General features: G+C 37.0%; 1 protein-coding gene across 3 annotated transcripts; it reads left to right on the top strand.

Annotated features, from left to right (window-relative positions):
- The first annotated feature begins 39029 nt into the window (after positions 1-39029).
- On the top strand, positions 39030-69609 carry Rlim (ring finger protein, LIM domain interacting). Of its 3 annotated transcripts, XM_047535998.1 has the most exons (5): positions 39030-39202; positions 41002-41065; positions 59788-59980; positions 61362-61445; positions 62720-69609. In XM_047535998.1, exons 3-5 carry the CDS (start codon positions 59812-59814, stop codon positions 64315-64317), a joined length of 1851 nt encoding a protein of 616 aa, XP_047391954.1. In that variant the 5' UTR covers positions 39030-39202; positions 41002-41065; positions 59788-59811; the 3' UTR covers positions 64318-69609. The 3 variants fall into 3 exon arrangements, with proteins under 3 accessions (XP_047391954.1, XP_047391953.1, XP_047391955.1); XM_047535997.1 differs by lacking the exon at positions 41002-41065; XM_047535999.1 differs by lacking the exons at positions 39030-39202; positions 41002-41065 and adding an exon at positions 41154-41238.
- Positions 69610-72089: the final 2480 nt, after the last annotated feature.

The following is a 72089-nucleotide window of genomic DNA, read 5'->3' as shown; positions in this document are numbered from 1 at the left end:
TGTTATGATTTATATGTATAAATGTTTCTGTGAGGTGTATTGATAAGTATAGGACTAATGTAGAAAAATAGGGTTTGTTTAGGGTTTGAACATTTTTATCCATATATAGGAATACAAATATGAATATATATGTAAAAATTTACATGAAAATATTTAAATGGTTATGAATTTGTCTATAGTTATTTTTCTTCTGAGATGGATGTTTACAATTTGTTTAAGTTATAGTTTATAATTATGTAACTGAATATATATGAAAATGTATGAGTAGGAATTTAGTTGCTGTTTAGGGTATATTCGTATGTATATGAATGTATATAAACATGTAGGAATATATGTGTGAAAATATATATGGATATTCAAACTAAACATGTTTCAAAAAATAAAGCATTGGAACTAAAAAATATAAGAGAAATTTATAGGTATGGAAATATTTTAGTATGGAAAATTAGATGGTAAAAGAAATGTTTCTTGATGAGAAAGTATTTTGTCTGGTAAAGTAATATTCTTGGGCTAACATCAAAGATGAAAGAGAACAAAACTAAGGATGTAAATTTGTGAATGTATAAGTAAATTGCAGAGTTTGTGGAGGATAAATCTCAAAAACTTTGCGTTTGTGATTAAATTGGCTATAATTAGCACAGTCAGTTATATTTATTTGAGCTTTAATGTACTGATATGAAGCAAAGACTGAAACATTGATCTGGTCTTATCTACCAATAATTTTCTTGTATTTGTCAGGTTTTATTACTTGGGGAAACTAAGGCTAAAAGAAATTAGGGTTTGTACCTATTTTAAAATCTTAAATGATTACTTTGTAACTGGTTAAACAAACAACTATTATTGAGGTTATAACAATATTGCTGACACTCAAAATATATGTTACTTAAGTATATGTATATGTATATGTATGCATCAGAACTGTCTAAGCCTTGTCTGTCATATAAAAGTTTATAAAATGAAAGAAATAAAAATAAAATTTAAAAATGAATTTAAAAAAGAGTTACACTAAATCTTGTCTGCCTGCACACTATAAATTCATCAACAAAGCAAGGATGACAGTACATTTATTTATAACATGGTTTACTGAATATTTTAAGCCCAACGTTGGCAACTACTACTCAGAAAAAAAAGATTCTGTTCAAAATATTACTGTTCACTGACACCCAAGAGTTCTGATGAAGATGTACAATGAGATGAATATTGTTTTCTGTAGCCCATGGATCAAGGAGTTATTTCAACTTTCAGGTCTTACTATTTGAGAAAGACATTTTGTAAGGCTGTAGCTGCCGTGGATGGTCATTCCTTTGATGGATCTAGGCAATGTAAATTGAAAGTCTTCTGTAAAAGATTCACGTTATTCAAGATGCCACGTTATTCACATTTGTGAATAATCATGCTATATGTGCATATATAAAAATAACACAGGACCAGGCATGGTGGCACATGCCTGTAATCTCAGAGGCTCAGGAGGCTGAGGCAGGAGGATTTCGAGTTCAAAGCCAGCCTCAGCAACTTAGCAAGGCCCTAATCTACTTAGCAAGACCCTGTCTCTAAATCAAATATAAAAAAGGGCTGGGGATGTGGCTAAGTGGTTAAGTACCCCTGGGTTCAATCCCTGATACCCGCCCCCCCCAAAAAAAAATACCACAGGGAATTTCACCTTTACTATTATAAGTACAAAGAACCAATTAAAAATAAATAAATAGATGAATGAAAGAAGGTCAGTGGAGTAGAGGAAGGAGGATATGGGAGGGAGGATGAAGGGGAAAGGAGAGATGTGAACAGAAATTGAATTTCATGCATATATGATTGTGATGGAAGGAATTCAACTACTGCATATAACTATAATGCTCTGATTTTAAAAAATAACATTTGTGAATCATGGGAGAAAGTCAAAAGTCAACTCTCATGGATGACTTTGACAGGTTCAGGACTTCAGTGAAGCAAGTAACTGAAGATGTGGTGGAAATAGCAAGAGAACTAGAATTAGAAAAGCAACCTGAAAATATGGTTGCAATCTCATCACAAAACTTTAACAGATGCAGAGTTGCTTCTTATGAATGAGCAAATAAAGTGATTTCTTGAAATGGACTCTACTTGTGGTAAAGATGTTGTGAACATTGTTGAAATAACAATGAAAGAAATAGTGCATGAATTTAGTTGATAAAGCAGTGACTATTTGAGAGCATTGACCTTAATTTTGAAATAAGTTATATTGTGGGTGAAATGCTATCAAACAACATTTCATGCTACAGAGAAATTTTTCATGAAAGGAGAGTCAATAGAAGCAGCAAATTTCATTGTTGTCTTATTTATTTTTTGTCCATTCAAAAAGGTCTATGCACATCTTTCCCCAGACCTCCTTGTCACCAATTTTGCAATCATGTTCCTTTCCAGTCCCTTACCATCCATCTAAACTATTGACCAGCCTGGTGTGATGATGCACACCTGTAATCCCAGCAACTCAAGAGGCTGAGGCAGGAGGATTGCAAGTTCCAGGCCAGGCTCAGCAAATAGTAAGATCCTGCTTCAAAATAAAAATAAAAAATGGCTGGGGATATAGTTCAGTGATTAAGTGCCTCTGGGTTCAATTCCCAGTACCACAAAATAAAATAAAATGATAAAATTAAGTAAACCATTGGCCAAACTCCGTGAACAAATATGCGCTCAAACTTCTTGCCATTTCTCCTTTCAAGTAAAAGTGAGCAACAAGATACAATGTCCAGCATTCTACCCACTAGGAAGATTTCTCTTTACACTGCATTTCAGGGAAGGATCTACAGTGTTACAGCTGTCCACTTTCAAGTAGTGCCTGCATATCTTGCAGAACCATCATGGAGCCCCAAATCTTCCTTTCCTCTGATCAGTTGGATCAGAGAAAACTCCTTTGAGGTGGGAAAGAGGAGACAATAGGCACTTACGCCACTTATTCACCTAACTTATGCCTCCAGGGCCTGCTCAAGCACAACCTTACATACCACTTTCATTTTATAATTGAGTGCTGGTGTGCATGCCCAACTTTGTAGTTTGGTGGGTCAGGCAATACCTAGTTCATGATGAGTAACTCAGATCACATGGTAACTTGGAGACCAAGGGTAGGTATTCAGTCTTTACTAAAGTCCAGTAGCAAGCCAAAAGCTGTTTCTCAAAAGGAAAATAGTTATCGTCAGAGAATGGCAGGGCTGTGGTCCAAATTCTTAATGGTGTGTGCTGTGCTTCACCTATAGGGACCTACCAAATACTTCTAATAGCATTCCTATAGGCCATTAACATTTCAAGCACTGTTGGATCTTCTGGAGCATGGCTCAAGTGACAGAGTAACTTACATGGCAGCCTGAACCAGTTACAGAACCTTACCTTGTTCTAAGCCCCACTTAAAATTAGAAGCTTTTAAGCTGAGCATGGTGGCACATTACTGTAGCCCCAGTACCCAGGAGATAGAGGATACCCTGAGTACAGGGGTTTGAGACCAGCCTGGGAATATGGGCAAACCCCATCTCAAATAATTCTTTTTAAATACTAAGAGCTTTTTAGGTCACTTGGTAAAGGGGTCAGAGTAGCACACCTAAACTGGGAATATATTGTCTTACAAGTCCAAAGAGGCCCACAAGATATCGTACATCTTTTTTGGTCAGGTGCAATAACTTAACCTTCTTTAGAAAGTTATCTCAGTATTCCCCACACCACTGGATCCATAGAAAATGCACTGAGATGGAGGACCTTAAATTTTTGTTAGATTTATTTCTCAACCTCTGACACACAAATGTCTTTCCAGCAAGTCTACTGTAGTTGGTACTGCTTTCTCATTAAGTCTAAACATCATAATGTCCAAATAGAAATTACCAAAAATTACTCAGGACTAAGAAATGTGAAATATACAAGATATTAATGAAGAAGTCTTTATACAATTCTGAGGGATACAAAGTCTTGGGAAAATGTCCTATTGTTGAATGGGATGACTCATAGTACACAGGTGTCCATTCTTATCTTTGTAGTAATCTATAAGTTTAACTTGATAATGATTAAAACACCCACAGGAGTTTTTTAAAATATTTTTTAGTTGTTGATGGTCCTTTATTTTATTATTTATGTGCAGTGCTGAGGATCAAACCCAGTGCCTCACACATGCTAGGTGAGTGCTCTACCACTGAGCCACAACCCCAGTCCACCAACAGGGGTTTTTGAAACTAGGCAAACTGATTCTAAAGTCCATATAAAAAAGAGGTAATTATGAAATGTCAGAAAAAAATCTATGAAAAAAGAGTAGTGAGGAGGTATTGGCCTTATTAAATATTAAAATATATTATAAAGACACAGAGATTAAAAGTGTTGAATAGTACTAACACATGAATTAAATACCCAAAATATAACTCAGATCTGACCACTTGGGTCTATCCTACTGTACCTCCCTAACCAAATTCATTATTGTCTCTCAAATTACTACACTATTCCTGTAAAATTGTCTCCATACTCATACTCTGCCCATTCCTCCATTACATAGTCCATTCTCCATGCACAGCTGGAGCTATTAGTGTGCGTGTGTGTGTGTGTGTCCGAGAGAGAGAGAGAGACAGAGAGAGAGAGAGAGAGAGAGAGAGAGGAGAGAGAAAGAGAGAGAGAGAGAGAGAGAGGAGAGAGAGCGGAGAGAGAGAAAGAGAGAGAGAGAGAGAGAGAGAGAGAGAGAGAGAGAGACTGAGGATTGAACACAGGGCACTTTTTCCACTGAGCTACATCCCCAGCCCTTTCGATATCTTATTTTGAGAAAGGGTCTCACTAAGTTGCTGAGGCTGGGCTTGAACTTTCAATTCTGCTGCCTCAGCCTTCCAAGTAACTGGGATTACAGGCATGTACCACCAGGCCCAACTCAGAGTGATCTTCTGAAAACTTAGATCATGTCACTCCCCTCCTTAAAACCACAAACAGAGGCACATCAATAAAACAAAACAGTTCAGAAATAGGTCCAAATATCTAAAAGAAACTGTTATATGATCAAGGTCAAATGTCATGTCGGTAGACAAAAGATGGATTATTCAATAAATGGTGTTGGGACAGCAAGATGGTAATTTGAAAAAAATAAAATTGAATCCTAGAGTCACTCCCTATCCTTCAAAAACTTTTAATGATACATTTTATTTTAATTTATTGGTTCTGGAGATTGAACTCAGGGGTGCTCTACCACTAAGTTACGTCTCCAGACCTTTTTATTAATTTTTTTTATATTTTGAGACAGGGTCTTGCTAAACTGCTGAGGCTCAAACTTGCAATTATCCTGCTTCATCCCTAGACACTGGAATTACAGGCATGTGCACCTGGCTAAAAATGATATATTTAAAAAATGAAGCCATAGAAAGCTAACTGCATCCTTTGTGTGGGAAGAAGCAATCGGTGACTCAAGGGAAGCTGGGGTTGTGGCTCAGTGGCAGAACACTTGCTTAGCATGTGTGAGGCATTGAGTTTGAATCTCAGCACCACATATAAATAAATAAATAAATGTCTATGGACAACTAAAATAATATTTTTTAAAAAAGATTATCCGTGGTGCACACCTGTAATCCCAGTTACTCTGGAAACTAAGGCGGGAGAATGGCAAGTTTGAGGCCAGGCGAGACTCTGTCTCAAACTAAAAACAGCATAACTCAATGCTAGAGTGCCCCTGGGTTCTATCCAGTACCACCAGAGAGAGAGAGAAAAGATTGGTCAATTTAAGTATATAAAAAAACATATTTTTTAGATTATACATACAAATGAGATCATGGGGTACTTGTCTTTTTGTGTATTCCTTGTTTTATTTAACATAATGATCTCCAGTTCCATGCATGTTATCACAAGTGACAGAATTTCATTCTTTTTAAGGTCAAATAGTATTCCATTGTGTGTGTGTACCAATTATGTTTCCATATCTTGGTTATTATGACTAGTGCAGCAATAAATATGGGAGGACAGGTGTCTCTTCAAAATATCGATATTAATTCCTTTGGATAATCATATAAAGGGTACAAAGTTTCAGTTAGGCAAGAGGAATAGGTCAGTTGGAGTAGCACATGCCTGTAATCCCAACAACTCGGAAAGCTGAGGCAGGAGGATCACAAGTTCAAGATCAGCCTCAGCAACTTAGCAAAACCATGTCTCAAAATAAAAAATAAGGACTTGGGATGTAGTTCAGTGGTAAAGCACCCCTGAGCTCAGTTCTCAGTACCACAAAAGAGAGAAAGAGAGAGAGAGGAAAGTTTATGGTGCTTATTTAATTTTTATTGTTTATTTAATTGATTTTTTTTTTTTGGCAGCACTGGGGATTGAACCCAGGGCTTTGCACAGCCTAGGCAAGCACTCTACAACTGAGTTACATTTCCAGCCCTTAAATTTATTTTTTTTTAATTTTTTTTGATACTGGGTTGAACCTAGGAGTGCTTAATCACTGAGCCACATCCCCAGCCCTTTCTATTTTTTTTATTTTGAGGCTAGGTCTCATTAAGTTACTTAGGGCCTCACTAAATTGCTGAGGCTGGCCTTTAACTTGCGATTCTCCTGCCTCAGTTTCCTGAGTTGCTGGGATTACAGGCGCATGCCACCTCACCCATCCCTTAAATCTATTTTTATCTGATACATAAAAATTTTAAAATTGTGCATGTATGCACATGTTTACATACATATTCAAATCAGGGTAAACATTAATCTCTTCAAACATTTATCATTTCTTTATAGTGAAAACATTCAAAATTTTTTCTTCTAGCTTTTTGAAATACATAGTACATTATCATTATGCATAGTCACAAACTGCAAGAGGACACCAAAATTCCCTACTCCTATCCAACTACAACCTAGTACCCATTGATAACCATTTCCCATTCCTCCGCCCCAACCTCCACTCTCCCCAGCCTCTGGCAATCACCATTGTACTCTCAACCTCTATATCAACCCTTTTTTAGATTCCACATGTGAGCCAAATAATGGAGCATTTGTCCTTCTGTGCCTGGCTTATTTCAGATAACAATGATCCAGGATCTCTTTTTTTTTTTTTTTTTTTTCAGGATCTCTTTTTTGAGACCTATTGCACAGCAGGGTGATTTTACTTAAAAATAATGATGTATAGTTTTAAATAGCTAAGAAAGTAAATGTTTTACTACAAAAAAAGTGTAAGATAGCAGATGGCAATTAGCTTGATTTAATTAATCCGTGTTGTATGAATATATCAAAACATCATATTATACCTCATAAATGTATACATTTATGATTTGTTAATTAAAATAATATAAATAAGAGCTGGGTGCACATATAGTCCCAGCTTCTCAGGAGGCTGAAGCAGAAGGATTGCTTGAGCCCAGGAGTTCAAGACCAGCCTGGGAAATATAGTGAGACTCCATTTTTCAAAAAAAAAAAGGAAAAAATATATATTTTCTCTATGGGAAAATACCATCAACTCCATATCATGTACAACCACAAGAATGGGATTGTAAATAGAATAAGTTATACTCCATGTATGTATAATATGTCAAAATTCACTCTACTGTCATGTATATCTAAAAAGAACAAATTTTAAAAACAAGTGAGAAGGTAGTAAAAGTTTTGTAAGACATATGACAAAGAAATAATTTCCTTTATATAGAGCTAGTAAGGGAAATTATCAAATTAACAATCACAAAATGGGCAATACAGATGAATTAATGTTCAAAGTACATAAAAATTGTTTTCATAAAGATGAAAAGGTACACAATCTCACAATATAATAAATGCAATTACAAACTACCAAAGGATAAACTTTTTGTCTTTCAGATATGCAAAGATTGTTAAACATAACGGCAAACTGTATTTTAAGAGCAAGACACTGCTGGGTGTGGTGGCACACACCTGTGATCCCAGCAGCTCGGGAGTCTGAGGCAGGAGGATTGCGAGTTTGAGGTCAACCTCAGCAACTTACTGAGGTCTTAAGAAACTTAGTGAGACCCTGTCTCTAAATAAAATATAAAAACAGGCTAGGATGTGGCTCAGTGTTTAAGTGCTTCTGGGTTCAATCCCCAGTACAAAAAAAAAAAGTGGAAAGAAACTGTCACTTTATGCATTGCTGCTGCTTAGAGTATAAACCTTGTGGTGATCAGTTTAGTAATATCTTTAAAAAATGAAATGACATATCTTAGGACCTGGAAATACCTAAAGATAAATTCCAATGTGGTCACAAGGATAAGAATATTTGTAGTATCATTGTTAACCATGGCAAAAGATTGGAAATAATCTACATGCCCATTCCTAAGAACCCAGTTAAATAAATTTTTAAATTTTATTTGTTCTTTTTAGATATACATGACAGTAGAGTGTATTTTGGCATATTATACATACATGGAGCATAACTTATTCTAATTAGGATCCCATTCTTGTGGTTGTACATGATGCAGTTACCTGGTTATGTATTCAAATACAAGGATAGGAAAGTTATGTCCGATTCATTGTACTGTCCTACCTATTCTCCTCCCTCGTCCCTTACTATTCCCCTTTGTCTAATCCAGTGAACTTCTTGTATTCCCCTCTCCACCCTCCCTTGTTATGGTTTAGCATCCACATATCAGAGAGAATATTCAGTCTTTGGTTTTTGGGGACTGGCTTACAGCTAAATAAATGATATATGCTTATCTATAGAATACAACATAGCCATTAAAAATAACCAGACAGTACTACATGTACTTATACTTATGTAAACGTTTATTTTATTTTTTCCTTTTTTAATTTAATTTTACAACTTTAATGAGATATAATTGACAAAATAAAGTTGCATATATCCAAAGTATATAGCATGATGATTTGATATATGTGTACATTGTAAAGTGATTACCATAGTCAAATTACTAAGCATATCTATCATCAGTTACCTTAGTCTGTGTTTGGGGTGAGGACACTTATGATCTAATTTTTTAGCAAATTTCAAGTAAACAATGAAGTATTATTAATTATAGTCACTGTGCTACATGTTAGATTCCCAGAACTTATTATTAGAATTGAAACCAGGGGTGCTTTACCACTGAGTTACATCCCCAGCCCTTTCTCTCTTTTTAAAAAAATTATTTATTTATTTTGTGCCAGGGGCGCATATCCAGCCCTTTTTATTTTTTAAGACAAGATTTCACTTTGAACTTGCAATCTTTCTGCTTCAGCCTCCTCAGTGTTGGGATGATAGGCATGCACCACTGTGCCTGGCTGATTCCCAGGACTTATTTTAAAAGGGTGTAAAAGAGTCCAAATGGTATGCTGATATTTGTACATTGCTAAGTCCCTAAGAATGATACCATTTAAATGCTCCAACCAGAAAAAAATTCCTTTACAGAAGAATGGTAGCCAAGAAATGCAGAAGGATAGATTTTGAAAATTATTTTGCAATTTCAGTGTAGTGAATTTAGATAAGGATCATTAACAGATGCTAAAATTATTGAATGAAAAACTGTTAGAGAAAAAGCAAATGTATAAATTCTCAACCCACTAATAATTTACTGATTATACAAGAAAAAAATTTTTTCAAGGAAGAAATCTTAACCAAATTACCAAAGTTAGCACCATAATTATTAGGACAACCCAACATTATATGCCTCTTGATGTCATGCAACATGAAGTATACAACAGTATCTATAAAATATTCTTTCCAAAAAATGTTTTAAACTAAATCTTTGGTTTTCTCAGTAGTATTCCATTTAACAAAATATGGCAATTTGTTTATTCATTCATCCGTTAATGGGCATTTTGGGCTGCTAGTATTTGACTTCTGTGAGCAAAGACTATTATTTTTTTTTACCACATCCTTACTCTTTAATACAATGGCATGATTTCAGATACTATAACGTATTTTAACAATCCTACTCCTCTGTTATGACTGCAAATTGAACTTTGGTTGGTGACTATCAACCAAAAGTGTTAGCAGTTGGTACTAGCTCCCCATGTTGTTCTTTACCTTATTCTAAACTACATTCATTGTCAAAGAGGGTACTGTAGTGTGACTCACCTAGAGATGTGACTGGCTTGTTTGCCGTGCTTCTAAAGTCCTCTTTCCCCTACCACAAGCTCTTGAATTGGCTCTGATTGTTCCTTTGGTAAACCTTGATCTTGTTTGTGGATTTTGAAGACCCAAAAGATGATGGCCTTTATTGGAAACAACATCAAGAAGTGTGAGAGCCCTTAATACAAGGGTAATATGGTGGCTTCTAGGATTGAGGTGGCAGGAAAAAAGCCCCAATGAAATAAATTACAACAAATCCAAAGGAAAATATCTGAGCAAAAAAAGGCACTAAAAAAAGACTGTGGCAGTAATGCCTTGGCCTTGAGAATCTGGTTGGCACAGCAACAGCTTAAGGACCTTGGCAGCAGGCAGAGCAACTACAGTGTGTTTTTAATGAACAGAGAACCACAGCTTAGGAGACTGATTTAGCTTTAGAAATGTCAGAAGGCAAACCAAAAGATTATCAGGAAATGAAGGTAGAAAAGGCTTAAGATCTTAGAGGTCAAACTTGGCCTACATGAAAGGGAAAAGAAAGATGTACCCCAAAAGATATCTCTAGGACTAAAAGCAGTGTGTGTGTGGGTGTGGGGAGGGGTTGTGTATGTGTGTGTGTATTTAAACATGAATTATTATATTCATTATATTTTATTAGATATTTTCTTAAATATATTTATTATATGTATATAAATATTTAAGGTATAAAATGATGTTTTGATATGAGACAAAGAAAAAGGAGGTTATATTTTCTGTTGTTAGGTACAGGAAGGTAACTCAGACTCAGATTTAATGGAAAAGTATGAGAGTAAACTGTAATGACTTTCCATTATCTCACCTTTCCCACAAGGGAACCCAGATTCATAAAACTATTGAGTCGCCCTGTGAAAACTAAAGACAAAGTGTCAATAAGAAGAACAGATTATAAGCCTTCTTTCGATGACTGATTACAAAACATTCAGAAAGAATTAAGAGAGACTAAGACCATGATGAGAAGCATAGGGTACATCAGGCATTATTTAATGAGTTTCAGTGACACAGTGATTGCCATTTGTAAAGCAGGATGACCTGGGCCAGGAGTTTGGGAGATATGCATGGCACAAAATTCGTGCTCTAAGGGAAGGGGAGAGGAAAATATCACTAAAATGGGATTTTAATATATGCGGGTCTTGTCTGTGTTAAATAATGGAATGACGCAGGTATCTCTCAGAAGAAATTACCCAGTTTAAGTGGGTGAAGCAGTTTTATTAGAATAGTGGATGCTTTCTGCAGTCCGCAAACTTCTTTTGTTTTTAGCTTTCACTATGGGAAGGATCCCATAAGGCAAAACCTGAAGGACTGTTAGGAAAACAAATGTACCACAAAAGACACTATGATTCAGCAAATAGTGTTAGCCATGAGCAGGTAGAAAAGACAGTAACTTAAGAAATAAATAGGGGCCGGGCGTGGTGCTGCACGCCTGTAGTCCCAGCGGCTCAGGAGCCTGAGGCAAGAGGTTTGAGAGTTCAAAGGCGGCCTCAGCAAAGGCAAGGCACTAAGCAACTCAGTGAGACCCTGTTTCTAAATAAAATACAAAATAGGGCTGGGGATGTGGCTCAGTAGTTGAGTGCCCCTGAGTTCAATCCCTGGTATCCCCCCAAAATAAATAAATAAATTAATTAATTAATTAATCAAATTTTTTAAAAGAAAGAAAGAAATAGAGGAATCAGAAGGAAATGGAACATCTAAAAGCATATGCCACTGTTGCTGGGTGGGTGGGTGCAGCCCAAAGAATGTTGTAGCACAGGTTACACAAGACCTAGAGAGTCTGAAACCCAAGAGAAGGCAAGTTGGGGAAAGAGGATATGCATGGGGACCTACTGGTGCTCAGGGATCACATAGATTTTGGAAACATTAACAACAGCTTTAGTTCACGAATGCGTTAAGGATAATTTATTTACTGGGTCATTTGTGTGGGGACAATGGATGAATGGCAGGCAGGTTTGGGATACCTAAGGAATCTAAAGCAGACAGCAACAACAGCATGAATGCTGTGGCACAAAACAAATCCCCTGGTATCTGGGGACACAGATGTACAGAGATGAGCAGGAGATTTAGACTGTGAGTGTTGCTAGAGTATGAGTTTCACATGGAGAGCTGCAAGTTACAAATGTGGGGTGCCTTCTCACAAGAAGGAGAAGATTTGTTAGGAATGCAAGAGTTGGAGGGAAAGGAAAATGAAGATTTTTTAAAATATATGGGATGGATAATGAAGGGAAACAGAAGGTCTTTAGGAAGGACTAAGGGACTGGAGAGGCCCCACAACAAATGTACAAATTCTACAAGACAGAATGCTAGCTCATCCGCCCCAGTTCCATACATCGCTGTCAGGGAATGCTTGCAAGAACTCTGACCCTGCAATGCACTGCCTGACTTGCCAGACTTTCCTTTGAAATCTGAGTGGAAGCCTCCATGACCTCATAAGTCTTGAATTCTGCATGCCTTCAAGACAAACATCGCATGGACACTGCCAAAGTCTGCCGCCAGCATGAGCTGTAACTGGGCCTGCTTGAACCAATGGCCTCTGAGGGCCTTGATGGCTGAACATGAGGAAATTATTCTGTAGGTAGTCTTGGGCACCAAGGTCACTCTGTGGTTATAATATAATATGTTCAACGATTCTTCCCTGGAATATGTTTAGTACAAATTTATTTTCCTACATTTCTGAACCTGTGATGGCTGCTGCAGCCTTGCCACTTCCTTTCTTCCTTTTTTTTTTTTTTTTGATACTGGAAGTTGAATATGGGTGCCCGCTACCACTGAGATACATTCCAAGCTCTTTTTTATTTTTTATTCTGAGCAGGGTCTTGTTAAGTTGCTGAGGTTGACCGCAAATTTGTAATCCTCCTGCCCCAGCCTCCCAAGTCACTGGGATTATAGGTATGGACTAGGGTACCTGGCATTGGCTTCTTTTTATCAGTACTAACAACCACACCCTCCTTAATTGCACCTTTACACATGCTCCTTTTCCAGTTAAGCTACAAATTTTCCAAATCTGCTCTGTTTTGCTACCAACTTTCACTGTGAATTTGGCTAAAAGTAGCTGGTAATGCTCATTCTGCAGCCTGAGTGTTTTGCTGCCTGGAAATCCCCTCTACCATATAAACTAGTCTATCACCCTAAAGCTTGGCCTCACACAAAGTATCAAGGCACGGACAAAGTGCAGGCAAATTCTTTGTCATGGTGTAACAAGGATGGCCTCTAAACTAATTCCCAATAGAGCCCTCATTTCCATCTGATATCTCATTGGCCTGGCCTTTACTGTCCACATTTCTATCAGCATTCTGGTCTTCTGAGTCTCCAGAAGAATCACCTGTTAAGTTTTGCTTGTAGAATTATTTGCCTTTTTCTAACTTGCTTCTCCAAACTCCTCCTTCAAATCAATTTCAAAGGTTCATTTACATCATCAAGTATGTAGTTATAGCAATGACCCCACTTATTGGTATGAATTTTCTGTTAGTTTTGCCTAACCAGAACAAAATTCTTGAGATCATTTACTTATAAAGGAAAAAGGTTTATTTTGGCTCACAGTTTTGGAAATTTCGGTTAATGATCAAGCAGCCCCCTTTGCTTTGGGTGTATGGCAAGATAGCACATTATGACAGGAGCACATGGTGAAGCAAGACTGCTCCACCCTTGGTCAGACAAAGAAAAAGAGGAAGGGTTCAGTGTACCACAATCCCTTTCAAGGGCATTCTTCCAATGACCCAAGAACCTCTCAGAAGGCCCCACCATCTTGAGTCTCTACTATGTCCCAATAATGCCACCCTGGTGACCAAGTCTTTAACACATGGAACTTTGGGGGACATTCAAGATCAAACTATAGCAGGGGTCACTATTGGTTGAAAGGTCACATACTCTAAATGGCTTTTTCTTTAGTGCTTTCCTGCCTTTCAGAGAGATTGAAATAGAGCGTCTTAGGTACCCAGTTATCTTGCTTTCTTGACTCTTTCACTTAATTGTTTGGGTACTTAGTAGTTTTTACCAATTAAGTAATCAGCTACTGAAAAGAATGGAATTGGCTAGAAAAGATGAAGCCCTTTTTGGACCTTGAGCTTAAGTTGTACACTGATACCTAGCTTTACCAGAAAACTCTATACTACAGTACTAAACACTAATTCCACTGACCACAAAGTGGCATTTTAATTCCTATCTGTCCTTGTCATTTATGTGTATGGCTCTTCTATGAACTTTAAATGGGAAAGGTAACAGTAAAAATGTGAATACTACTAAGTTCTTACTAAATTATTACTACCAAAAATCATACCCTAGTTCCTAAAAGGCAAGAATTGGGGAGTTAGGTCTTACAACTGGCTACAGCCATTATGATATGATCATGTAACAGACTGGAAATGAGGTGAAATGGAGTTGGTCCCTGTAACTGCCATCACTAATAATTGTTTTCTGGCTTCTAGTTAAAAATTGCCTCAGAGCCCTTCTCATCCCTAGTTCATTGTTCATCCATTGGCCATTTATCATACATCTCTCTCATTCTCTCTGAAAGCTCCTGACTAAAATCCTTATAGAAGTGAAGTTAGCCTCTAATTACCAGGCTGATAAATCAATGAGGAATGGGGGGGAAATAGTCAATTTCTCAATAACTAAAGATAGTGTTGCCTTTCCTTTTTTTAATTGTACTCATCCATTATGCTTTATTTTCTGTTTTTCTATATGAAATTATTATTTTTCATTAACCAGCACTCAGTGATCAGGGACTTTTTGTGTTCTTTTTAGATAAACATGATAGTGGAGTGTATCTTGACATGTTATACAAACACGGGAGGGGATGGGAAGGGGAGAGACAGTAGAATGAATGGGACATAACTTTCCTGTGTTCACATATGAATAAACAACCAGTGTAACTTCACATCATGTACAACCACAAAAATGGGAAGTTATACTCCATGTATATATAATATGTCAAGGGACTGGGGAGATAGCTCAGTTGGTAGAGTTCTTGCCTTGCAAGCACAAGGCCCTGGGTTCAATCCCCAGCACCACAAAAAAAGAAAAAAAATTTATAATATGTCAAAATACACTGTACTGTCATGTGTAGTGTTGCCTTTCTTTGCCACCTTGCTATTGTTTCCTGTAGCCACTTGGGGGAGAGGTGATAGTTGATTTGTTTCTTTATAGTATACACTTTTGTGTACTTGTCAATTTTTCTATACTGTGTACTTATTATCTTTGATAATCAGAGAAAAGTTAAAGAAAAGAAAGAAAAAAGGAAAAAGTACCATAAATTTAAGAGATTGAGTTGAGAGAGGCAAAACAGAGACAGAGATTGAGTCTTCCCTTTTTCCATAATTCCTGTTTGATTTTAGAAATGAAAGTTGTAGTCCTGAGGGGATAATGGCTAATAATGAAAATCTATTATAATGAATGATACTCATCATGACAAATGAAAAATAATAGATATAAAGCATATATGTTTTATTAAATACATATTTATATATAATGTATAAAGTATATTTAATTCACATTTTTAGCTCAACATGTCCCTAAATTGTTTTTTTATTACTTCTAAAACAACCAGTTGCTATCTCAAAGGTTAAAGACTCTATGAAAGGGCTGGGGAGGTAGCTCAGTTGGTAGAGTGCCTGCCTCGCAAGCACAAGGCCCTGGGTTCAATCCCCAGCACCGCAAAAACAAACAAACAAAAAAGACTCTATGAAAGACAAAACTATTAGATTCTACCTTAGCATCACTCAGACTTGATTCCCCTGTGTTCAGGTGGCTGGGTTAGCAAAATGGTATTTTCAATCATCCTATGTGCTCTGAGGGCAAAACATGGTCCTTAACAGCTTGGTGAAAGATTCTAGACACTGGTAGGGTATAGGGCCCTGATTAAGTCAGGTGTAAAATAGAAATAATAATGTCTTTCCATCACAAAGCAAGACTGAATTGTATTCCAAAAGGAGCTTTTATATTCAGGAGTAAAAGGTTGAGTTTGTTATTATTGTTATCATGAACCTGCAGACTTCATCTTCGGTTGATACTGTAGTGAATAATAATCAATTTAAATTTCGAGTGTGGGGCTAGGGATGTAGTTTTGTGGTAAAGTGCTTGCCTAGCATTTGTGAAGCCCTGGATTTGATCCCCAGCTACACACACACCACACACAAAATATTGCAGATCTTTATTACTATGGGTAAAGAATTGATTAGCTTACATTGCACCCCTAGAAGACAGAGTTCCTGGGGTGGTCTCAGAAATCTTCAACTAAGTTTCTGTCCTTAAACAACTGGCAATGAAGTAGGTAGCCCTTGTTTTATAAGTAAAGGATATAGGCTGACTGGTTTTCATGGGGTCTTGTGATATGCACTACTGTATTTTGTTAAACAATTTTTTTTCTTTTTGGTACTGGGGATTGCACCCAGAGGTTATCCACTACTGAGCTACACCCGCAGCCCTTTTTTGCTTTGAGACAGGATCTCATTAAGTTGCCAAGGTTGACCTTAAACTTGTGATCCTCCTGCCTCAGTCTCCCAAATTGCTGGAATTATAGGCCTATTCCACCATGCCCCACTGTTAATCAACTTTTAAATTGCATTTTATGTCTACAACTCAAAGGGCATTGAAAATTGTGTGTGTGTGTGTGTGTGTGTGTGTGTGTGTGTGTAACCACCACTCCCAATCAAGATAAAGAACATTTTTGTCATTCCAAAAAGTTGCTTCATGCCCCATAGCAATTTCCTTCCGCAAACACCCAGCCCCAGGAAGACACAGATATGTTTTCTGTTACTATAGTTTATTTTGTCTTTACTAAAATTTCAGTAAATGAAATTATACAGTATATACTGTTTTATGCTGGCTTCTTTTGCTCAGCATGTTTTTGAGATTCAGCCATCTTGTTATATTTATCAGTAGTCATGCCTTTTAGAAACAGCTTTAGATGCTGGGTGCAGTGGAGCACATGTGTAATCCCAGCAAATCAGGAGCCTGAGGAAGGAAGATCACAAGTTTGAGACCAGCCTGGGAAACTTAGCAATCAAAATAATAAAAAATTAACAAGCCTGGGGCTGTAGCTCAGTTTTAGAGTGCCCCTGGATTTAATATCCAGTACCAAAATAAATAAAATCAAATCAAATCAGGTTTAGAGTGGTAAAGTATTTGCTTAGCATCCACAGGCTCTGTACTGAGAGAGAGAGAGAGAGGAAGAAGAAGGAGGAGGAGGAAGAAAAGGAGGAGGAGGAAAAGGAGACAGCAGCTTTCTGAGAGTATTTTTACACATCATGAAGTAAATAAACTATGGTATATACATTCAATTAAATACTATAAAGTAATAACAGGGAATGAACTGGAAAGGGAAGGAATTGCCCAGTTCCTGCTCCACCATTTTAGAAGTCTAGCTCATTCCAGTTTACTCCTCTGTATTGCTGCATATTTCACTTTTGAGTGTGCAGTGCATGGTATAGGTCATAATTCATTTTTCCCATACAGATACCAACTTGTTTCAACACCATTTGTCAAAAAAACTATCAACTCTCCATTGACTTGACATCATACCTTTGTCAAAAATGAATGGAGAGAAAATATTTTCAAATCACGTATCCAACAAGACCAATATTTTCCACTTATCAGGGAAAATATTCAGCCTTTGGTTTTTTGGGATTGGCTTATTTCACTTAGCATGATATTCTCCAATACCATCCATTTATTTGCAAATGCCATAATATTATTCTTCTTTATGGCTGAATAATATTCCATTGTGTATATATACCACAGTTTCTTTATCCATTCATCTGTTGAAGGGCATCTAGGTTGGTTCCACAATCTAGTTATTGTGAATTGAGTGGAGGGGATGGGGGTATGAAAGATGGTGGAATGAGACACATTATTACCCCTATGTACATGTATGATTACATGAATGGTATGAATCTACAGCATGTACAACCATAGAAACGAAACGATGTACCCCATTTGTGTACAATGAATCAAAATGCAGTCTGTAAAAAGTTTAAAAATAAATTTTAAAAAAAGACTAATATTTTGAATATAAAAGAACTTTCTAAACTAAGTATTAAAAATATCCTAATTTGTTTAATAGGCAAAAGACTTGAATAGATATCTTGCTAAAGAAGATACATAGCTGGTAAACAAGCACATGAAAAGATGTTCAGTGTCAATAGCCATTAGAAAAATTCAAATTAAAACCACGAAACAGCTGGGCACAGTGGCACACATCTGTGATCCCAGCAGCTTGGGAGGCTGAGGCAGGAGGATTGTGAGTTTAAAGTCAGCCTCAGCTGACTCAGTAACTCAGTGAGACCCTATCTCTAAACAAAATACAAAATAGGGCTGGGAATGTGGCTCAGTGGTCGAGTGTCCCTAAGTTCAATCCCCAGTTGCCAGCCCCCACAAAGAAAATCATGAAACAGCTGAGCACAGTGTCACAAGCCTGTAATCCCAGAGAATTGGAATCCTGAGGCATAAGGATCACAGATGGAAAGCCAGCCTCAGCAATTTATCAAGACCCTGTCTCAAAATAAAAAAAATTTTTAAAGGGGTGGGGATGTAGCTCAGTGGTAGAATATCCCTGGGTTCAATCCCCAGTACTGCCAAAAAAGGGGGGCTGGGGTTGTACTTCAGTGATAAAGCAACCTTGGGCTCAATCCCAGCAACAAAAATAAATAAATAAATAAATAAAACTATAAAAGATATGTAATGGCTAAAAGCACATGCAAGGATACTCAACATTATTAGTCATCAGGGAAATGCAAATAAATATAATCATACACTGATTAGAATGGATAAAATAAAAATTAATAATGCCATATGTTGATGAAACTGGAGAGAAATGTGTCTCTCCTATATTGTAATCCATAGTTACTGGAACTACAGGCATGTGCCACCACACCCAGCATACATGATCTTGTATAAAGAAAATATTTTAAAATCTAAAAAATAAAAAATACTAGAGCCAATAAATGAATGTAGCAAGATTGCAAGATTTAAGATCAAAACACAAAAATCAATTGTATTTCTTTACATTAGCAATGAAAAATCTGAAAATGGAAGTAAGAAAATAATTCCTAATGTAATAACATGGAAAAGAATAAGTACTGAGGAATAAATTTAAAAAGAGAAGTACAAGACTTGTGTATTGAAAACTGAAAGCCATTGTGTTCCTTGGTCAAAAGTCTTGAATATTGTTAAGATGGTAATACTCCCCCAAATTGACAAATTAATCCTAAAATGCATATGGATAGTCAAGGGTTTAAGAATGGCTAAAGCAATCCTTTTGTGTGTTTGGTGATAAGGAGTGAACCCAGGCCTTTGCAAATGCTAAGCAAATGCTTTACACTACTTCCCAGCCTTTTTTTTTTTTTCTGCATTAGGGATTGAACCCAAGGGTGCTTTACCACTAAACTACATTCCCAGCCCCTTTTTAAAGATTGTTTTTGAGACAGGGTCTCACTAATTTGCTGAGGCTGGACATGCACTTGTGATCCTCCTGCCTCAGTCTCCCTAGTAGCTGGGATTACAGTCATGCCTTTGTAAAAAATATTTTCAGTCAGGCATGGTGGCGCACGCCTGTAATGCACACCAGGGCTTGGGAGGTTGAGGCAGGAGGATCACAAGTTCAAAGCCAACCTCAGCAATTCAGAGAGGCCCTCAGCAACTTATGGAGACCCTGTCTCAAAATAAAAACGGTTGGGGATAGAGCTCCATGGTAAAGTACCCCTGGGTTCAGTCCCCTGGTACGAAAACAAATTTTTTTCAAAAAAAGAATCTTGATATAAAGAACAAAGCTGGAGAGATTAAATTTCCCAATTTCAAACCATATTACAAAGCTACAGTGTAGTGATGAAGACAGTGTGGTACTAGCATAAGGAAAAAAAAAAAACAAAAACTGGGCATGTTGTATATTCCTGTAATCCCAGAGATTGAAGAGTCTGAGGCAGGAGGATTGTAAATTAGAGGCTAGCCTCCACAATTTAGTGAGGCCCTGTCTCAAAATAAAAAATGAAAAGGACTGGGGATGTAGCTTAGTGGTAAAGCACCCCTCAGTTCAACCTCAGTACCAAAAAAAGAAGAACATAAAGGAAAATGATTTGGCAGTTCCTTAAAAAGTTAAACAGTTAAACACAGAAATACCACAAATCTGTTAATTAAAAGAGAAATTAAAACACATCCCCACAGCAAAAAAATAGTATATAATGTTAATAGCATAATTATTCAAAATAGCCAAAAAAGCAGAAATAACTCAATTGTCCATTAGTGAATAGTTACTGGATATGTGATATTATTTAGTCACAAAAACAAATAAAGTGATGATACATGCTACAAAATGGATGAACCTTGACAACAGGTTAAGTGAAAGAAATCAGAAATGAGACCACATATTACATGATTCCATTTATCTTAAGTGAGCAATCAAATCCATGACAAAAAGCTAATTAATGATTGCCTAAAGCTGGGGAAGGGCAGATGGAAACATGTCTTGACTACTGATCAGTATGGGGTTTCTTATGAAAATGTTCTGGAATTAGTGGCACTAGGTAAACAAATTTGTGAATATGCTAAAAACCACTGAATGTTTTTACAGTGTAAATCCTATGGTATATGAATTGCATTTCAAGCTGTTGAAAACACCAGGAAATATCAATTGTGGGAGGCCGAATATGCTCCCCTCATCAAGATGTCTAAATCCTAATCCCTCGAACCAATGGATGTTACCTTATAGTGTAAAAGGGCTATTCCAGATGTGAATAAATTAAAGAGCTAGAGCTGGGAAGATTATCCTGGATTATCTGGGTAAACACAATATAATCACCAGGTCCTTTTAAGAAGGAAGCCAGGGTACCATACTTGAAAGGAGACGTGATGACAGAAGCAGAGTTTGGAGAAGGACACCATGCCAGAACCAGGGAATGTAGGTGGCCTTTGGGTGGAAAAGTTATGGAAATAGTGTCCCTTGCAGCCTCCAGAAGGAATGCAGTCCTGTCAGCACCTTGATCTGAGCACCCGAAGACTACCTTTAGACTTTTGATTTCCAAAACTGTGAGATAATAAGTTGGTGTTTTTTTAAGACATTAAGTGTGTGGTAACTCATACAGCAGCAATAGGAAACTAATACACTATTTCATATCCAACAGATAAATAACTAAAGCCAAAAGCGCTGACAATATTAAGTGTTGGTGAGGATGTGGAGCAACTAGAACTCACATATGCTGCTGGTAGGAATATAAACTGGCATAACCACTTTGGAAAACAATTTGGTACTTACTTAGAGAGGTAAAATATATATTACCCACATGATGCAGCCATTTCACTCCTACATATTTATCAAAGAAAACTGGAAGCATATGTTCATGAAAGACATGCAAACCGGGCATAGTAGTACAGGTCTATAATCCCAGCAACTCAGGAGGCTGAGACAGGAAAATCCCCAATTGGAGGCCAATTTCAGCAACTTACTGAAATCCTGTCTCAAAAAAATAAAAAGGACTGGGGATGTAGCTCAGTGGTGAACTGTCCCTGGGTTCAATCCCCAGTACCAAAAAAATAAATAAGCAAACATAGCAAAATGGTTAGAGCTTTGAAACACAGTGCTGAGGTGGAAATGAGATGTACAACTAAATGCCATTTACATACACTAAAAAATACATACAGGACAATACACATTTTGCCAGAATACCTATAAATGAAAAGATATATATACACTAAACACATAAGAATAGTACTACATGGAATGGGGAAAGTAAATGGGAGTTGAATATTAGGATGAAAAGGAATAAAGTAAACAAGAGGTGGACATAATCCAGACCAATGATAATGTAAAAATAAAATACAAGAATATAAAATAATTCCTCCAGCAAGCAAGAAAGGTAGCTGGCATGTATATTTCAAAAACTAAAAAGACCAGATTTATGACTCTTCAAAAACCTTTAGGATAAAAAAAGAAAGTAAAGGAGCTAAATGATCAACTTCACCTAGAAGCTGAGGGCTAAAGACAAACATCTAGAACTAATACCTTAGAAAGAGCTAACACTGCCAAATTTCATAGTGATTTTATCTCTCTTCTCCACATATGTGTGTAGAGTCATATATTTGTAAAGCTGGGACTACAATCCCTTTCTCTTATACCTGTGAATTTTGAAACTTAAATATAAGAAAGAATTTTATAACAACAAAGTTGAAGCCTGGAATGGTGGCTCATGCCAGTAATCCAACAATTTGGAACACTGAGGCAGGAGGAGTGCAAGTTCAAAGCCAACCTTAGTAACTTAGAGATCCTGACTCAACATTAAAAGGTCTGGGGATGTAGCTCAGTGGTTCATGTGACATTTCCATGTCTCCATGAAGCCTGATCATCATTTACCCGACTTATCCCTTGAGTGATTATTTCAAGTCTACTCCACCAAGTGGAATACGCAAAGTAAGAAACAACATAATTTCTTTTGGTCTGAGGTAGGCAAGTACTCTTCTATGAAGCAATACCTGCAGACCGGCCTGTATTTATTTTTTTCTTTTATTTTTATTTATTTATTTATTTATTTATTTATTTATTTTTGCAATGCTGGAGATTGAACCCAGGGCCTTGTGTGTGTTTATTTTTTTCTATTTGGGTTTTTTTTTGTTGTTGTTGTTTCATACCAGAGATAGAAGCCAGAGGCCCTTAACCACTGAGCAGCATCCCCATCCCTTTTTGTTTTTGAGACAGGGTCTTGTTAAGTTGCTGAGGTTGGCTTTGAACCTGCAGTCCTCCTGCCTCAGCCTCCCAAACTGCTGTGATTAAAGGCGTGCACCACTGGGTCCAGATTGTTTTATTTTTTTCTTTCACATTTTTATTGGTTCATTATAGTTGCACATAATGATGGGATTTGTTATTACATATTCACACGTGCACACAATATGACAATAAAATTTGGCCAATATCACTCCTCAGCACTTCCCTTATCCCTGGCCTGAGGTTATATAGATCAGTAAATAGAAGTCAATTCCTTCCTTCATGGATAATTTATCAATTTTATTTACAAGTAAGGACAACAATAGATATGACAAGGTGCTTGAGCAGGTGCTCAGATGCTCAATGGTCACTTCAGGACAACCTGTTTTTCAAAGATCCATTCTCTAGAGTTGACCACACATTTTAACTTTGACTACATTTGGAAAGCTCATTCATATTCAATTTAATATTAGCAGACTTTGAAAAATATCTTTTCTAGATGTAATTATTCATTCATCTAACAAATGAATATATATTTAGTGCTTGATATGCAAGGTAGAGACTGAGAATGGAGACAGAACATTAGAGGCTATGAGTATATTCTATAAAGGTACAGATTTTTGTCAATAGCATAAGAAGTTTACAGGACAGGGGTATGACTTTTTTTGTGTGTGCTTACATGTTTGCTTTTTGTTTGGAGGTTTTGGTTTTGGCTGGGGATGGAACCCAGGGCCTTGTGCATGCTAGGCAAACACTACCACTGAGCTACATCCCCAGCCCCTGCCTTTGTTTTTTGAACCAGGAAAGTTATTTTTAACAAATCCATTACTTGGAAATTCTAGAATGCTCACTGACCCTTGTGCTCGTCCCTATTCTTCATCACGAGGGTAACCCTGCACCTCCCCACAAAATGCAAAGGGGAGAACTTATTTTAAAGCTGTCATTCCCAATATAAGGATGTAATGTAGGTGAGGGACCTCAAAGCAAATTAGGGTTTTAATTATTTACAAATAACACTTTCCAGGGATGTAGCTCAGTAGTATGGTGCTTACCTAGAAGTGTGAATCTCTTGAGTTTGTTCCCCACGCACACACACATAACCAACACACACACACACACACACACACACACACACACACACAAATAACACTTTTTTGGTTAATTTGAAAAAGTAGTAGAATGGGATCACCTGAGGTCACACTAGTGTTCTCTGCTATTAAATCTTTGCTGAGCATTGGGATCCTGCCTGCTGCCAGAATTTTGGCGTGGGAGACTTATAGGGCTGGGCAGTTGATAAGTAGAGGCAGCATTAAGCCAAGGTCTGCTGCATGGTGCTTTTGATTTTAATAGTGACATTTTCTACCTTGACAGCCCAATAAATATGTAAGAAGACAGTGGCATTAGTGGGTCCCCAGATACAACCTCCAACGGGTTAACATAATGAGGCAGTATAAATTCACAGTTGGTCAATCTGCCCAGATTTCTAAACTCCCCACTTTACTGTGTAAAAATTTCCTGCAGGAGATTTCAGAATCAATAATTCTCCATCAGAGGCTTTGAGGAAGCAAAAGAAGTCCTACCCAGTTACCTGCTGTGTCTCTGAGGGAAGGCCAGAGTCATGATTAGGCCCCAACCCATCTCCTTAGCTCAGCTGCAGCCATAATTAAGGATAAGCCATAATCTGCCTTTAAAATGTCCTCCACTTTCCATGCCTTCCTTGCACAGTCGTAACTATTAAAAAAAAATCAAATCATCAAGGGCTCAAATTCGGTCTTTATCCTGTCCTCCTATTTCTGATATCAAATGTGTAAATCCTTGAGCTCTGCTGTCTGATTCTGAAGAGCCTTTTCGAGGGCTTTTTAATAATTTAGTGGTTTGAGGGATTTTAACACTCATTCCCTCTTGGGCACCTGCTGATATCCTAAAGTACAAACTGTACTCTTATCTCAGTTTTGATGCAGAGTATGGAATTCTGGAGACAGCAAATGAGATATGACTAAAGACCTGTGAACCAGACTTGCTTGCTGGCCTCTCAACAGGACAAGGTTCTTGTCACTTCAGCTGATTTAATGATGGCTGCAACAAGGAGCCTGGAGTGGGTACAGATAGCCCATTTACCAGTTGCAATGGTATGTAGTTTTTCTATTTAAACATTTCCAGTAAAGTGCCCAAGCAAGCTAATTAGTAGAACCAAAAAAGAATCCAACCCGATCTTACCCAGAAGTAGTTCAAGAAAATAATTGCTTGGGCCAAAATGGACAAATTGACTGGTATGACCCAAAATCGTTAACGGTCACTCTGTACCCTTAACCTTGGCAAATACAGAACACTGTTCCTTTCCCAACATGTGGCAAAAGGTTCATAAACACTTTTCAAAAACCTGCCTTTCACTTTCTTTCTCATTACTTATGAGAAAAACGTTGGCATATTTAAATATGCAGGCACACATAGGTACATAGACTTATATGTATGCATATGCACGAGTGCAGTTAGTCAACATTTATTGAATGCAGAACACTATGTGGCAGGAAGTACCAGGGGAAATTAAAAAAAAAAACCTAATCTCTGCCCACATGATAGTTACAGTCTAATGGACAATTTGTAATGCACAGGAAGATGAGCAAAGATTGATTACTCTAGAGATAAAAGCCTCTCTTTTGTAACATTTTTTCCTCTTGAGTATCAAAGTAATGCACATTTTTTGCTAAAACTTTGGAAAATAATCACCTATAATGCCAGTATCCATAACATAGACTATACATATCATTTTATAAAATGATTTTTCTCATTTGATAATGTCATAAACATTTTTCATATCATTAAATTTTCTTCTCAGATAGGCATTTAATGATGCTATAATATTTTAACATGAAATGTGCAACAATTGATTAACAAATACCCTAATTCACAACAATGTGAATATATTTAATACTACTGAGTCATACATTTAAAAATGGTTAAGGTGGTGAAAAAAAAAAACAAAAACAAATAAAAAAATACTGTAATTATTGAAGAGGAAGGATGTTCTAAATTTTTCCTATTATAAATAGTTTCACAACAAACGGTCCTTGGTTGTTACTTGTGTGCATGTGCATACCCCTGCTTGTTTCTTTAGGAAAAATTCCTAAAATTGGAACTACCAAGCAAAAGGATATGAACAAGATAGAAATATCTTTATTATTTTTTCTTATTTTAAAAACAGTTGATTCTTGCAATTTTTCAGAAAATGTCAAAAAATATGAAAAAGGAAATAAAAATTACCTCTAACCCCACTATCCAGAGATCAACATATTAATATTTTGATGACTATCTAGCCAGGCTTTTTTTTTTTTTTTTTGGTACCAGGGATTGAATCCAGGGACACTTTTATACCCAAAACACATCCCCAGCCCTTTTTTTTTTTTTTTCTGAGACAGGTTCTCACTAAGTTGCTTAGGGCCTTGCTAAGTTGCTGAGGTTGGCTTTGAACTTGCTATGCTCCTGCCTCAACCTCTTGAATTGCTGGGATTACAAGTGTGCACCACCAGGCCCTGCCCATATATTGTTCTACACACTTAAAATAAGTTATACCATATTTGGTAACCTGCATTTTCAAATTATACTATATCTTAAATATCTTTCTATACCAATAAATTAAGGGAGACATAATCAGATTTTACTTCTGCAAAACAATTCACTGTGCCACTATACCATAAGTTATAATCAATACCATATTTTTAAATATTTAGATTTTCCAGTTTTTCATTGTTAATAACAACAATATTTTGATAAGCAGTCTTACATATGCAGTTTGTGTACTTATTTCCTCAAGATAAATTACCAAATGTAGAATTGCTAAGTAAAAGGGCATGTGCATTTTTCTTTCTTTTTTTGGTGCTGGGAATCTATCAAATCCATGACCTTGTGCTTACAAAATGTTTGTTCTACTTAGTACTAACTTACACCCCTGGCCTTGCATGAGTATTTTGGGGGGAAAAGGGGCTGGTGATTGAATCAAGAGGTAATATACCACTAAGCTACATCCTCAACTTTTTAATTTTTTTTTTATTTTTGAAACAGGATCTCTCTAAATTGCCCAGGGTGTCCTCAAGCTTGCAGTTCTTCTGCCTCAGTCTCCCAAGTTGCTAGGATTACAGGTGTGTGCCACCGTGCCAGGTCCCTTCATGAATATTTTCAAGACTTTTGGGATATAATGCTAAATATCACTTCAAAAAGGGTAGGTCTCATGGTGGTGCATGCCTACAATCCCAGCAACTAGGGAGGCTGATGCAGGAGGATTGCAGGTTTGAGGCCAGCCTCAGCAATTTAGCAAGACCATGTATCAAAATATAAAATAAAAAGGGTTGAGGATGTAGCTCAGTGGTAAAGTGCCCCTGGCTTCAATCCCCAGTACCAAAAAGAAAAAATAAATAAAAGAAGAAAAGAAAAATAAATGTCACCTTTATTGATATTTATTTGGAATATTTGTGTATGATTTGAGTTTCTATTTTCCCCCTACAATCTATTCCTTCTTGTGTTTGGCACTACATTGAAATCCTCTTAAAATGATAATCATATTGTTCCCTGTTAAGTTCTCTCTTTGGTTACTCAAGTCTGCAAAACCAACTTTACCTGTAGTTGATTTGTGTGATTTGACAAATGCCATCAAGTCCTCACACCTCAAATATCTTCCCCTCCAATCTGCTATCACCCCTCAAAAGCAGCCCTTTTGTGGAACATGCTGTCATGGGCCTCTAGGCAAGAGGAGCACTAGTTTAAGGCCAGCCTCAGCAACTTAATGAAACCCTATTGATTATATCAAAGTTTCCAAGTAAGTTTCACATTCAAATCACTTGGTTTTTTATTTTATTTTTCGACTAATATGTATTATGGAGTTCAGTGTGATTTCAACACATACATACAGCATGCACTGACCAAATCAGGGTAATTAGGATTTTTCTCCCCTTATCATTTCTTGACTTGACCCCAGATCTACTGAATCAGATTTATTCTAATATCAATGATTTGGAATTTTGGAGTCCATGGTTTCAAGGAAAAAGGCAGCAATTACCTCAAGAAGGCAAGAATTAAAAGTCACATGTATTGCCTGGAGAGAGTCTCCTCCAATCTTCTCTCCTAACTGGAAATTGGTTTATTCAATTTGAGTTAATTATCACTTTGAAATAGGCCACCAAGGAGGCTTAAACCTTAAGAGGAAAAAATTATAGAACTGGCTTAATTTGGAAGGGAAGGAAGGAACAAAATGCAGTAAGCTCTGGGCAGCAATGGGTTCCAGGCCAGGAAAGTCAATCCACAAGAAAGGTTTTCTTTGCTTACATTAACATAATAAAAGTAGTTTAGCTGGGCATGTAATCCCAGATATTTGGGGGGCTGGGTGAAGAAGGAAGGCAAGTTCAAGGTCAGCCTTGGAAACTTTAGCGAGACTTGTCTCAAATAAAAAGGCTCCTTGATCTTAAGATACTATTCATTTTTGGACTTTGTTTTTATTTTTTGGTACTAGGGATTTAACCCAGAGGTGCTCTAACACTGGGCTACATTCCTAGCCTTTTTTAATTTTGTATTTCATTTACTTATTTACTCTTTGGTACTAGGCATTGAACCCAGGGGTGCTTAACCTCTGAGGGACATCCCAGCACTTTGTATTTTTTATTTTGAGATAGGGTCTCACTAAGTTGTTGAAGCTGGCTTTGAACTTGTGATCCTGCCTTGTCCTTCCAAATTCTCTGGGATTATAGGTGTGCACCACCATGCCCAGCTTGATTTAGATAATATTCAAATGAGCATCCTGTATTTTAATCATTATGTATTGATTTTTCTAACTACTATCCACTTATGACAAGTGATACTAGTTTTCCATTTATAACAGTGATGCAAAATACTCTTTTCAATAAATATATGTATATTTAAATAGGTGAATCAATTTAGTGCACACCTGTAATCCCAGGGGCTTGGGAGGCTGCAGTAGATGGATCACAGATTCAAGGCCAGCCTCAACAATTTAGTGAGACCCTGTCTCAAAATAATAGGACTGGGAGCTGGGCACAGTGACCCACACCTGTAATTCCAGCGACTCAGAGGGCTGAGACAGGAGGCTCCTTGGTTCAAAGACAGCCTCAGCAAAAGCAAGGCACTTAGCAACTCAGTGAGACTCCATCTCTAAAATACAAAACAAGACTGGGGATGTGGCTCAGTGGTCAAGTGACCCTGAGTTCAATCCCCAGTACCAAAAATAAAATAAAATAAAAATAAAATGAACTGGGGATGTAGCTCAGTGGTAAAGCATCCCTGAGTTCAATCCCCAGTACCACTCCCGCCCCCCAAAACAGGCGAATCAATTTTAAAGGAAAAAATACACTGACAGCAAGAGGTTTCAACAAAAATTTTAAACATGGTTAGGAATAACTAAATGGTTAAACATTAACAATGACTCCTAGGACAGATGCTCAGAAGTCTAATTGGGGAAGGAACACCAGAAGAACAACTAAAATAAACCCTGTCTATCTGGCAACTTTGCTCAGGATCAAAACTAATATTAATTATACTGATGTCTATTAGATTCCCCACCTGGTTTTCTATAGGCTTGTACTGTATTTATTCAATGGGCAACATGTCAAGCTGAACAATCTCAATTCCACACTGTTAAACAAAAATTATAGATTACCATTTTTGACTAAGCTCCTATACTAGGCCCCAACAGATCAGATTAAAATAAAAATGGAGTCACTCATACTAAAATTCCATGCCACTAAGCTGAAACTAAATTGCTATCTGATCTTCTCAGACATCAAGAGAGATAACAGTCAAATTACCTGAGCAGGCCATTTTCAACCCGATGACAATAAAGTTCCCTGTGCTTTAATCCTTATTTAAAAAAAAAAAAAGCTATTTTGGCTGGGGGTATAGCCGAGGGGTAGAACATGGGCTTAGCATGTGGGAAGCACAGCAAAAAAGAAAGGAAAGAAAGAGAAAGAAGGAAAGAAAGAAAGAAAAGTAAACTGATTTAACCAGTCATTCTGTCTCCCTGTCCCCATTGCATAAGGAAAGTGGCTTTGAAACAATTAATCTACCTTAGTTCTTTGTTTCTGCTTTCTTTGGTCCTTTCTCTGTTCATAAAGCCACCTATTATGCTCAGTTTGTTGGAACACATTCTATTTTATGGAATGAGGTGTTGCCTGATTCTAGAATTGCAAATAAAGTTGATATCTTTAAAAATTAAATATATTGCCATTTTGTCCTTTGACAATACGAAAGGAAAATGAAATCCATCTACCATGCTGCCTAAGTGTGATGTCCTATTTATGACTCTGGGCTTCTTTCTGAAGCAAGCTCTGGACCAAAAAAGGGAGTAGGAAATCCAGTTATATTTCTTAGTATGATATTTGTATTACTGTGTATCTTTTTCCAGAAGATTTTCTTCAAAAACAATAAAACAGTAGCTGAGCCTAGTGGTACACACCTGTAATCCCAGCAACTTGGAAGGCTAAGGCAGGAGGATTGCAAGTTTAAGGACAGCTTCAGCAATTTAGAAAGACCCTGTCTCAAAATAAAAAATAAAAAGGGCTAGGGGTGTAGCTCAGTACTAGAGTACTTGCCCAGCATGCATGAGGCCCTGCATTGGATCCCCAGCACTGAAAAATAAAAAGGTGGGGTGGGTGGAGAAGAAGAAAAAAAGAGAAAAATATGGAAGAGTCACCCAAGACTGAGCTGTGCCCAAGAATTCCAAGCCTTTGGCATCCAGAATCAGAGAAACTCCTTATTCTTTACTCTTCAAGGAATAGGTTCATTTCCATCAAGGAGGATTTGTAGGCCTTCAAAATAAAGCCCATTCAAACAATAGCCCTTTCATCAAAAGCACAAGTGTGCCTTCCAAGTGTGGGAGTAATTGAGAAACCAGGATAGAGAAGATAGTGTGCTGAGTAAAAAGGACCACAGGGTTATTTATTTTTCTCCACTTAGTGCTCAAACTAGTGCAGGTTGGCCACCATTCAATATGAAAGAGCAATAAAGGGTTGGGTACTTAATATTTGAAGAATGGATGCATCTGTTGGCCCAGTGCTCCATGGAAAAAATAAAAGCATTCAAAATTAAAATATTCTATTCTGCTTTCAATTCTGAATCATGTGGGCGTGTCCAATTCTTTTTCTGCTTAATGTGTGTTGCTTTCCTGAAAGATTGGTCTGTAGAGATTTGACAGAGTGTGTAAGCACATGGTCTGGACACAAAAGTCAGAAAGACTCATTTTATAATTTTGTTTCTTCCACTTACGAGTTGTGTTGTGCAGATAAAGTAAATTTTGGGGTGTGCTATGCATGGAACCCAGGGCTTTGTGCATGTAAAGTACCCACTCTACCAATACGTTATACTCCTAACCTGATATACTTACTTTAAACTTTAATTTTCCAAGCTGTAAAATGGGTTATAATATACCTATGTCACATATTTAATTGTGAATCTTAAATAAGAGATACTTAGTACACAGACTGACACATTTGAAATGTATAACAAATATTATTCTTATTACCTGCTATTACATGTAGGTAATCAGGTGTATTTTAAAACAGCATTACATTTCCTCCATGAACCACAGAGTTATGGAAGATTGATAGCTATGTTCTCACAGCTGGATCAGCTTGAGGGCTTAGAAGAAATTGAACACTGCCCATTCTTTCCTGACTGTATTCTTTTTCTCGGTATTTCCAAGTGCTTTTGTTCCACCAAAAAGAAAAAAGTAACCAACCTAACCAAATAAATAAGTGACTCGGCTGATTTCTGCAATAAACAGAGAGAGGAAGAGGTAGTAGGGGTGGGATGGTTAGGGAGGAGAGCGAACTTATATTTGAAAAGACTATGACCATTCAAGATATTTAGAAAGTACAAGATACATAGAACTTCTGAGGAATTAAATTACCAACACAGTCAGGTTTTCCATGCTTTTAAGTGTTTTTGAGAAACAAAATTTGGCTGGGGGTATAGCTCAGTGATAGAGCATGGGTTTGGCACAGCAAGGTGGTGGGTATGATCCCCAGAACAAAAAAAGAAGAAAGAAAGAAACTAAAAAAGGAAAAACATTTCACTATCCTTTTGTGTTTCTTTAGCTTGATTGTTCACATTATTATTCTTCAAAGCTTGCTGTTACATTGGCACATTAACACTCTGATGTGAAAAAGAAAAATATTCTCTAAATCTATAATTCACTTGAGACCTCGTTTTTGGAGCTAAGAGATCTGGTTTGTTAAAAGTAGTGTGCACTTATCTGGGAGCGGTTGCACATGCCTGTAGTCTCAGGGACTCCAAAGGATGAGACAGGAGGATCGCAAGTTTGAGACCAGCCTCAGCAATTTAGCAAGACCCTCTCTAGAAATTTTAAAAAATAGAAAGGGCATAAGTGGTAAAGCCGCTGTTTCAACCCCTAGTACCAAAAAAAAAAAAAAAAAAAAAAATAGCATGCACTTAAGAGTTCAAGCCTATATCTCTTATTTACTAGTCATGCAATTGTCAATAAATTTTGGTTTTGTTGTTGTTTCTCACTGGTTGGGGCTTTATCTTCCTCAACTGTAAAATGCTCTAAACATCTTTCAGGATCTTTTGATAGAATTAGAGATAATGCACATTTTCTGGTACATAGTAGGGACATAGTAAATGGCAGTTATTATTGTTTTAACTGAAGTCTGTCTTCCAAACACTTTTCCGCCAGTAAACTGTGTCTGAATATTTTGCAGGGTTTATTTAAAATAAAAATTCCTATTGGGCAAGGAGGGGCATGACTGAAATCCCAGCAACTTGGGAGGCTGAGGCAGGAGGATCACAAGTTTGAGGCCAGCCTCAGCAACTTAGTGAGGCCCTAAGCAACTTATCAAGATCCTGTCTTAAAATGAAAATTAAAAAGGGCTGGGGATGTAGTTCAGTGGTAAAGCTCCCATGAATTCAATCCCCAGTACCAGAAAACAAACAAATAAATAAATAATCCTGATTCTACACTAAAATATCTGAATTAGAATCCTGGAGCAGGATTGGAATCTGCATTTTAATTAAGTGCTCCTCCCACCTCTCCTTATGGCGGTGTTGAGATATAGAGGGTGGGAATCTGCACTTGGAATTTTTCTCTTGCTGAGTCCTTGGGGGAGGGGAGGTCTCTTGGAAAGTGGGCTTTTCCGTCAAAATGCTGAAAGGAGAGACCTTCCTATGTAGAGAATGAGAAAGCAGGAGAAGGTATTATATTGAAAGCACAGGCCCAAAGGGTTCAGAGGAAGATATTGGGAGAGTGGAGAATGGTGCAGGTGAAGATCTAAGTGGATTTCCAGCTGACCTCTATGGCAATGTGAGTTCAAGTGGGTGTCAACCAGATGGGCTTGAGGTTTTTATGGTGAATGAGACTCAAGATAAGAAGCAGAGGTGGGTCGTCTTGTCTCCAAAGAGAACCTTGGTATGCAGTTGTTTTGATGTCAGAGATAATCCATAGTTAACCTAATCTAACTTTAAACATCTTATTCTTAACAGTTTAAATAAATGGCAGAGAAAACATTTATTAAAATAGATTACTCAATCTCCAGCCCTGCAAATAAATAAGATAGATCACTAATTGGAGATAACATGTCTTCTCTAAATCCTGTCTAATCTAATGCCTGTCTTTTCTCTTTTGTACTGCTTTTAATTAGTTATATGAAGATTACTTTCTAGTTGCTTTGGTATGAGTGTAAAACCGTTCTGTGCTTTCTAAACCAGAGCATCTGAACCTTTGCTTGGATAGGTAAGGTGCTTGATACTGCTTCACCAGCAAGGTTACTTTTAAATTCCCAGAAAGCATAGAATGTAAAGAGAGAATTTTCATCACTGTTGTAATAGCTAGGGGAAAAAGGCATGACAGTTAATCTACTCTGAATTCCTCTGATACTAATGTAATTAGCCAAGCATATTTTATATCTATTTATGGCAGAATATTTGCAATAGTACTTCCTATTTCTAGAGTATATTTTACTGGGGGATAACAATCCCACTTAAATCAGTTACAGGCTATTTGTGGGAGGAACAATATGCATCACAATATACTCTTTCAAAGAGATAAACCGAGCTCTTCAGAATGTAAAGATTTTCAATAACAATGCCAGTATAAACCAGGTATTTGCCCTGTACCTTGGCAAGTACCTATAGTCCTAGCTAAAAGGAGGTGTTCTGTTGTTAGAAACAAAAGCAATTGTAAGCTTTACTACTAGCCTAAGGCAAATCTACAAGATGCTGTTTTTCAGGCTTTTCAGCTAAAAATACCTTCTACAGATGGTAAGAAATAAAAGGGCTCTACTTTTATACTTTTGTGTGCTTCATTCCCTAATCTTTAAGACCTCTGAGTTACCTTCTAAAGAGTGTTACCTGGGCCTCTGTCATGGAATAAATGCATCAGAGTTAGCTTCCACACTTCTATACAAAATGGCAGTAGACTGAACTCCACCCTCCCAGCAGGTCTCTCTTCTTCTTCTTCTTCTTCTTTTTTTAATCTAGATTGAACCAGAAGTCAACCACTGAGCTACATCCAGAGCCCATTTTATTTGTTTTTTATTTTGAGACAGGATCTTGCTTATTTTCTCAGGACAGACTTAAACTTGCCATCCCTGTGCCTCAGCCTGATTTGTGAATTGTGCTCAGGACAGACATTCTGTCTTTTGTATCTGTAGGCCCAAAACCTAGCATGGAGTCATGGGGCACACAATACTTATTGAATGATGACTTAACTAAATGAATAAATTAATAAATCAAGAGGGCTGGGGGTGTAGCACCATGGTAGAGCTCTTGCCTGGCATGCATGAGGCCCTGGGTTCAGTCCCCAAGCCCTCAAATAAACAAACCAAATTAATGAATCAAAGATTATTTTCCCTTGTTTCTTTCTGTACTGCTATCCCTTTCCTCTGATCAAATTGAAGAAAATATTTAGAATTCATATCTTTAATTTTATTGTGAATTCCTAAAAGAGCATATTTGGTAAAACGGAAGTACCAAGAGATAGATACTGTTTTCTGGTTAAATTGACTTTGACCAGTGATTCTAATTCAAAAGATTTTTAAAATATTTTTATCAGTACATTATAGTCATACAGAATAGTGTGATTCATTTTGATGTAATCATAAATGCATGGAATACAATTTGCTTCATTGCTTCCTCTTTTCCTGCCCTCAAAATTTTTTTATAAAGCGCCCCAGACTCAGTGACACATGCCTGTAACTGAGGCAAGAGGAAGGCAGATTTCAGGCCAGCCTCAGAAACTTAGCAAGACCCAGTCTCACAATAAAAATGTTAAAAGGTCTGGAGAGTTAGCTCAGCAGTAGCATGCATCTGGTTCAAGCCCCAATAGTGAAGCAGGTGAGGGGAGGCAGTGCCTAAACTAAATAAATAGGTATTTTGTGGATGTCTTTTTTTTTTCACACAGCCAGTGGAGTTTCTTAAAGATAATGGAGTACTGGAATCTTTAAAACAGTGAGTTTATCCATTATCAAGAAAAATTTAGTTTCGGACACCTAACAGTCACCAAGCTTCAAAAAAAAAAACTTTAATCAGATCTTATGGCTCCTCTTTTTAAAACTCTTTAACACCCTCCCATTGCTGTTAAGATGTGATACAAAATCCGTAATATGAACTTCACGCTAATTCGTGATTGATTGAATGCCTAATAGGTATTTTAGGCTTGGAAAATAACAACGATGAAGGGGTGAGGCAAATCCTCAGTTCCCACGGAGTTTACAGTTGGAGGAATAGGGGCGGGTCAGCAGGAAGACTGACAGACTATAAACTTATAAATAAAATCAATAACCACACCAGATAAATTCCGATGTGGTGAGTACTGTGAAGAAAATAAAATGGAATATTTGCTACAGAAAATAAGCTATTTTTTTTTAGTTCCCAGGCTCTGCCTAATCACTCCAGGGAATTCCTACAATCTATTCTCTCTCCCAAGGCTCCTCCCTTATCTGCCTGAAACGTCACTCTCCCTTCAGGTCTGAGCTAAAAGTGGCAGCTTCTCTTAGTTAAAGTTTCCTTTTATATACTTCCATTTTTACACAGGTCTTCCTTTTACTGTCAGTTACCTGGATAAGTATTCAATATCAGGACTTGACACAAGGTAGGGTCTTGTGTGTGGTCTTATTGATATAGTTACTAATATATCCCTACCAAACAGCCCAGGTATCCTTGAAATGAACAAAAGGACATTGTTTTACTTTTTCTTAAAGGTCACTTGATCAAGAGTAGTAAAAATCCTTTGAAGATCACATGTAAGTAACAAGGGAAATGCAATTAGTCTGAATGGAAACTATTCAGTGATTGAGATCACATTTTATATTTATATATTTATATATATCTTATATATAAATATATAATATTTATATTTATATAATATATTTTATATGTATAAATATATAAATATTATATATTTATATATAATATATTTTGTTTGTATATTTATATTTATATATTTATTTTCTAGGCATATTTATACATATCTTTTAATATAAAAAGTAATCATACATATTCTTTTGTAAATTGCTTTTCTCACTAAAGTTATAACCCAAACAAATGCTACTCATGGGGGAAGGAGGTATGCTGGAGATAGACTTTAAGCAAGATAGGCAAGCTCTCTATCACTAAGTTATATCCCCAGCCTTAATGCTAGTCATTTTAATGCCTATATAGTAGTCTACTATGCAGACTTACTATAATTAACTAATGTTGAGTAGTTATCTTTCCTGATTTTTCAACATTTTCATATTACAGTCTACACTACGATAACTCTTTGAGATATATAGAAATATATTTGCAAACTTGTCCATTTCTTTCCTGAAAGTAAATTTTTTTATTGATATGTCTTTTTAATTTGTAAAACTACAGTCCTGAAAGTAAATTTCTGAATGGAGACTTGTTGGTCAAACAGTATGGATATATTGAGACTTTTGATACACATTATCAAATTGACTGTAAACAGTTATATCAATTTGTACCACTAAGCATTATGTGCCCATTTCATTCTTTTTTCTTTCTTTTTTTGAATGTGACCATTTCATAGGATCTTCATCAATACTTATAAGTTTTTAAATCTTTGACATTCTGATAGGCAAAAAAGAGGAAGTTTTTATTGTCATTGATTACTAGTGAGATTGAACATATTTTCATATACTTATCAGTCAAGCATTTTCTCTTTTTTTTTAATTGTCCCTTTGTGTCTTTGTACATTTTATTTTTTTCCTTGTACATTTTAAAACTGGAATATTTATCTTTTAAAAAGCCAATTTTTATTTAAAATTTTTAGTTGATTCATGATTCTATTTGTACTTGAGTTATATCTTGTTTTTAAAACCTTGAATTTAAAAAAATCAGGGCTGGGAATGTAGCTCAGTGACAGCACTGGTTTAGATGCCAGAAGGGTTCAATCCCCAGCACTAAAAAAACAATTTATAATAGTCTATTAAAAACTAGTGATATTTAACCATGTGTTTAATATATATATTCAATTTTACCAGTTTGCCATATGTCTTTTAGTTTTATTATAAAGTAATATTACCTTTCAGACATCACGTCATGTTGAAATTACAGTTTTTTTCAGTCTGTCATTTAACTTTATTAACCTTGTACTTTAACATTCTGAAGTTTTACTTATATTTAGGTATTTAGGAAACTGTATTTATCAGTCTTTCCCTTTATGGATTTTTATTATATTTAGAAAGTCCTTCTGCATCCCCAAGTCTATAGAATATTCGCCTACATTTTCTTCTACTTCTTTATGATTTTTATATTTTACATTAAACTACTTATGCCTCAAGAGTACTCGAGCGGCTAATGTCGTTGACATACATGAAACTTAGGGGTAGTCTCAGGTCACTGAAGAATTCATTTCATACATTCTAGGTAAAAGTTATATTATTATAAAAACGAGACAAAAACAGATTATACAGCACCTAAATCACATATCATACCGTTAAAAATGAAAATATCAAATCTGCTGGCAAGATGAGCAGGATATAGGGGGTACGTTTTAACCACTTGGGATGAAATTTTGCTTATAGTCCAGGCTCATGAAACTCCACTATAATTAAGAAGGGAATTCTCCCAAAATATTTAAGGGCCTACTTTGCAGTTTATGGGAATACAACAGTGAACAAAGCAGAGAATTGCTGCTCTTCAAGGGTGGGGTAAACAAATGTTTTGATAAGTACTTTACAGAAAATTAAGCAGGTAAGGGTACGGGAGAGATCGTTATGGTAGATTGGGTGGTCAGGAAAGGTTTTCTCTGTGGAGGTGACAATTTATGAGGCTTGGATGATCAAAGTAATGAAATATGCCAGCTTAGGTCAAGTAGTTGAGGTGGGAACAAGTAGGTTTGTTGGAAAAATAGTAAGTCACCGTAGCTGGTGTGTTATCAGAGAATAAAAAAATGAAGGAGGCAGAAGCACCCCTAAAACCTGCTTAAGGTTATTTTTCTTTAACTGTGAGGAGGACATCAGAGTTGGGTGCTGTGTGGCACATTCCCTCCATTCCTTCAGGCATTACCATCTGAGAGGCTTCCTTAACCACCCTTTGATGAATTCCATTCCTATCAGATTTTCCCATCCTTTTACAATCACCACCCCTTTTCAAGTACTTCAGAGAATTACCACCTCGAACAGACTGTCTTCTACCACTTTTAAACACTGCAGTTCCCATTTGCCCCTGCAGGATACTTTTTTACGCCCTTTACCCAATTTTTCTCCCTAGCATTTATCAATGGCTAATGTGATATTTTTGGTTTCTTTAAAGATTACTATCCAACCCGAGTGGGTTATCAAGATCTATGAGAACTGGGGTTTTAGTTTATTTTAATTTCTTACTTTTAAATTTTGATCTACTTTAATTTCCTCAACATTTACGACGGTGCCTGACCTGGAGTTGGCGCTCAATAAGTGTATTTTGAATAAAATGTAGGATGCTGTATGAGCTGGTCTGGACTAAATGTGTACGTCGACGCCAGATTAGACTAATACCACATTTCACGCTCTCTGAAAAAGGTTTCAAGCAGCCAGACGGTGACGTCCTTCAGTTTACAAAATGGGAAAGCGAAGGTTCCCACAATTCTCAGAACGCGAATTTCTCGCCACAATTCAAAATGGCGGAAGAGGGTGGGGCCTGTCACATGGTGGGCGTCATAGCAGCTTTCCTTTTCCAAACCCACGCCCGCCTTGCCGCGTCGTCTGCCGTCCCCCTCCTCTGCCCGCCGAGCCTTTTCAAGGAATCGACTGGGATTGGCTAACAGACTGGGTGTGGGGCTGCGGAGCCCGGACGCGGCATCATCACTTCCTGTTGTGGGCAGTCGTTTCCTGTCGCTGCTTGGTAACAATGGGGAAGATAATGGCTGCCTGAGCAACGTCTCCGAGCAGGCGCTGGGGTAGAGGCGGGTCTCAACCAGCGACTCATCGGAGGCGGGCTTGAGAGCGGCGGCTGGGGAGGCGCGGAGGAGCCTCAGCGGCGACGGCCGAAACAACCGAGTCAGATCCTGACCCTTAAACCGAGTAAGTGAAGACATGGGGATCCTCTGAGAAATGGATGTAGAGCGAGAGGAAGACAGCAGAGCCGCGGCTGCCGCGTTCTCTCAAAATGGCCCGAGTGACGCGTCGTGGCAGAGGCTCAGCGCCGCCTCCGGACCCCAGGCCCGTTGCTGCGGGGGGCTCCGTGGCGTAGTCGCCGCTGCCATTTTAGTTGGGTGGTATACTCGTCCGGCTTTTTGAAGAAGGGGAAGGAGGTGGGTAGTAGTTCCTCTCCGTGGCCGGGCGAGCTGCAGCCCGGGCCCTCCGGAGCCTTAAGAATTAAGGGGAGGCGGTGTTTGAGTTTTGGCCTCGGGCGTGAGAATCTTAGAGTGTCTCAGGTTTTTCTCTCTGTTCTTGGGAGGCTTCCCTCTCCACCCCGCGTTTTACATGGCGGGCTCGGGTTTGGGAAAAGGGGGTAATAGTAGGCTGCTCCAAGTCAGAAGCTGGTAACTTTTGGGCCTTTAGATTTTCCCAGGATTTGCAAAACCCCATTTTGAGCCCTTATGCAGGGCATTACCAATTAGGCGCCCCCTGGGGCCGCGATGACATCTTCCCTGAGGATCTGAGGCAACTGTGGTTTACTCCCTTGCTCTTATAACCCTGGTGTATCCTTTGCCAGTTATCACTGGAAGGAATCCCCCCAAAAAGGGAGGGAAAAGCCGTTGCATGTTTGTTGTTTTTCACTGGGTAAGGGTGGGAGTTTGGCCAAATTATTTTCAAGTTAATTTCCGTTCAGTCCTCCCAACAACCCAGCCCCTCCCCCCACAAAAAAGCCTAAGGGTCTCTGCTTCTGCGGGCGGTACCTGCCACGTACGCCATAGCTAAGTAACTAGTATTAACCGGTTGGGCTTCTGCTTCCTGAATACTCAGTCCCTTTTTCCCTTATGCTGATTAATTTCAAGATGGAGGAGACAGCCACGTTCCTTCCCTAGACAGTTTCACCATACTTATTCCACAGGTTAGTCCGGGAATCTGAGGCCTAGCCGACTTGTTATTTAGATCATTTTTTCGTTTAGGGGCAAAAGGAGGTATTTATATCAGATTGTCATACACCATTTGCAAGGCCCCACAGTAATTTTTTGCTGGAAATAAGGAGCCTGCAATTCCTGAATCAGAATTAACCGCAGTGCTTTTGGATGATTGAAGAGAGGAAGAAGTGATAAATGTACTACTAACCATTTCTTTGGCTCTTCGTGATTACCAAGTAACTACTCATATCACCCCCATCAGGTACATTGTGTCAGTCCTGGAGTACTTAAGGGTAGGCAGGCACAATTAACAGGCCTGCCCCCTACTCAGATAGTTTTCTAAACTGTGAAATATAGGTTAAGTACCCCAAAAGATTAATCCAAACCCTTCTTAAAATACGATTTTAGGACAGACTACTCTTACTGAAAAATGGCACAAATGTTTTTTAGCTTAAGATGTACTGGTGATTTTTAAAGTACTTTAGTCCCTGCTAGTGTAATGTGCCAAATAAGTCCTTGAAAGTGACTATCAGAATCTGAAAATAATTACTGGTCTGATAAGGAAAGGCCTATTTTAAGCAAGCTTATATTAAAAAGTAGATTGCCTCTCAGCCTTTAAAGGAAATCTTATACTAATTCCTGATTCCCTCTCACTTTGATCTCCCCAAATATCCTAGTACTAATATTGAGTTAAGTTGGGTTATGGTTGTGTAACTAAAATATATAGGATTGTATTTTTTAAGGATGTGTCTTATTTCAAAAAGAAAATGTGTATCTTATAAAAGAGGAAGAATAATGGATTCTTTTTTTTTCTAGAGCAGAGTGTGAAGAAAACTAAAATCCAGTTTATTATAATTCAATACTATGTCATAACAGTCAGGTAATTTATTTTTTGTTGCGTCTCCTGATGATTTATATGTAGAATGCATGTTTATGAATATTTATTGTTCTGTTTTACAGGCCCTGTGGTTGGATGGGCTCATTGATATATATTAGTTGGTGTTGGGCATTCTTCATGATGAGAATGGGTACTTATCACTGGGAATTCAAAGGGTAATGTTTCTCAGTACCTGAACTCACCAGTGCTTTATCTGTGATTTTACTCTTTTAATGTAATATTTGAAGTTTACCAGTACCTGTATAGAACAGAAAGAACAAAAAAATTTGTTGCCTTAAATGATTGTTAGAACAACATAAGTATAAAAATAAAATAGCTTTTAAATTTCAGCGAATAGCTAGATGAAATATCAGACTATCTTACAGGAATGTAATTTACATTATTGTGTGTGGTGTTTGATATTTTTTTCCCTTCAAGATTCAGTCATTGGTATATAATACCCTAATTGATGTTAATTCCTTTTATTATCATCACCATTGTTAAAATAACCACATAGATTTATTGCCCTAACCAGGACACTTTTAAAAGCAAAGGGAACATTATTAATAGTTATTCTTGGACAGCAGGTGCAAACCTGGATTATCCCAGGCAAATTGGGATGGATAGCCTAAATTCATAACCAACCTCTGTTGAGAACTTGTGTACTAGGCCCTCTCCTTTAGCATGTATTATGTTATAATCCTTACTACAAAGCCTCCTGAGGATGTTAACTAAAAGAGATCACTGAAAGTTAAGTAATTTGTCCTCAGTTAAAAAGCTAGTGAATGGTGGAACCTTCATTTTATCTCAGGTCTGTCCCACATTCATGTCACCAAACTTTAATGCCTCTAGGCCTGCCTGTTGGTCAGAGTTGCAGTGAAAATGAAAATTTGTAATACATCTCTAGGTTATGTTGCATCAAAAAGTTTTGTTAACTCAGCTGGGGGTGGTGGCACATGCCTGTAATCCCAGCTACTCAGGAGGCTGAGGCAGGAGGATGGCAAATTCAAGTCCCGTCTCAGGAATTTAGCAAGAACCTATCTCAAAATTTAAGAAAAAAGTACTGTGGTGCAGCTCAGTGGCAAAACCCCTGTGGGTTCAGTCCCCAGTACTCCCCACCAAAAAACGGATTAACTATTGAAAGTAATCTGCTTTATGAAGCAGGTGAGACTTACCTTGCAATTACCCCTGCTTTTGTGTTGTTGTTCTGTTACAGTTTGTTTCAACTATTAGTGCTCTTGATACAGTTTGGTAAACTTAATTTAAAATCAGAAAAGGTTTTAAGAAATAGCTTAATAGTAAAATACCTGGAAATACTAGGCTGATGAATGTCTTTCAGGTTAGTGAACATGTAGCGAGGTGTTAACTAATACAGTAGGTTAAATGGGGCAAGTGCACTCATAGAATTATGCGTGCATTACCTCTTCCATAGCTCTGGTAGCCTGGGAAATCACTGACCAGTCTCCTTTTCCTGAATTTACCTTAGTGTGGATTACAAATTAGAATGTGAAAAGTCTTGTCCAAGACCAAAGTGTTGCTAGAATTGGGAGCCACTGCTCAGAATGGGGACAGCTGTTTCTTTTGGAAGTCTACTTTTAAAAAATTTTTTGTATAATACAAAAGATTTCTAAAATCTTAGGGCTGCTGATTTCGAACAAATATCCACTTTACACAGTACCTTGAAGTTGTGTTTTATTTTGGTTTTGGATACTTGAGATTGAACCAGGGGTGCTTTACCATGGAGCTTGGGATCCTTCTACCTCAGCCTCCTGAGTAGCTGGGATTACAGGTGTGCACCATGAAGTTTTGATAACTAGTATAAGATACCAATAATACTTATGTCTTTTTTTCTTCATTATTTTCACTACCATGAATGTGAAGTTTCCCAGATAATTGCATCATCTTTCCTTTTGCCAGTTGAATAATTTTAAAAATACATACCTCAGTTTGGGGAATGTTTTTGAACTTGTGGGTTTTCTCCTGAAATATATAATTGGCATTCTTGCTCCATATTTTCTTATTGTAGTGCTTCAACCCAGGATTTTAATCTCATTAATCATAATAGCACCTACATACGTGTGAGACAAGTATCTATAGACAGCACCTAGTGTATATATAGATTTATGGACCTCTTATAATTTTACAGCTGCAGGTTAGGTTGCTGTTCCTATGTTTGATGGTTTAATGGAGTTTGAATGTTGATGAACCTGAAACTTTCTGGCAGAGAAGGAGATATTTGTGCTAAATGTTTTAATTTTTCTGGAATGAAAAAATGTCCCTTTCCTCCTGATTTCTACTTGACTATAGAAAGGAGTTAGCTATAATTTTCATTGATTAAAGTTCCCTTTAATAATAGTTAAAACTAAGGTGACCCTATAAAGTATCCAAACTGAAATACTTTTGAGAACAAATTATTACTTTAGCACAAGTACAAACCATGACTCTTCTGGACAGAACAGGGATATATGGGCATCCCCATGTCAATTCTGTGTAGGAATACTTGTTCAGGAAGTACAATAGATAGCATGCTTTTGGTCCAAAATACAAAATTTTTTTCCTAAAATAATATGTGATTGGTGTAGATAATATTTTCTTTTTGGTCAAGTGGTTTTTTTAGTTGATTTTTTTGAATAGGAAATCTGAAGTCCTCAAAACAGTACTTTAGTTAATGATGAACACCAGCATTGCCATTAATTAGTGATTTTACATTAATAACTTTTAAAAAATAAACACTTGAACCATCCAGGTTTTTTTAACTTTTGGAGATAATGAGAGAAGCAAATCAAAATTGAGTTTATGAATATGACCAAATTCTAATTTAGTGATGTAACTCAATAGAATAACATGAAGTGGGTAACGAGATTAAATTCACTGTCTAAGGTACTTGGGTGAGATGAAATGTTGTTATAATGGTTTCCTTTTTTTAACTGTCTTGAATGGTATAAATTGGCAGCATGACTTGTTCTTCTGTTGTATGATCTACTTTACTGGAGTTCCTAGTTTAGTACTCTTGTTTCATTTTAACTGTTGTAGTAGTCAAAATTGTTTCTAAGTTGCGAGTTAATAGAGTTCCTGCCAAAAGATTAGACACATGAGGGACATTCTGAGTCCACTTGATTCTTTTTTGCTGCCCTTTATAGTTGGTAAAGGTAGAAGAGTATAAGTGAGGCTAAACTACTACTGCTGTTCAGATAATTTATAATCTCTTATTGGTGGATGCCTTGGTAGCATCCTCTGATAGGCCACTGTTAGAAATTACCAACAAATTGTATGTTTGGTGAAAGGTATCTTGCAATAAGTAGAGGCAATAAAACATCAACCCTACCACGTTTCTTTTTTTAAAGAATGTTGTATATTTCATTTTACAAAGATATGGTAATCAAGTAAAGGGAGATAAAAATGCATAGTGACCAAATCTACAGTGAGGAAACCACAGCTTCTCAGTTTACATATTAGTTATTTGTGTTATTTTTTAAGTTTTACCTTTGTAATTAATACCATAATGTGATTTAGATTGTATCTTATTCAAAATCACAGATTCATTGATATGGAAGGTACCTTGTAGTTGGCTTAATCTAATACTGTAATGTTGAGGGAGATCTTGAGGCACAGGAGGTTAAATTTGACTAAAATACACATAGCCAGGTTTAAGGCAACGCTAGAATTTCCCTTTTTCCTTTTCACTGAGCTGAATTCCGCTCTGTTACCATGTATAAGAATAAACAAGTTACCAGGTTGTTACCATTTATTTGTCTCTTACAGATGTCATAAATTTTAAGAATTGATATCACTTTGTGTACATATATGACAGTCCTTTATAGCCTCACCTCAAATTCAGTAGTGATTTAACTTTTTAAAAACTGTATTTAAATAAAATTTGTTGATGGTGTTATTTAGCTAACGTTTTATTGACAAAGATCACATGCCATTAATGCTTATATCCTTTGTGAGTTTTTTTTTTTTTTTTAAGTTCTAGGGAATGAACCCAGGGGTGCTTTACCTCTGAGCTATATCTCCATCCCTTTTTATTTTGAGACAGGGTCTCACAGAGTTGCTGAGGCTGGCCCCAAACTTGCAGTCCTCCTGCCTCAGCCTCTCAAATTGCTGGGATTACAGGCATTTACCATTGCACCTGGCCTTTGTGAGGTTCTTAAATGGAGTTGTTGGAAACAATATGATTCTTGTCCTTCTCTTTTCAGTATGATATTTTTATATTGATACCCATGATTGATTCTTTGGTACTGGGGATTGAACTCACCGGCACTCTACCACTGAGCTATATACATATATGTGTGTATATCTCCATCCTGGTCCTTTTATTTTTTATTTATTTATTTATTTATTTATTTATTTATTTATTTGATACAGGGTCTTGCTAAATTGCTGAGGCTGTCTTTGAACTTTTGATCTTCCTGCTTCAGCCTCCTGAGTTGCTAGGATCACAGGACTATGCCACCATGCCTGACTTCAATTACTTTTCAACTCTAATATCATAACAAAATTAATTTTTTATTTACCCATTTTTTTTAACTAGCTTGTCCTACTCTAGCATTGTATTGAGTTTGGAACTTGGATGAACAGGTATGCAAAAGGTGATGATGCTCAACATATTTTAGTGGTTGGTTGATGTTAGATTACTTTAATTTGTTCATCCTATTTTTTTAAGTTGTTGATGGCCCTTTATTTTAATCATTTATTATATGTGGTGCTGAGAATGGAACCTAGTGCCTCAAATAGAGCTTATTTTTAAATAGACATTTACACAAGCATTTAACTTGATGTTTCAGAATTGTTTGTAAAGTCTGTTAACAGTTCTTAAGCTTTTTGTTAACAATTAAGAGTACTGTGGCATAGTATATCCATTTATTATACACATGTTTATACTGAGCTCCAGATCTTCTGATCCATTAGTACTAAATAATGTTTAAGCGAATTTTCATTTCATTTTTTATGGTACTGGGGATTTGACCCAAGGGTGCTCTACCACTGAGCTACACTCCCAGTTTATTTCAGTTTTGAAGAAAGGCTCTCACTAAGTTGCCCAGGCTTGCCTCAAATTTGCAGTCTTCCTGCCTCCCAAGTAGCTGGGATTATAGGAATACTGGATGGTACCTGGCTTAAGTGACTTTTCAACCCTAACATCAAAATAATATTAATTCTTTTCATGGACTAAGTATATTAAATGAGATAATACTATTAGCAGTGGTCAGAAACATTAATTTGCATAATTTACATAATGGTTATAGAAGTGAAGATGATTTCTTTCTTGAGATTCTTTAAAATTCTCAGGGTGTGGTCCCTACAAAACTGGTTCACTACCAAGAAATAAAAATTGAGCCAACATTAGACTTCCTTTTTGAAGTACTAAATGTGCTGACATTGGGAAGAAGTCTATCAAGTTGCTATTCCTGGATTAAAACAACATATATTTTTACATATGTAAGAGTTTAGGAATATGAACCAGTTTGTGGTGGTACACTCCTCTAATCCCAGCTTACTCAGGAGGCTGAAGCAGGGATTGTAAGTCTCTATTACAACCACAATATTATTATACCCAAGAAATTTAACATTGATACAATACTTTTTAAATATTAAGCCAGCATTAAAATATTAAAATTTCTTCAATTATTCCCCAAATGTCTGTATAGATTTGATTTTTTTTTTCACTCATTATCTGTCAACATCTATGTATTTCACTTGGTTAAGAACTCTAGTTTTTATGATCTAAAAAGATCTCCCACCTTTTTTATTAATTATTTTAATTTTTGTCTTTCAGGACATTGACATTTTTGAGGAGTCTAGATCAAATTTTTTGTAGAAAGGTTCACAATCTAGATTTGCCTGATTTTTTTGTTTTTTAACTACATGGTTAGATTCAGTTCGAACATTTTGATAAGAATCCTACACAGGCATGTGGTTTTCAAACACTCTGGTCTCATCACCCCCTTACTTTAAAATTATTAATAGCTTAAAGACATTTTGCATATCTGAAATATATGTCAAGATTTATCATATTAGATATTTAACATAATTTTTAAAATGTTGATTACCTCATTTAAAAAATAGCAAAACCATTAGATGTTAACTTTCCAAACCAAAAATTTTAGTGACAAGAATGCCATTGATTTGTGTTTATATAAGTCATTTTAATGTCTGCCTTAATAGAAGACAGGTAGATTCTCTGCATCTACATTTACTTTGTTGTTTTGATTGACTTGTATGAAGAAAATTTGGCCTCATAGATAAGCAGTTGTAAAATGGAGGAGTATTTTAATTTAATTTTCAGACTTTAAAAGGAATGGTCATTTCATTAGGGATTTTCTACTTTTATTATCACTTCTTATGATGAATTTTTTAGTAGTTCTTTCTCCCAAAAGGCATTTTGGTAATCGTAAAATATAACTTATAATGTAAGGCCTAAAGCTGCATAATTATATTTACCTTTAATTATCAATTTTAAAAGTAACTAGTTTGCGCCTTAGCAGCCCCCAATATTTTCCATTAAGTTTTGTTTTTCTCATTCCTTTTTTAAATATATCATTATTTACTTATGTCTTTTTTTATATTAAATGTGTTTTACCAAAAAATAAAATAAAATTCTCAGGGTGAATGAACTGTTGGTTTTCTTACTGGCTTTTCCTACCCCAAATTGAATTTATCTGATACAGTTATATATTTATTGACCAGATGAGTAGTTTCTTGTGAGAAGGTTTGTGTATGTTTGCTTTTGCAGAACTAGGGATCAAACCCAGGGTCTCATGCATATTAGGTAAGCACTGTACCACTGAGCTGCATCCCTAGCCCTGAGTAGTTTTCTGAAATGACTAAGCAAAACCTCTAATTTGGCTCCTTGCTTGTTGTGTGGTTTTTTGATTTGTTTGTTTTGGGTTTTTTTTTTTTTTTTTTTTGGTGGGGGTGGGGCGGGTGCGTGGTTGGTTTGGTTTGGTTCTAGGGATTGAACCCAGGGATGCTTTGAGCTACAGCCCCATCTCTTTTTTATTTATTTTTTTTTTTTTGAGAAAGGGTCTTGCTAAGTTACTGAGACTGAACTCATGCTTGTTATCCTCCTGCCTCAGCCTCCTGAGTCACTGGAGTTACAGGTGTGCACCCCCATGCCCAGCCTGTCTCCTTGTTTCTAGGAATGGAATCGGATATATTGCACATAGTACTCTGAAAGAAATAAGGTTAATAAAATATGCTATTTAGCTAAAGAGCAATTGTTAAAATAAAAACTCTAAAAAGGTGACTTACTTGGAATAATTACTGCTAGGTTCTTGGTGCTTATGAAAGATGTTATATAGGCTAGGAGTGTACCTCAGTGATCTGGTGCTTGACTAGCATGTGTGAGGCACTGGAATCAATTAAAGATGTTTTGTCATTTTGGAAGGATTTTTTTCCCCCAGTGCTGGAGGATTGAACCCAGGGCCTCACATGCTAGGTAAGTGTTCTACCACTGAGCTACATTTGCAGCCCCATTTTTGGAAGTTTTCATAAAAGGAGTGTGAAGGTGGTGTAAAAGGCTCATGGTGAGATTGAGTATTTTGGTCATGTCTTTTGGGATCGAAGGAAATGTATTTTAAAGCTAAGGATCGAACCCAGTGCCTCACACATGCTAGGCAAGCACTCTACCTGAGCTACAACCCCAGCACCTCCACATGGTCTTTGATAAATCACTTCCTCTTGCCATGTTTGTTTCTCATCTGTAAAGTAGAGGTGGTGATTCCTACTTCATGGTATTGTTGTAAGAATTAAGTGAAATATAGGTAAAAGGACTGTGTAAATGTAGGGTGATGGATATTGCCTGTAACCAGGGAGAGAGCTAAATGATTTAAGAATAATTGTAATTTATTGTCTAAATTATATTTTATTGGTAATCTCTTCATAGAAATAATTAGTTAAAAATGAAGCTAGTCATGCTCAAGCCAAAATTTGTCTTATGTGCGTGAATGTTATAACTCGAAAGTGAAATAATAAAATAAATAGATTTAAGATTCTGTCTTCTCTGATGTTATTGAGGGAGTCTGGGATTATGTAGGGTTTCTTTTTTCTCTTGTTTTAAGCGGTGCCGGGGATCAAACTCAGGGCCTTGCTGCATGCTAGGTGAGCACTGTACCTCTAATCTACACTTTCAGCCCTCTTTGGTAAACCAAAAATGTACCACAGTGTCATTGACTATAAAGTAGAATCTGGAAACCCATCTTATTAACATAATTCTTCTCTCATATTTTCACACCAAAATGGAGAAAAGTTTGTGTTTATGATTTGGATTAACATCTTTGACATGCTCTAACCTTTTTTTTTTTTTTTTTTTTTTTTTTGCTTATCAAATAATGGTGTTACATCTACCAGGAGCAGAACTTGTTATGGTTTATATTGGTTACATTTCTTCATTTTATGCCACTTAACTGGCACAGGACTGCTTAAAATGAGACTAGTTTCATTGGGTGTGTGAGAGTAAGGTTGTTTTACAAGGCATTTGAGAATATTACTTGCATTCAGGATTTCCTTTTCTTTGAAAATATAATTAATTACCAGTGGTCTTGGAACTTCTCAACCTGTAGGATAAAGGTACATTTGACCCGCACTCCTAGCTTAGGGGAAATGCAGAATTAAGTCAGAAAGGATGGAGGCTTTGGGCAAAAGTAAGAAAACAAACCAGACTGTTCTTTCCCTGTCTCTTAACTAACCGCAAGGAACAAACTGCTGCTTGGATGGAAGCCTCTACCTTAACATAAACAATGTGTTCTATTTAATGAAGGCTTACCAGTTTGGTTGTAATTTTGAAATTATGTTGCAGGAATTCCATCATTTGGGGAAATATTTTTGTTGATTTTTCATATATGAGTTATTTAGGGGAAAAGGCACAGTATGCTGTTATGGAAGTAATAGTAATTTGGATTTGTTCACATGTTGCTTGTGAGTGTCTTATTGTTAAATTTTTGAATTCAATAATAAACTAAAATAAAGATACCTCTTATGTAGGATGAAATCCAGGCTCACCAGGCAGGAGTTATTTAAGATTCAGCAATCTCATCTTAAATCCCAACTACTTCAGAAGATGATGAAGGAAGATTACAAGTTTCAGACCAGCCTTGTCAAATTAGACCTTGTCTCAAAGTTTAAAGAAAAAAAACAATAAAAGGGTTGGGGATGTAACTTAGTGGTAGAGTGCCTCTGGGTTCAATCCCCAGTACTGCCAAAAAAAAAATGTTTTCAACAATCTCCAGAGTTAGTGTCAGAGTTTGAAACAGAGGTATAATGTTTGTCTCTAGTCTCCGTGTAGAAAACTAGAAATTTCAAAAGATTAAGTAAATCATTTTTGGTACTGGGGCACTCTACTACTGGGCAACATCCCTGGTCCTTTTTGTTTTTTTAATTTTGAGACAGGATCTCACTAAGTTCCTGGGATGGACTTGTAATTCTCCTGCCTCAGCCTCCTGAGTTGCTGGCATCATAGGCATGTGCCATTGCGCCCAGCTCAAGAGTGAATCTTCAAGATTGGTGAGCATAGGAAAAACATCCCAGAGCTGAGGATTTAGCTCAATGGTAGAATGCTTGCCCAGCATATATATGTGCAGCCCTTTGTTCAGATCCTGGCACCACAAAAATAAAAAGAAAAAAAGATTAGTGTCTATCCTATACGCATTTACAGAGTGTTCAGCATTGTTATTTTATTTTCAAAACAAAGGGGATGAACAGTGGGTTTAAAGAGTATAAACAGTATATTGGGAACATTTGGAACTCTTTCCATCCTTGGACTTTTTCTACTTTAAAAGCAAATGCAGGGCTAGGGGGTATAGCATAGTGGCATGGTTCCAGGGTTCAATCTCCAGCACTTGCCCCCCAAACATGCTTTAAAGCTGTGCCCTCCCACATGGTAGCTACTAACTCTGTGTGACTGTTGAATAATTGGAATGTGGCTAGTTTAACTATGAAATTGAAATTTAATTTTTATTCTAAGTTAAAAAACTGAAATGTATAAAATGGTTTTGCACTAAACACAACTTTATTGTTTTGGTAGGACTATATTCCATTTAAACTTGAAAATGTAACTTCACACTTAAGATGTGTCATGTTTCCACATTTTGGAAATTTAGTGTTTTAAAAAATTATCTCAGTGATTTTTATTGATAGTACATTAAAGTGATGACTTTTCTTTCTTTTGAGGTGCTGGAGATAGAACCCAGGGCCTTAAGCATGCTAGAAGTGCTCTAACATTGAGCTACACCTAACAGGAACAATGATGCTTTGATTTTGTTAGGCAAAAAATGTTTTTTGTACCAGTGATTGAATCCAGGGGCACTTTACCACTGAGTCACATTCCTAGCCCTTTTTATTTTTTTATTTCAAGATAGGGTCTTGCTAAGATGCTGAGGCTGCTTCTGAACTTGTGATTATCCTGTGGTAGCCTCCCAAGCTGCTGGGATTACAGGTGTGCACCACCATACCCAGCTTTGAAAACATTTTTATTTTACCCTTTTTTTTTTTTTTTTTTTTTTTTAAGTGCTGGAGATCAAGCCTCACAACTGCACGCATGCCAGGCAAGTGCTCTACAACTGAGCCATATCCTTAGCTCAAGAGTTTTTTTTAATGTGGCTGTTCAAAAGTTTAAAATTACATGTGGTTCACATTGTGTTTCTTTTGGACTGTTGCTTCAGACAGGTTATTAAGGGAAATGAACTCAATATTCACATTGGATTTGGTTCAGTTGTTTAAATATCTGCAATGTGTAAGGCATTTTGCCTAGTGGCTTTTGGTGGAATTTTAAAGGGACTATAATTCTGGTTCTTTCTCTAAAGGAAACCATTTGGGAAGAGAAGACTTTACACTTAAAAACATCATGAAGTCAGGAAATGCCACTCTGGTGGCACAGATGAGTGCTGTGTGCAGAGATGGATGGTACATTGCTAGCTGAGATAGTCAGTAGTAGCTTCATAAGCGGTAAGATTCCATAGACCCTGAAAGAGTGACTGAAATAGGGAGAGACTAAGGAAGGTCTGAGAGAATAGCATTAGGAAAAGTATGAATGGAATAAAGGATAAGGTATGTTGGGCAGGGATGGGGCAACCCAGATAGATTGGTCTTTCCCAAAAATTGCTTTAATTTTATGCTTCTGGAATATGTAACTTTAAAAGATCCTTTGCCCAGAACAGAAGACCAGGAGACTGAACTATTCCTTAATGACATTTTAGTTCAAAGGATCTTTTGAAATCAGTCTGTTATCACTCCTACCTGATAAGAAACATTTCTTTTTAATATTCAGCATCTACTTGAATATTTCCAGAGACACAACTTTCCTTGCTTCAGGAGGCTGGTTATGTCTCCATTTTTGGAGTTTCATCATACTGTTGTGTTAAAAGGAAGAATTTTTTCCCATATATTTTTATTATTTCTAATTTGACATATTGTGTGCTTGTCTCTGGTATGTGTCTCTGTCATTCCCACTCCCCATGGGGAGGGTTGCAGTACTGGAGATTGAATTCAGGGCCTCATGCATGCCAGGCAGGTTCTCTACCACTGAGTGACATCCCCAGTTTCTTTATTTCCCCATCTGTTTTTGAGGCACGTGGGATTGAACTCAGGGAATGCTCTATCACTAGCTATATCCTCAGCCCTTTATTTTATTTTGGGAGGGCGGAGTTCTCCTGTTTGACCTTGAACTTGGGATCATCCTGCCTCAGGCTCCCACGTTTCTGGGCATGGACCACTGTGTGAACCCTGAGTCTTTTTTTTTTTTTTTTTTTTTCCTGTAGTAGGGATTCAACTCAGGGCCTCAAGCATGCTAGGCAAGTACTCTACCACTGAGACAAATCCCTAGTCCTCTATTTTGAGACAGGATCTGCCTAGGTTGGCCTAGAATTTGTGATCTTCCTGCCTCAGGCTCCTGTGTAGCTGGGATTACAGGTGTGTGCCAACAAGCCTGGCTGGTTGTGCTCTCTTTATGTTATACCTCTTAATATTTGAAGATGATAATTGTGTCCTTTTTTAGACTTTCTTCAGGATAACCATCCCTGGCTAATTAAGCCATTTATATATTTTATTTTTTGAGACCAGGGGTAAGGGAATCTTTTTTTTATTGCCCAGGCCAGGCTTAAACTCCACTCTCCTCCACTTCAGCCTCCTGATTAACTGGGATTACAGACCAGTGCTTGTCCAGCCATTTCTTTTGTTTGTAGGTTTTTTACCATCTTTGTCATTCTAGAAACTTGCTTGTGTATGCCATTGTCCTTTTGGAGATATTTTTAAAATGTTTCAAATGTACCACAGGTAGTCTGAACAGCAGGTTTCAATGGGGCTGTTACCTGCTTTTATTTGAATACTGTGGTATATGAAAGCCACTTGTGACTCTGTTAGGTTACTTAGCAGCCAGGTCAAACAGGCTTTTTTATATTGAGCTTGTGGGTGAAAACTTTTGAGTTCTTTTTCATGTGAACTGCCAAGACAGGTTCTTCTCCTACTCTTTACTTTTGCAATGAGCTATTTCAGCCTGATCACCCTTAATAAAAGTGTATGAAGTAGCACATATATCATTATATCATTTTATTTTAGCCCATCCTCACAGTTCACTGTGAATTGAGAATATTATCATGTACCATCTATGTTAACTTGCAACTTTGAGTTGTTTGTGTATTTGGTAAGAATGTTTTTAACTGAATCATCCAAATGGTTCATTTTTAAATGGTAAGTTTATAGGGTGATTTGCAGGTTAACATTGCTCCATGATCTTTTTATTTCCAGTACTAGGGATTGAGCCCTGGACCTTCACACATGCTAGGCAAGTGTTCTACCCCTGAGCTACATCCCTAACTCTTTATTTTGAGACAGAATCTCACTAAGTTTCCCAGGCTGAACTCAAGCTTCTTGTCCACCTGTCTCAGCCTCCTGAGTAGCTGGGGCTATAGGCATGCACCACCATACCTAGCTTGCTTCATCATCTTTAAGGGTAGTACATTAACAGCCATGAATCTGTTAAACTGAATTATCATTAAGCTTCTTCCTACTCAGTGTGATTCTGGGTTCAGCATCAGCATCACCTGGTGGCTTATTAAAATGCAGATCTCGGGTCCCATTTGCAACCTACTGAGTCAGATCTCTATTTTAACAAGGTTTTCAGATCATTCATGTGTATGCTGAAGTTTAAGAAGTACTGAGCTAGCCCATGTTTTCCATAATAGTAGAAAGAGAAACCCCATATCTGATGCAGAAAACAAATCAGTAAGATAGCATTGTTACCCTGTAGAATTAGCTGTGGAATTTCAAAAATATTCATGTCTGTCCAACCTCAGAGAAATATTCCCAGGTGATTCTAAAATGCAAGCCAAAGTTGAGAACCATCCCTACGTAAAGCCAATAAAAATTTGACAGCGAATTCCACTTCTGGTGGACATTTTCTTCTACATTTGAGCAATATATCTGATAGTCAGTTCCAGAATTTTTCCCTTTTATTTGTGTGTGCTTCTGGGGATTGACCCCAGGACCTTGCACATACTAAGCAAGTGTTCTACCACTAAAGTACATTCCCTAAGTTTGTTGCCAGATTTTACTATGCTATTATTTCTATACCTTTTATGAAGATCAAATCATTTTTAAAAGCTAGTATATTACCATTTCCATGATATTTCGGAGATTTTTGTTATGAATTATTCATTTTTTGTGGTACTAGGGATTGAAACCAGGGGTGCTCTACCACTAAACTATATCCCAGGTCCTTTTATATTTTTTACTTTTAGAAGGGGCCTTGCTAAGTTGCCAAGGGTGACCTCAAACTGTGGTCCTTCTACCTCAGCCTCCAAATTCCTGGGATTACAGGCATATACCACCACATCCAGCACAAATTATTCGTTCTTGACTCTGAATTCTCTCTTTGAGAAGTTTGGGTTTTTTGTTTTGTTCTTTTAAATTAGAAGGTAATTCTCCTTGTTGATAAAAATAGAAGCTTAGTGACCCTACCTTCCATCTTCTTAGTATATATAGTCAGTCCCTCCTATGCTCAGTACAAGACCCCTTTCTTGTTTCAGATGCTGTTTTTTAAATCTTCCTCATATGTTTACAAGTTTCTGTACCTTCTGGGCTTTAATCTTCTTGATACTGTTCTTAAGACTGTGCCACTGTTGTTAATTGTCCTTGGCATGTGAGTTTTCTGTTATCTGTAGTTCACATCCTTGAAGTGTCAGAACTTATCAGATGTTTTTGCCTTCTTTGGAAGATTTATATTTTTAATCATTTTTTTGTGGTGCCAGTATTGAACCCAGGGCCTCAGTATATTGGACAAATGCTCCAGCTCTGAGCTACACCTCTAGTATGGAAGATTTATATTTTTAAAGCTTATTAAATCATCTCTTTTTGGTATTGGGGATTGAACCAGGGGCACTTTAACATTGAGCTACATCCCCAGTCCTAATTTTTTATTTTGACAACAGAATCTTAGTAAATTTCTGAGACCAACCTCAAACTTGGAATCCTCCTGCTTCACAAGTGGATCTTGTCCTAATTGTCATGTTACTAGCATTCAAAATATTAATTGCTTTAAGAACATTCACCAGATGTTACTGGTGGTTTTCTTTGGTTCAAGATATTACAGCTGGAGTTTCGTTTTCCTTTATGCCTCTGCATTTTAAACAGTCATTTGCTTTTGCTATTCCCAGTAGTAAATTGTGGGGGGAAAACTGGCTTTTGTTGTTTTGTTTTTAGTGCTTGGGCCACATAATTTATGTGGGTTTTATTTAAACTGATTTCCTAGTCTTCACAAAAAGTTTAAAGTTATAAAGACAGTGTTTGTCGGTAATTTCTATTTAGTCTTAATCAAAATTAAGGAATCTTAGTTATGAGATTAGGAAACTCTTACCAAAAATATTATGGTCTACTCCCTCCATTTCTTCAATATATTTATTTTGTTTAAATAATGCTAAGGTATTTACAAGAATAATGATCTAAGGAAAATAGAATGTAAATTTAGGTGTGCTGGTGTCTAGACTTAAGTTCCTTAGGCTCAGCGAGCAGGCAGAGTTTGACACAATAGACTTTCAATGTTTATATCTGGAAAAGGGTTTTTTTTTTAATTTCCTCTTTAGGATGAATTTGTGAACATTCTGGTACTTCATGTGTTGTGTGTAGGTATGCAGAGGTTCAATCATAGTACCAATATAGACTGTATCCCCACGAATCAAATTTCATATTGTCCTCATCTGTTTGGGCTACTGTAATAGAATGTTATATACTGGGCAACTTATAAACAACAGAAACTTATATCTTACATTTCTGGAGGCTGGAAAGTCAGAATCAAGGCAGTGGCAGGTTTGTTTTTTATTGAGGGCTGACTTTTATCTTCATTAGTAGAACGGGCAAGGCAGCTCTCTGGGGCCTCTTCTAAGGGCACTGATACCATCTCCCTGAGGGTTAGTACTTCAGCCATGTGAATTTTAGGAGACAGAAGCCAAATTTCCACATTTTTTTTCTTTTTTTCTTTTCTTTTTGGTACCAGGGATTTAACCCAGAGGTGCTTAGCCACTGAGCCACATCCCCAGACCTTTTTATTTTTTATTTTGAGACAGAGTCTTGCTAATAACTTATTGAGGCTGGTCTTTTTCTTGATAAAACTCAATATGAGGGCTGGGGAGATAGCTCAGTTGGTAAAGTGCTTGCCTTATAAGCACAAGGTCCTGGGTTTGATCCCCAGCACTGCAAAACAAAACAAAACAAAAAAACTCAATATGTAATAATAATTGAGTACAGTGTTTATCACTTACTTGTGGTATTGGGGATTGAACCTAGTGGCACTCTACCACTTAGCTATATCCCCAGCCCATTTATTTTTTGAGACAGTGTCTCAGTAATTTGCCCAGGCTGGCCTCCAACTTTTAATCCTCCTGCCTCGACCTCCTGAGTCACTGGGACTACAGGCGTGTGTCACTATGCCTGACAAAAAGAACTGTAAATTAGTTTTATTTTTGTGGTACTGGTGTTTGAACCCAGGGCTTCACACATGCTAGGCAAGCACTTTACCACTGAGCTACGACACCCTCCCCACAAGAATATGATTTTAACAAAGTATGCTCATCTCTTGGAGGAAGCATTTACAGAATTTTATTCTTTTTTTTAAATAGCTTTTTTATGTATGTATGTATGTGTGTGTGTGTGTGGTGCCGAGGATCAAAGCCAGTGCCTCACCTGTGCTAGGCAAGCACTCTACCACTGAGCCACAACCCCAGCCCCTAAAGAATTTTGATAGCTTCTTTTAAATTTCAATTAGTGTCTCATACACCATACAGCATAGTCACTATTTCCAGTTGAAAGTTACATAGAAGCTCCTCAGTTCCAGCGTTAAATGGATTTTGAAGAAAAGGAAATTTCCTGTTCATTTACATTGAGGTCCAAATACCACTTCTGAAATTATACTTTGAACTCTAAAATTAAATCTATAAATTTCTGTGGGAATAGAGCTCTTGTTTCTTTGACAGCAGAAAAAGTACATAAAGCAACTTGCCATTATTTGTGTTGCCAGCAATAGTTACTGTTGGATTGATTTTATCATAGTATTGGTTTTGAATATAAGCATTGTTTGCCTTATTCATTAAGAAATATCGTTGAGTCCATAGCAAAAGTTAATTTCCCAAGTCATCCATTGTTTGAAAATAGTAATTGAGAGTGGTTCTTATTCAGAAAAAGAATTCAGTCTTTTCCCTGAGTCCAACAGATGACGAAAGTTTACCTATGTTAAGCAATCAGAATGCCACATGGTAGAGCAAGTCAAGATTTCTGACAGAAAATTCATAGAACTGAGGATGGTTAAGTTCACAGAAGTGAGATTACCATTGACACCACTTGGTTCAATAACATAATGAATTCAAGTATTTTCTGCCCATTATCTGCAGAATAAACACAGACTTTAAACACCATTTTTGTAGGCTTTGTAAATTCGTCTGACTAGATCATTTTCCACTCCAGCATTTTAGTTGTAACACATCTTAATGGATATGCTTCAGGTTGTGCTGAATTAAGTGTTTTCTCAACTTCCTTAAAAATATTCTCACCTGTAGTTTCATACAGACTATTCATAGGGGTTACTTCTGCACTTAGTTCAACCTCCTTAAATAATCAACGCTTGGCTCCTTGAGTAAACAGCAACTGAATGTTATCAGTTATATTTGTCAACTAATCAGTAGCTAAGGAAAACCACTCCATCATTTGCATGAATGTTCAATTGATTAGTGATACTACTTCCATTACCCTTGACTTTTTGTACAAGTGCATTCACCAAAGGCAGATACATTTTTTTTTTTTGGTGCTAGGAATTGAACACACATGCCCTCTATCACTGAACTATATCACCAGCCCTTTTCTTACTTTGAGACAGGGTTTCACTAAGTTTCTGACACTGGCCTCAGTTGTAATCCTCCTTCCTCATCTTTTTGAGTCTCTGAGATTACAGGCATGTACCACCATGCCCAACTAAAAAGCTAATATTCATGAACAAGTTTATTTTTATTTTCTCTGGACAGATTTCTTCACTCAAAACAATTCCATTTACCATTGATAAATGGCTTTCCCTGAGTAGGCAAAATAAGCCACTTGGAAAGGTTCTTTTTGAAGGTTCATTTTCATTTTTTAATAAAGAAAAATTTTGGATGAGATACTTCATTTTTAAATTTTCTAATTTTTCAGACTAGCTTTCTGTGAACTGGGATTATGTGACAATTATTTAGTCTAATAATATCAAGTATATATTGTATTACATTAGCACATCTATATTGTCTGCATAATAAATGCAGTCTTTGCCATGTGATGAAAAAAATCTATCTGATGTGCCTTCAAGCAGCATGCAAAGTCCACTTTTCTTTTCATTTGACATGATGAATTTAGTAATTTCAAAAATGTCACAGTATGGTGATACACATGGCAGCTGAAATACTGTCAAGTTTTAACTGCATCATGGCAACTTACAGTGCACAGAGCAGCAACGCAAAGCAGTGAGAGTACCGCTTACACTCTCTCACAACTGCTCAACTCTGCCATTATAGCACAAAAGCAGCCATAGGCAGAATGTAAATGAATGTGTATGACTGTGTTACAGTAAAGTTTTATGAACATTGAAATATGAGTTTCATATGATTTTTACATATCACAAGATAGTTTAATTTTTTAACCCTTTGAAAATATAAAACCTGAATATTGATAATTCAGTGGTAGAGTGCATTCACACAAGGCTTGAAGTTCAGTCCTCAGCACCTCCTCCCACCAAATGTGTAAGCCATTCTTAGATTGCAAGAGAATAAAAATAGGCAGTATGACTGGATTTGGCCCAATGGCTGTAGTTTTTCCAAATTCTGACTTAGTGTTCCTAGTATTGCAGTGCTTTTCTGGAGGGTTTCTGTTTTAAAATTGTATTTATTTGAGGTATTAAAATCTACATCTTTACCTACATTCTGGATTTTCACATAATTAAGTGTCTTAAGCTAGGTTCCCTGGCACACACCTGTAATCCCAGTGGCTTGGGAGCCTGAGGCAGAAGGATTGCAAGTTGAAAGCCAGCCTCAGCAACTTAGGCCCTAAGCAACTTAGCAAGACCCTGTCTCTAAACAAAAAAATATAAAAAGGACTGGGGATGTGGCTCAGTGGTTAAGCACCCCTGACTTCAATCTCTGGTACCAAAAAAATAAATAAATAAAAGTGTCTAAATAGTATACGTAATGACCTGTTTTCAAGATTGGTCTCCTTTCTCCTTTTAGATAATTTTCCACTTGTTCATCAAGATGGAAAACTCAGATTCTAACGATAAAGGAAGTGGCGATCAGTCTGCAGCACAGCGCAGAAGTCAGATGGACCGATTGGATCGAGAAGAAGCTTTCTATCAGTTTGTAAATAACCTGAGTGAAGAAGATTATAGGCTTATGAGAGATAACAATTTGCTAGGCACCCCAGGTATGCTACATGTAATTTAAGGATTTGTATATGTAAATTACAGGGTTTAAGATAATAACCTATTGTAAAAGTCTGTTTCTTTAGTCATTATGAAAAATGATTAATATAAAGAATATAGAATGGCATTTACTGCTGTACTTACTACTTGATGGTATTCATTTATATTTGGAAATCCTGTCAGATTTTAAGGTTATAAATTAAATTATGAATTTTTAGCAAAACATCAAAAAAGAAGCTGAACAATCTCTTTGTTCTTGGTTAGCTTTATTTAACTTATAGAAATGGGTCCAAGTGTGAAATAGATAATGGAAACTTTAGTTCCTTGGACAGACCTCTATTTTGTCATTTCCAATTCTCCAAATACATCCCAGACGTAACCCTGTAGAGTTAGTCATAGATAAAATGGCAGAACCTTTGGTTATTCTGTTTCATCATTACTGTCTCATTTGACCCCAGCTAAAACTCAGCATCTCCCTTCTCTTCCTTTCTATTTAATTCTACTAATCTTTGGGTGATTGTGTGTTTTAAAAGGTAAGGGTTTAGCAGGATTTTTAAGAGGGAGTGTGTTCAGTAACTCAGGAAGCTAAAGCAGGAGGACTTTTAAGTTCAAGGCCAGCCTGGGCAACTTACTGAGACCCTGTCTCACAATAAAGTTTTAAAAGGGCTGGGGATATAGTTAAATTGTAGAATGCTTGCCTAGAATGTGCAAAGCCCTGGGTTTTGATCCCCAGTACCACAAAAAAATAGACTGGTGGGGGTTGCATTTTTGAGCCAGCAGTACCAGACTTCAGTCAAAAATGCCTCAGTTGGAGTTCTGGCCCTGCTGTTACTTGGTGTGTCTTCTGGCAAGTCAGTCTCTCACTCAGTCTGTTTTCTCATTTTACAATGCAGATAACAATGTCTACTTCCAAAATTGCAATTTTTTAAAAATTAGATATTACATGCAAAAGTACTTCATAAATTAGAAAGATTTGGGTATGTATATGTATATGCTGAGGATTGAACCCAGGGCCTCAAGAATGCTGAGCATTTGGCTCTAATACTGAGCTACATCCCCTGCCCTGAGAAGGATATTTGTATAAATATAAGTTGCAATATTATGTTCTTGAAGAAGTGAATTTTATACAGGCTCGTATTCACTTCTTGATTTTCACCTTAGATATTTAAGTCTCTGGTTTTCTTTTTTTAGTTTTTAGGTTTTTAAAAAAAAATTTTGCTCTTAACTATTTTAAACATAGTATTTTTCTTATAATCTTCATGTGTCAGATCACCATGGGGCACTGATGATTCCCCTAAACTCATTTTTTCCCTCTGATGTTTTGCTTGTTGTAGGAGTCACTAGTTTTTATTTGTAATTTGGAAAATACTTTTAAACTTTCAGGTGAAAGTACTGAGGAAGAGTTGCTGAGAAGACTACAACAAATTAAAGAGGGTCCACCACCCCAAAACTCAGATGAAAATAGAGGTATATTTTGCTTTGGGAGGTGGGTAGGGGATGGAATGATAAGAACTTCATAATATTAAATGTCAGCCAAAGATTATCCAGAAATGGCACAAATTAATTTGGTGCTAAGTAACTGCTCATAAAAAGAGAAGTGGCATTTTCTTGATATTTGGTGAGAATGTCAGCATGTTTTTTTTTCTGCCTCACCTTTGGGTTGTTTGCATTAATTGGGACACAGTGAGAAATGGCCTATTTAAAATGTGATTCGTTTCTCCTCTTGGTTTTCCACCTCCGTTGAAATTTCCTCCTACTTAATTCCTTATTTATAAATATGTGGCTTTCTCACAGCAAAATGAAATGCTGCATTGTCTGTCCCAGTGGTTCTCAACAGGGTGTAATTTTGTCCCCCTCCGGGAATATTGGTAATGTCTGGATACATTTTTGGTTGACACAGTAGAGTTTCTACCAGCATCTAGCAGGTAGAGATGAGCAGGTATAGAACCAAACATCCTGATATCCTGTAATACACAGCATAGCTCCCAGAATTAATTGGCTTAAAATGTCAGTAGCACCACTGCTGAGAAGTCCTGCTGTAACCTCAGGTCTGGTGTTTCCCTCCCAACATGAAGTAGGGAATTTGACTCTGTAACTTAAGAGCTATGATAGTAATTTGGTTCTCGAATATGCCATTATATATGCCTTCCTAAGTTCAAGATGTTAATTTGATCAGATCTCCAATTTTGTGTCAATTTAAAACCTTGATGATATTAACAAATATTCAAATACTTTTAAATTATGACCTTGTTTGTATTCTTGCTATGGCCACAATAGTCTTGCATTTTAAAACAACATCATGTTATCAAAGACACTTAAACCAAGAGCCTAAGAAGTAGACTGATGAAAGTTTGACAAAAATATAATTTGTACCAAAATACTACCATTGGTGTTTTGGCAGTGGACTGAGAAAATGTTGCCTTCTGACAGACCCACAGTGGTATGTTAGACTCTATGTATCATGAAATAAAATAACTGAAAATAGATTTCCTTCAGATCCCCTTTAAATATAAAAGTAATTTTCTAAATTTCTCTAGGGATTAACTTTTGTTTGCAAATACAGTTGAACTTTTCCTGCCTTTTACTTGAAAATCTATGTGGTATAGTTTTAAAAATCTGTAAATGTGAAATTTGTTCATAATTTTTAAGTTTTTTAGTACAGAGTTGCAGAGTGCTTTATGTGATTGTCCTAATTTTAGTAGTTCCTTTTTCTCCCTCTTCCCATCCTTTGTTTTAAACAGGTGGAGGAGATTCTTCAGATGATGTGTCTAATGGTGACTCCATAATAGACTGGCTGAACTCTGTCAGACAAACTGGAAATACGACAAGAAGTGGGCAAAGAGGAAACCAGTCTTGGAGAGCTGTGAGCCGGACTAATCCGAACAGTGGTGATTTCAGATTCAGTTTAGAGATAAATGTTAACCGTAATAATGGGAGCCAAAACCCAGAGAATGAAAATGAGCCATCTGCAAGGCGTTCTAGTGGAGAAAATATGGAAAACAATAGCCAAAGGCAAGTGGAAAATCCACGATCTGAATCAACATCTGCAAGACCATCTAGGTCAGAACGAAATTCAACTGAAGCATTAACAGGAGAAGCTCCACCTACCAGAGGTCAAAGGCGGGCAAGAAGCAGGAGCCCAGACCATCGGAGAACCAGAGCAAGGGCTGAAAGAAGTAGATCACCTCTTCATCCAATGAGTGAAATTCCACGAAGATCTCATCATAATATCTCATCTCAGACTTTTGAGCACCCTTTGGTAAACGAGACAGAGGGCAGTTCTAGAACCCGGCACCATGTAACATTGAGACAGCAAATAACTGGACCTGAGTTGCTAAGTAGAGGTCTTTTTGCGGCTTCTGGAACAAGAAATGCCTCTCAAGGAGGAGGTTCTTCAGATACAGCTGGCACTGGTGAATCTACAGGATCAGGACAGAGACCTCCAACCATAGTCCTTGATCTTCAAGTAAGAAGAGTTCGTCCTGGAGAATATCGCCAGAGGGATAGTATAGCTAGCAGAACTCGGTCAAGGTCTCAGACGCCAAACAACACTGTTACTTATGAAAGTGAGCGAGGAGGTTTTAGGCGCACATTTTCACGTTCTGAGCGGGCAGGTGTGAGAACGTATGTCAGTACCATCAGGATTCCCATTCGTAGAATCTTAAATACTGGTTTAAGTGAGACTACGTCTGTTGCAATTCAGACCATGTTAAGGCAGATAATGACAGGTTTTGGTGAGCTAAGCTACTTTATGTACAGTGATAGTGATTCAGAGCCTAGTGGCTCAGTCCCAAGTGGAAATATAGAAAGAGCAGAGTCACGGAATGGAAGAGGGGGTTCTGGTGGTGGTAGCAGTTCTGGTTCCAGTTCCAGTTCTAGTTCCAGTTCCAGCTCTAGTTCCAGTTCCAGTGGTGAAAGTTCAGAAACTAGCTCAGAGGTGTTTGAAGGCAGTAATGAAGGAAGCTCATCATCAGGCTCATCAGGTGTCAGGCGAGAGGGTCGACATAGGGCCCCAGTCACTTTTGATGAAAGTGGCTCTTTGCCTTTCCTTAGTCTGGCTCAGTTTTTCCTCTTAAATGAGGATGATGATGACCAACCTAGAGGACTCACCAAAGAACAGATTGACAACTTGGCAATGAGAAGTTTTGGTGAAAACGATGCATTAAAAACCTGTAGTGTTTGCATTACAGAATATACAGAAGGCAACAAACTTCGTAAACTACCTTGTTCCCATGAATACCATGTCCACTGCATCGATCGCTGGTTATCTGAGAATTCTACCTGTCCTATTTGTCGCAGAGCAGTCTTAGCTTCTGGTAACAGAGAAAGTGTTGTGTAATTAAGATCTGAACTCTCGGCTGTATAGCTGATATAGTGATGGGCAAATAGGAATCACTTGCTTTATGTCCACTTTTTGAGTGGTGCTTAAATGTAAAGGAACAACCTGAATTGAGTCATTGCTTTCTGAAGGAATCATGTCCTTTTTCCAGTTTCTGTTTGAGAATGAGGTATTTAAAAAGCAATGTTTTAGGACCTAAAAATCTGACTTCAGTACCAGTTGAATCAATATACTGATTATTTGTCATGTACACTTGTCAGTTTCTCCTTTGTTATTTTAAAAGATCTGCCTTAGCAATGGCTCCTGTCTGTTTCTTGTTGACCTTTAACATTTCCCACACCATAGGAGAGAGGGGCAAAGGAAATTCCCAGTTAAGACTAAGTTACAGTATGTGTTTCATAAGTGATTACTTAAACTATACCATTCCCAGTTTAGTTGACACAAATTCAGCCACATTCTGAATATTGTTTGTTCACCTTTCAGACTAGTTGATACTGGACATGTCAGTGTAAATAACACTAAAGTTAGGATCTTTTAAGTGTATAACTGTCTCCTAAGCCCATCACTGTGGCACACTGTAGAGTGAGCTTATAGTTTAATTGAGATATTTATCTTGTGGAAATATTAAAAAGCCTATGCTTGTGTAAGTGAAAAAAATCACGTTCATTTGTTTAAAAATGTAAAGCTATTTTGTAGAGGCTCAGTACTTTTCCAATGCACTGTTGTATTAATGCATTAAAAATTGTAAAGTACCATGCTTAGAAATGAGAAAACTGCTTTTTGTGAGCCAACATAGTTTAAAAAACACACCAAACAAAGTACGAAGCTGCTTTTGTAAGTGTGTAGATGTCAAGAGCAGAACATATCTGTAATATTTAATGTATGTGAACAGCTACTGTGACATGAAAAGGAAAGGACGGTGCAGAATCAAACTACATTAAAGACCAATGGAAATCATGTATTTTAACTTGGATTTAGGCAGGAAGTGAAAGATGGGAGTAAAGAAAACTGCTCTGAAGAATTTGAAGTTTTCACGAAGACAGTAATATGCAGACACAAACTGGTTGCATGCTGTGAGAGCAGCAGCATTTTGACCCTGTATTCTACTTGAATAGATGAAGACCAGCAAATTTGTCAGAGCTTTCTTTGGTTTATGAAAAACGAACCACTAACACTTAACACAAGTTAAATTGATATTTTTACAAGTCTGCTCCTCAAAAAAAAAAAAGGTGGAGGAAAGCGACTATAAACCACTTTTAGCATAAGAATTGCAGTTGGTACAGATGTGTGTGCTAATAGGAAAGTCTCGAATTTGCTTGTTTTCAAGATTTGTCCTGTAAGGTACTAGTGCACACTTGTTAATATTTCATTACTATCTCTGTAGCACAGATTTAACATATCACATTTAAAGACCTGTTGAAGAATTAAGGAATTTTCTTCCTTTGTTGAAAGTGAGTCATGTTGGGTTATTTGAAATTCAAATTTTAATTGTGCTGCCCATATTTGAAGATGAGATTGCTGACTCACTATCTATGGACATGCACTTTATGTTGTTTTCTTACTAGTAAGAATAGAAACTATGATAACCCCAGTACACTTGCCTAATTTCTCTTTTGAGACCAGTTGAAGTTAGGATTAGTCTGGCTGTGGAACAGATACTTGTTTTTCTGGGAATAGCAGGCCAGAAGAGGGACTGAACACATCCTTGGCCTTAAACAAAATTAGCTGACTACCCAGATACATTCAAATACTCTGAAATAAAACAAGTCTGCTTTTGGAATTACCTGGCTACCTTCACTGTTATCACCTAAGCTGTAAAGATTATTTCAAAACGCATTCTTTCATGTTTTCCTCTGGCTTTCAATCCTACCTAAGTATCAAGGAAATTAACTTGTGTAAATATGGTAGTTGTTTACTAAGGATATGTACTGCTCTTGCAAGGAAATAATGTCCAAACAAAGCTTCACTTATTTTTTTTAATGTAAGCAGATTTCACTGTTTATGGCGCTTATGTAATACATTTTATCTTTTTAAAAAAAAATGTCCATGTAAAAGTAAGGATTCCTTTATATTTGTGAGCCTCCTTGTCTCCTTCCCTTAAGGGTATAATCAGTGGTTTTCATATCTACAGGGTAGTACTGATTGACTAAAAACAAGTCCATTTTCTTCTTGGTATAAAATGTTCCATTAACATAGGGGTGGTCATTTTAAATAGTTTTAAAACAACTGCAGCACGTTCTAAGCATAAAAGAGTTATTGGCAACAGGTACCTCCCTAACCTCCCAAGATGTATTACTTATTTGTGAAGTATTAAAACTAAGAGGTAACGCAAGCAGAATGCTGGTCATGAATGTAGATGTTGAAGTTCTTCATAAACACTGGAAATAGAACTTTTAAGTTTTTAGCCTTTGGTAGAATGCACATACTGGACATGTGCATGTGGACACCTTTTTCATTAGCACTCTTATCCATTGGACTGCATAGAATGAATACAAGTATTTTTAGTGGAATTTGCTACTTAATTTTTTATTTTGCAAAGTCCATAACTAATATATGCTTACTAATGTTGTGGACATTGAAGACAAGGTTGTTTGCAGGTGTCAGATGTACAATGGAAAACAAAAATCTTTTTTCCCCACCAGCATCCAAACACCTATACTTGAGAAAGCATTTTCTTGCAAAAGAAGTAACATTTCATTTTGTATCTTTGCACTTTTTCTTTATTACAAAAAGGTTCTGTCTTTAAGACCTACTTTGAACTTCATGCAGTAATAGGAACAAAAAAAAAAAAAAACAATGTTGGGAGATCACATTGTTCAAAGCATAGGGAAAAGTACTAAAACCTGAATTTCCTTGAATATTTCAGATGTTTAAAATTCACTTTAGTAGTGTGAAACATTTGCAGTGTTTTGTTTAACTCCAAGAAGCTGACAAGGTTGAGATTTACTAGTACCAGAAAACAAAATTGAACAAGTTAGGTTAAAAGTTTGCAGACTGTTAGCAGCACTAGAAGAGAGTGATGTTAATTTGGAATATTTGATCTAAAAAGAACACATTAGTTACACTCAGTGGTGTTAATGGATGTGGGGGCTGGGAAAACTGTTCACATTAGTGTTGGAATGTAAGTAATAATTGTACGGTTCATAAGAAAACCTTTAGCTCCAGGAGGTAATACACACAATCTTTAAGAACATGATTATTGGAATTCATCCAAACTTTGAGATAGGAAACTTAACTGGTTAGCTCTAAGTATTACCTCGAAGTCTCCCCCTCCCCCCGAAAACATCCTTTCAGTGCCAAGTATTCTCTCCTAGTGTCAGTGTCTCATTTATCAAGGGTTATCACTTAATGCTTTGTATTTAGTCACCTGCTTCCCAAGGGTCCACAATGTGAAATGGGTCAGGCATCAGCCATGATTTTCAATCAGTTTCCAAAATACCCATGTGATAGAGAAATATTGCAAAATCCCTCTTAAGAGGCCATTTTTACAGCTTGCTAGAATACAGTGGCACCTTGTGGTGGTTGTTAACATTTTTAAAGATGGACATTTTTATCTACCCCCTTTGTTCTTTTGTGAACAAAAATAATTCGCCTTATTTGATTTTTAAAAAACATTTTGCTTTACTGGCTTCCCTGTCAAATTTTTACTGGCATTAAGTACATAGAAGCCATGTTTGCAGGGCACTTTTATTTTTTTACTGGTCTTATAAGACTGTGCTGATTGCTACTTTCTGAAGTATTCTCTATCTTGGCAATCCAAGAAGTTGATAAGGCACATGTTAAAGTGTCATTTGTTTTACCCCCTTTAGTATAATTCTTCAGTATGTTTAATATTCAATAACAGTGTTGTAATTCATTGAGTTAACTAGTAAATCGTGTGCTTTTGAAAAAGCATTTGGAAATGTATCTTGATGTAACATGCTTCATTTGGAAAGTTAAAGTACAAGATCTGAGGAACTAGTATTTTATTTTTAAATCAGTTTTAATAAGCAGCTAAAAACAGCTGTGAGTTCAGTATACCTGCCCTTTAAATTTTTTAGCATTCTGAAACAGTTCCTTAACTGGACAGTTAATAGAATATTACCTAATACTCTGAACAAGTTAATGTTATTAAACCTACTTCGTATCTCAAAGTCTACAGCATAGAATAGAATTGTTTTAGTGGTGGTAGAACTCTCAAGGTTGGTTAAACAACAGTTTGTACCAATTTTATGGTTCATTTCATGTCTATATAGGTGTTTGGATTCAAATATAAAAGAAACAGGCATACCATGCAACACTCAAAACTTCAGTCAGATACTTGGTTTTGATTAGGATTTGTTTACTAAAGTTCCACAAGCTGCTTTATAGTCACTTGGGTCGAGTAGTGGCTGTCAAAAGACATGTAATGAAAGTGAGCCCCATCATACCACTGTGCCTCATTATTCAAAGGTTTCTTGATCAGTTCCTCATCTTGCAGATTTACTCCATTACCAAGGTATGGCTGAACCAGCTGCCCAGCCTTAACTATATTTAGTGCCCTGTTACTAATATTCTTTTAACTGATAGATGTTTTAACTGTCCAATGTTTGGATTTTACCTCTTGATACAAGCTCCATTTGTCCCTGGTGCTGCTTTTAAAGATAAAGGGCCATGTGATCAGGTATCAAGTTGAGTAGGTACGTAGTGGGCCTGGTTATGTGTCTGCCTCTTTTATCATCTCCCAGGAAGAGCTGCTTTGGTATAGATGTTTACTTGGATTCACATAAAGAACTGGGCAGCAGTCTTGGAAAGCTTTCTGAAACCTATAAGAACCTGAAGGGATTTGGAGGGGGAGTAGTAACAAAGGCTGCCTTTATGTCTTTGAACATGAAGCACATAAATGTATGTTCTGTAAAGACTAAAGTGATTGTTATACCAGGGCTTCCTGACCTCTGGGAGAGACTGACAAAAGCAGAGAGGAACACAAAGTGAAGTGAATTTGGTTGGCTTGTTTTATCTGGTTTCTCATTTCCTTTCCATTTAAACCTGAACATTACACCCTTCTCTAATATCTATCCAGCAAACTCCTGGTTGGGAAGCCCTGTATTAAATTTTGAGAATGTACCCAGTTTTCTTATTTTTTTTTTTGTACAGTGCTTTACACCTGCTAAAAATTAACTTGTTTAATGCAAAACAAGACCTTGAAAGGTCAGTCATATTAAAGCTGGTTTGATTATTAATAGTTATCTTTTAGGAAGAAGCTTTTTCCCTATGTAAGATGTCATACTGCAGATTTAAAATATAGACTATCAATAAAATGCATGAAGTGATCATTTGTGCTTGATCATATCTCCTTGGGGCTTTCGTTAAAAGGGGAACTCTGATAAAGATTGTGTTGCTTCAAATCAATGTCAAATTGACTTGATTTTTGGAATCAAGTGGAATAATAATGCAACCTGGATTTTGATTCCAATCTCACTGCTATGAGTGTGGGCAGGTACTGGTTTATATGATAAACTTCCATTTTATCTGTGTTGTATAGTCCAGTGGCTTTTTGGTAAAATAAAAGATTTAAGTATATTCCAACACAAGAATCCTGGGAAGATTTATGTAAATGACATTTTAAGTAGATGCATCTTTGCTGTTCTGGTAATCTTACCACTGCTGTGAACTCCCTCGCTTGATCTTCATATATACAAAAATTTTCTAGGTACACGTGTGCTTGTGCAGCTTGTTTCCACCCCTACCTCCACCTCTTAAATATGTCTAAACCACTAAGATGTCTTTTTCCAAACAAGTCAACATACTCAGATATCTAGATGAGGCTTCCCTTGGTATTCATTTAGCCAGTGGTGAATTTTATTCTAGTTCCATTTCCTCTGGTGCCTACAGAGCTCTCTATCATTGGTGTCAGAACTCAGTTCCTCAGGATAGTTTTGGTGTGGTCATCTCTTCACCTTGTGACCTAGGATTTCCTCTTTAAGTACCTCACAATTCTAAAACGTTGCACTCAAACAATGTAAGATGCCCATACACAGGCAACTTTTTGAGGAAAAGTTGGTGAAAAGGACCCAGACACCTAGAACAGAATTTGACAATTCTGGGTGCATTACGAGCTGCACTCAATGTTTTTTTTTTTTTTTCCCCTTTTGGTGCTGGGGTTGGAATACAGGGCTTTTTGTATACATGCTAATAGTCACATGCTCTATCACTGAACTATACTCGCAGCCCCTTAATGGAAAAAAAATGTTTTAACTCTGAAAGCTAGGGTCCAGTTTTTTTAAGGTCTTGGAAGTCAGGTAGGATTTAAATATAAAACCTTGCAGATGGATTACTAATAGCTGTATTACAGATAGCTAAACTTGTCTGCTATCAGGTTTTATATTAAATACTATTTATATACATTATTCTTCACAGTGAGGTGGAGGTATTACTACCCTGTTCCATAGGTGGAAGCTGAGATACAGATGTTTAATAATTTTCCCAGGGCTACATAGTAAGTGGCAAGAGTATTTCCACTCACATATTAAATTCCAGAGTTTTTCTTTGTGCCCTTAATCCCACTACCATATGACCTCTTGTTTTTCAATATTTATTCTAAGCCCTAGGATCGATTGTTCATGAGGTATGATTTCTTACAGAGTGCTTGCCTACCAAGTGTGAGGTACTGGATTCAATCCTCAGCACCCCATAAAAATAAAGGGATTGTGTCCATCTACAACTAAATATTTTAATAAAAAAAAAAGAATAAACATCAGTTTGGGTTGGTTGGCCAAGGGACACTTAGAAGAGCAAATCATTCTGAGGAAGATTAAAGAACATAATGTGCTGGGCATAGTCATGCAGGCATGTAATCCCAGCTGCTCTGGAGGGTGAGGCAGGAGGATCACAAGAACCAGGCCAGCCTGGGTAATTTATTTAGCAAGACCCTGTTTCAAAAAGTAAAAATTGGTGGGGATGCAACTCAGTGATGGAATGCCCCTGGATTCAATCCCCAGAACACAAAAAAATGTAAATTTTGGTAAATCGCATCAGGCATTACAAAATATGCATAAGCACCATAAATAATGGGAGCCCTCATTTTAGTAGGTTAAGTATCTTGCAGTCAGCTCTAGGACAAAAGGTATCAAGGGCTGGGTGTGGAAGGCACATGCCTTTAATCCCAGCAATCAGAAAGGGGGAGGCAGGAGGATGGCAAGTTGAGGTAAGCCTTAACAATTTAGCGAGGCTCCACCTCAAAAGTTAAAAAGGGCTGGGATATAGTTCAGTGATAAAGTACTCCTGGGTTCAATCTCCAGTACCTTAAAAAAAACTATCAAGGTATTTTATCCCCAAAATTTGGAAGTAGGCTAGAATAAAATTTGGGAATTATAATGACCATCTAAGCCCCTTGTTATATGTGTTCGTAGCCCCAGTTATGATGTGATTTGAATCAAAGACTAATAGAGTCGTAGCTGGCGTGTGTGTGTGTGTGTGTGTGTGTGTGTGTGTATTTCAAGAATGTTATCTTTGCTCAAAAGATTATTGTCTTAGAAGCAATTTTATGAGCCTTTGACAAAAGCAATCCTATTCAGTTTGTTCACTTTATTTGCCATCCTCGAATTGAATCTTGGCAGTTTCCAAGTACCATCTTTCTCTCAATGGATAGAGGTTTGCCACACTGAAGCATATTCAGGAATGTACTGTACATTTTAAAGGCAGTTGCAAATGAGGCATTTTTAAACAATAGGTACAGTAGTGTTTAGAATGAGGAAATGGCTGCTGGGGTTAGTACTTTGAGAAAATTATCACAGCCAGGTGTGGTTCCCAAC

The sequence above is a fragment of the Sciurus carolinensis genome, chromosome X, assembly GCF_902686445.1.
Source record: "Sciurus carolinensis chromosome X, mSciCar1.2, whole genome shotgun sequence".
In the NCBI taxonomy this organism is placed as follows: Eukaryota; Metazoa; Chordata; class Mammalia; order Rodentia; family Sciuridae; genus Sciurus; species Sciurus carolinensis.
This window is presented reverse-complemented; position numbering and strand designations above follow the sequence as displayed.

Bases quoted from the DNA above. Each gene is read 5' to 3' on its own strand.
- Rlim (XM_047535997.1), top strand. From the start codon at position 59,812: ATGGAAAACTCAGATTCTAACGATAAAGGAAGTGGCGATCAGTCTGCA. The intron at 59,981-61,361 runs GTATGCTACATG...TTAAACTTTCAG, and splicing joins CAATTTGCTAGGCACCCCAG to GTGAAAGTACTGAGGAAGAG. The intron at 61,446-62,719 runs GTATATTTTGCT...TGTTTTAAACAG, and splicing joins AAACTCAGATGAAAATAGAG to GTGGAGGAGATTCTTCAGAT.